At 39.7% G+C, this 71,620-nt stretch overlaps 6 protein-coding genes across 11 annotated transcripts; 4 read left to right on the top strand and 2 right to left on the bottom strand.

Moving 5' to 3' along the window:
* The first annotated feature begins 5,122 nt into the window (after window positions 1-5,122).
* LOC103718700 (dentin sialophosphoprotein-like) lies at window positions 5,123-10,374 on the top strand. Its single transcript, XM_008807629.2, has 2 exons — window positions 5,123-5,467; window positions 8,377-10,374. The coding sequence occupies exons 1-2, from the start codon at window positions 5,258-5,260 to the stop codon at window positions 10,219-10,221; spliced, it is 2,055 nt and encodes a 684-aa protein (XP_008805851.2). The 5' UTR covers window positions 5,123-5,257; the 3' UTR covers window positions 10,222-10,374.
* A 1,826-nt stretch (window positions 10,375-12,200) lies between these two features.
* On the bottom strand, window positions 12,201-13,187 carry LOC103718696. The gene has a single exon (XM_008807625.4). The coding sequence runs from the start codon at window positions 13,028-13,030 to the stop codon at window positions 12,362-12,364; it is 669 nt and encodes a 222-aa protein (XP_008805847.1). The 5' UTR covers window positions 13,031-13,187; the 3' UTR covers window positions 12,201-12,361.
* A 24,537-nt stretch (window positions 13,188-37,724) lies between these two features.
* On the bottom strand, window positions 37,725-47,835 carry LOC113463499 (putative F-box/FBD/LRR-repeat protein At4g03220). 6 transcript variants are annotated; one of them, XM_026809115.2, is made up of 6 exons: window positions 47,411-47,547; window positions 46,972-47,020; window positions 43,667-43,671; window positions 42,677-43,510; window positions 38,355-38,534; window positions 37,725-38,154 (listed from the first exon to the last, which is right to left on the bottom strand). In XM_026809115.2, the coding sequence occupies exons 1-6, from the start codon at window positions 47,432-47,434 to the stop codon at window positions 37,864-37,866; spliced, it is 1,383 nt and encodes a 460-aa protein (XP_026664916.2). In that variant the 5' UTR covers window positions 47,435-47,547; the 3' UTR covers window positions 37,725-37,863. The 6 variants fall into 6 exon arrangements, with proteins under 6 accessions (XP_026664916.2, XP_026664913.2, XP_026664911.2 ...); XM_026809112.2 differs by lacking the exon at window positions 47,411-47,547 and adding an exon at window positions 47,584-47,835 and having other exon boundaries at window positions 42,677-43,671; XM_026809110.2 differs by having other exon boundaries at window positions 42,677-43,671.
* Window positions 47,836-50,755: 2,920 nt separating this feature from the next.
* LOC120104752 (3-phosphoshikimate 1-carboxyvinyltransferase 2-like) lies at window positions 50,756-51,616 on the top strand. Its single transcript, XM_039116481.1, has 3 exons — window positions 50,756-51,009; window positions 51,110-51,227; window positions 51,335-51,616. The coding sequence occupies exons 1-3, from the start codon at window positions 50,771-50,773 to the stop codon at window positions 51,554-51,556; spliced, it is 579 nt and encodes a 192-aa protein (XP_038972409.1). The 5' UTR covers window positions 50,756-50,770; the 3' UTR covers window positions 51,557-51,616.
* Window positions 51,617-66,397: 14,781 nt separating this feature from the next.
* LOC103698043 lies at window positions 66,398-67,587 on the top strand. Its single transcript, XM_039116479.1, has 2 exons — window positions 66,398-66,635; window positions 66,775-67,587. Exons 1-2 carry the CDS (start codon window positions 66,398-66,400, stop codon window positions 67,521-67,523), a joined length of 987 nt encoding a protein of 328 aa, XP_038972407.1. The 3' UTR covers window positions 67,524-67,587.
* Window positions 67,588-68,842: 1,255 nt separating this feature from the next.
* On the top strand, window positions 68,843-70,175 carry LOC120104749. The gene is made up of 3 exons (XM_039116478.1): window positions 68,843-68,997; window positions 69,106-69,268; window positions 69,771-70,175. The coding sequence occupies exons 1-3, from the start codon at window positions 68,843-68,845 to the stop codon at window positions 70,173-70,175; spliced, it is 723 nt and encodes a 240-aa protein (XP_038972406.1).
* The last annotated feature ends 1,445 nt before the right edge of the window (window positions 70,176-71,620 follow it).

Here is a 71,620-nt window from a genome sequence, read left to right as displayed (position 1 = left end):
TTCTTACTGGGCTGTAAAGCTCATCCCCTTTTCTTCTTTTTTTTATCAGAGTTGCAGGATGCTTAGATTTGGATGGGATGGGCGCAGAGTGCAAGTATCAGAGTCATTAGCTAGTTAGTTTATTTATCCTTCTTTGATGTCGATGAACATTTGAAGATCTTGTAGTTGAACTAATTTGTTTATTTGGACATGTCGGACTGCTCTATTTGAATTACTAGATAAATTATAGATTTATTGGAATTTTTGTTAGTCATAGGCCTTGCATGATCTTTAGGGCACTGCTCTAGAGCTCATGCGGCCGGTCGCGTACCGGACCCGGGTGCTGGGTTCGGGGCGTGACATCGACAAAACACAAGGTTGTTGAGCTTAAAAACTGGATTGAAGCATCCATTGTAATTTGGAAGAGGAAGATGCAAAATAAGAATAGCAAGTCATTCTGGGGTTCTATTGTTAGTTTAGAGAATAGGGGGCAGTTTGAAGAGAGAGCAGCAACTCGGATCCAAGCCGGACCTGTCCCAGATTCGAATTTTTTCGGTTAGAACTGGGTTATATATGAATTGGACCCGACCCGAATGATCTGTTGGGTCAAAAAATGTAACCATGGACCCAACCCAATCTTCTATTAGGTTGGGTTTGGATCTAACATTAGAATCCAAACAAGGAATTGGATTGGGTTAGAGTCACTCATAATGCGATTCAACCCGACCTGACCCATTTGCACCCGTAGTCTTAAGCACGGTTTGTTGAAAATGTGAGTTCTTTAAAGCTAGGTGGACTTGCAAATTCTCTATTTTCAGATAATGAATGGCTAGGATTAATTTTTTTTTATGAATTTTGCACTAAAAGGCAAAATAAAAAATTAGTTTTTTTTTTCTTGTGATGAATACATATTTAGAGATCCTTCAACGATCTTTACCTTGGATCTAAGAATGAGACATACAATAATTTAAACTATATAAAAAATATTAAAAATACGTGTATTAGGTATTTAATAGATATATGTTGATTTGCCTTGTACTTCACAAGAATATCATGAGGAGGTGTTGTTATAAAAATCTAACTTTCTGAAAAATTGACAATTAAATGGATTTTTATGCCAAAATTCACAAACTCTTTGAATAACTTGGAAGTAAAAGAAGAACGCGCCGAAGCCCTTTGCGGTTAATATCCAAGAGCCATTGTATTCTTTATGGATCTATTTCCAAGATCAACGTGGAAATTTTCTCCCATGCCCCCCTCAAAGCGTCTGGCAAATGAATGAATCGTTACTTTAAAAATCCTGGAAGCGTTGGGAATAAAAAACCACCCCCTTTTCAAAACAAAATTACTGTTAAACAAACTTTTGATTTACGAGAAAATTTTTTTTACTAAAATATTTTTTCTAAGAAGCTGATGCTAAGATATATGATATCTGAAAAAGTGATTTTTGCATGTCTGATTGACCATAAAAAAATTACACATTTAAAGATTATATTTGGTTGAATATTTACTTTTTTAAAAAAATTATGTAAAATACCTGTTATATTTTTATAAGGGTAAAAATATTACGATATTCTATCTAAAAGTTTAAAGATAATTTTGCACAAAAAAAAATCTCAATCTCAACCCGTAGGAATTGGACTTTTTCATATTACATATGATTTTTTTTATAAAATATAGAATTTTATTTCTATGAAAAAGCTACTTACTTTTTTTTTTGAAAATTCTAAACAAATATATGATCTTTCTTTATATTTTTATTGACAAAGAGAGATGAGTCGTTAGGTAGGGGGAGAGAGAGAGAGAGATTGGATTCATAAAGACTCAGGACGAGGCCTCGTCTTTCAACAATATACGTAACGGAGATTATGGGAGCCACGCTTGCAACCCAGCCTTTTCGGGTCAACATATTGATCGTCAACTCATGAAGGTTTGGAGATTTGGTGGACAGTGTGGAACTCGAGCCAGATCATGTGCGTCATCTAGTTATCAATAAATGATGTCAATGCCAGACCCAAGATCATACTATAATAAGTCATGTCAATAGAAAAAATCTCTTAACTATATATTTGGTATGCAACTTCCTCCTTTAATCATCAACTGAAGGCCCCATCAGTCACTAATATTGAAGATTAGAGAAGGAAGAAAAAGGTGAAAAGGTAATAACAAAACACTACTTGTGTAAAGACCTTACTAATTTTAATAAGAAAGTTCATGGATTGTTCCTTGCTTTTGGTGGAAATAATATACGAAGGGATTTTTCTTTGAATGTTATATTTGTAAAGAATGGGTATTTGATCAGCCTAACATGACTGGACTAAAGTTCATGGATTGTTCCTTGCTTTTGGTGGAAATAATATACGAAGGGATTTTTCTTTGAATGTTATATTTGTAAAGAATGGGTATTTGATCAGCCTAACATGACTGGACTGGATATTATTGTGATATCAGAGTTTTATGAAATACTAAATGAATCTATTTCATGAACTCTCCATAATGCCACTTTCCTTTTTTTACAAAAAAAATAAAACTCTATTTTTTTTAAAAAAAAGGTTCAGTTCATACATGAACTTATGCATGATTCAGCCCTTCAATGTTAGTTGGACATAGTCAATTTATTTCATGTAAGGATTCAAGTCAAAACTTTTTATGCATTTAAACCAGATAGATATGGGTATCTATCCCTTTAAGTCCAATACATCTACCCTAAGTATGATTTCTTTAATTATAGTCAAAAATTAAGACATTAGGCATGAAAATTTTTCATCTTAAAATAACTCACATATTACATGTCATTAGGAATATTTTGGAAAACTAGCAGACCAACGACGATGCATTGAAACAATCTCTCACCCTAAAACTTCCTCGAAACAATGTGGAATTTTTTTTTCCAATCATATACTTTATAGAATAGTGCTTACCATTTTCCATCAAATTAATATAGCAGAAACAGAGATTCGTATGCACGTATAGCCAATGTGGAGCCAAATAACATACACATATTCTATTGCCATCTAACGTGCTAAGTCTTAAAGTTGAGGACCCAAAACAGAGCTAGGGAGACCAATGAAGGAGCGGCCACAAGCCGCCCCCCATCTCTTTCCTCTTTCTTGGTCTGGTTTTTTTTTATCTTTAGATAATTGGCTTGGTGTTCGGATTTCTAAGCATCTGACTTTTGGGATTTGGGACACACTTGCGCCTTAATAAACGCAAAGCTTTCCTTTTAAAACAACTACGCGCATGTTATTTGGGCGGCATCAATTTGCCCTTCCACACTCTGCTTTGAAGTTTGAGCCCTAACTTGATGCATATGCAAGAGGTTGTGAATTCTTCTGAAGCATTTGTTTGAGTTGATGATAGCATTCAGACGAATAGCAGCTCACATTAGTTTTGATCATGATTTATAAATAGGGCCAGCCCAACCCTTAGGCGATTGAGACGGTATTCTAAGGCCCCAGCCCAAAGAAGACCTACCATAGAAAAGATTTCAAAGACAAAATGAAAAAAAAGGCCCCCTGTAAGTTCGCCTTAGACCGGCTCACTGCAGGAAAATCCTCAAAGATAAAACGGGTTTAGGCCCCCAAATACATTAGGCCGGTGCTGTGAATTATAAACTTATTCAAATGACTCGAAACTGACTAGTCGAGTTAAAACTTGGCCGTATCAATTCAACTCAGCTCAATAAGTTTTCGAGCCGATCCTATAAGAGACTCGACTTGTATAAAACTCAAATTCAGGATCAATCTTGGCTAGCTCGCCGAGTTACTCAAAACTCGGTCTAAATCGTCTGATTCAATCATGCCTTGAACATTAACTGTGGTCCATTTCAATATCTTCTGTCAGATTTTTTATCTAAAGCAAGTCATTGAAGGTTGTCATTAGTATTATCTAGAGTGAAAATATAATGATACAAATAGAATGTGAAGAATTGGGGCTTTTGGTTTTCACTCTTCTAATCCAATCTTTCATAATTTGCACCATACATTAAGGGAGTTCTAGTGATCGACCCTTTCTCGCACTTAAACATCAACATCTAAATAGTAGTTAATAACATGTCAAATAGACATGCCCCATTTTTAGGCCGTATCACCCCTTGCTACTTGGGTAAAGGGGTAGAGGTTCGATTCTACTTTGTGTCGCTCTCAAAATGTAGAGTAGGTATAGAGTAGAAGATAGGGATTAGCACCTCCTAATCTTAGAAAAAGTCAAATGGTCGTTAGTGCCTTTATTTTTTATTTAAAATCAGTAATCAAGGGCAAATATACGTGCATGCATACATATATGTATGCATTATCAAGTTCTGATGTTCCAAAATCATTGGATACAAAAAGTGTGATTTATTCAGTTCTTCATGGTTCATTTATCGCGTAACCATGGTTCAATTAGCCTTATTTTTATATCATCATCTTCTATCAAAGACTATATTCCTAAATTATAACTTCTACAAACCTTTCCTACCACTTCTAAGGTTTCTTGGTTCTCTATTCTAGTTGTTCTGATCCACAGATGTAGAGTGACAGTATATGAGCTTACCATCTTATATTTTTATAGCCTACTAATATAATACTTAACATGCTCAACTACAATTTTTAGGTCCATAATAGACTATAGAAAGAGTCAAGAAGACAAGTTAATTGTAGCAGAAATATAAGTAGTAAAATAGATTTGTAGTAAAATTTAAAAAGAATAGATTGAAAAATGAGGTACGTGCCCTAGAAAGTGGGCGAAGTTACGAGCATAAAGTGATGGAGAATCAATAAATCGGTGTTATTAGCTCATGTCCAATTTTTTTATAAAAAAAAAGTATTAGAAGACAGAAAGATCTAATATGACATAAACTGAGATTGTGGAAAGATATATGGAAAAATGCTTGACATAACATCAGCAATAGTCCTAAATAAAAAGACTTGGCAAACATGGATTGCGAAAAGCCAACACCATATATTTGGGAGATCCTCTAAAAAATAAATAAATTGGTTCGGTAGTTAAACTTTCAAGATCTACCCACATTGGAAAAACGTTGCATGTAATTACCTTAATCACCTCACTAGCAGTCAGTAGACAACAATTAAGAGAGAGCCCCCATTGACCAATATTTATAATTGTATGTAAGCAATAGGTGGCCAAATCATATCCCCCAATAACAGCCTATCTTTCCACCTCTTGGACCTTCCTCCATCCTAGGTGAAAGAACTCCTGTTCTAGTTTCAAAGCAAACAAAAATCACCCTCCTTTATATTTAGAGAAAAGATTGGAAAGGGAGGGAAGGGAAGGGGTTATGAGATTGGAATCCAAGTCCAGGTTCAAGACCAACAAGATGGCTGGCAACTACAGGAAGAGGCCATATGGAATGCTGCTGCTGCTGCTGGCGCTTTGTGCAGCTTTGCTCAGCGTTGTTCTGCTCCACAAGATGAGGGAGAGGCGTGTCTTCAGCCTCCTCCTCCAAGACCGAGATCAACAGCTGCTTGCTCTTGAGCTCATCCTGCAGGTACTGACATCCCCACCAAAAGGAAAAAAAATATATCATCATGACTGTGATTTGATCTTATAACAATCACCAATTTTTCTCGGTCTGTCATAATCTCATTTGAAAATGTACTACTGTAAACGACACTTCATGTTTCAGATCATGACTTCAAACTTGCGTTTAGTTTTGTTTAAAAATATGAATACTAATCAAAATTTGGAATAGCTGAGATGTACAACTTGATCAGACTGGGGAATAAGATTGCATCAGGTGCTGTCACTTTAGTCTCATTGTTCTTAAAGCTGATCGGAGTGTCGCAGAAGACACTGAAAATGACGATTGGCAATTCCAAATTTCAGTCTTACAATTTCATATGAAAGAGAATATGATCTTGTTCCTGCTACAATGGATCTTAAGAGATAATAAATTATGATCATTGTTTGCATTCTGATTCCACTCTAAGTAATTTGAAAGCATTGGGGAGTAGAGTTGACTGGCATCTTTTCTAGATCTGATCCTGAGTTTATAAAACAGATCGGGTCAACTTGAATTATTTGCATCAGAAATCCAGAGTCTGGTGCGAAAGGAAGTCAAACCAGGCCACTGGTACCAACCACCAATGACTTTAAAATCAGTACTACTTGCACTCTCAATTAGATTGTTAACATATATTAACATTTAACATTCAAAATATGCATGCAATTCTTCATCATAGTCCGATATCTTGGCATTGGATTTCTACCAGCACATTTATGCCAAAAATAAACTTGTTCTCCTTAGGTTCTCTCAGGTTTTAGTGTTATACTAGGAACTTGGTGGTGACAGGCTTAATCAAGACTGTGCTCTGTCAAAATCTAAGAATATCTCATAATTGCATTATGAATTAGAGAATCCGATGCCATTTTTGATTTTTCAGGTTTTAGTGACAAAAACTATTTGTTATTACATTAAAGAAAAATACAGAAAATAACAAGACTGGAATCAATATTAAGGATTGATAGAATTAGATTGATTACAAAAGAAAAACTGCTTAGAAAAATATTTCAGAAAATTGCACCAATAAGAAAGAGAAAATTTAAGAATGGAATTTAGAAACTTATGCATTGCCAAAATTATAGTTACCAGTAATTACAATAAAAATGCTAAAAACATAGTTCCTGTCACAAAGAGAAAATTTAAAAATTGAATTCACAAACTTATGCATTGGCAAAATTATGGTTATTGGTAATGACAATAAAAATGTTAAAAAATATAATTCCAGTCATAAATTCTTTATAACGTTATATTAGGAACCTGGTTTCAGGTAAGCTGGTAAAATCTTTGGTACTTCTATTCAAGGACAAATCCCACCTCCACAAAGGGGGTTGGGGTTATCTTGTAGAGGACTTTATTAAACCAAAGTGTATTTTATAATTGCATTATGACATAAGGAATCCGACACGTCATTTAAGTCAAAACACAGTGAAAGGTCATTTTCTACCCATAACTTAATTTATTGCTTGCTTCAGATTACATATGTTCACTCTGAAATATTTGTCTTTTTTTTTTTTGAAGTCTCTAACACTGGAAAACTTACAACCTGAATAATCAATTATTTAGCCTAAGTATATATAAACTATGATCTTCTTACATCAAAAGAATGGAAACATAATTAGTGACCAGTCAAAAGAATGGACACATATTAGTAACCACTCAGTCTTTCAACACTGAAAAGCTAACTTTTTGCACATCTATTCTACTATAAAGCAACTTCCCAAATGGCATTCTCGAAGCTCCGCTTGGGAGATTACCTGTTTCCTGTCCCATGCAATGCACCTGTCAAACCTTAGAGAGTCATAAAGTCCCTTGTCTATTCTTTCTAATCTTCATTAGTCTTCTTGTAAAAGATGCATTCATGAATGTTGACATACAATAGTCTCAAATCACTGGTTCGATTAAGAAAAGACCAGAAAAAGAAAGTGGCAAATTGAGAGTATGAAAAGGCCTACATTAAGAGGCTTCATCTGCATTCAATGTCTCTATAAAATGTAAGCAGATACATTGATGGATCCACACTCATTTAAACAATAGCAATGCACATCAAAGTTCATAAATCTTGCTGACACAAAATCACAAATCTTGATGTTTGCATGAGTGCATAACATGCAAAACTACTATGTAAACTATATGGTCCATCAACAATAATTGTCAGCAGCCAATCAGCGCAAGTGGTTGCACGAGAAAATGTGCATCTCAAATGACACTTGGGAACATTATGATCTCTTTATAACATGGTTTTGGTGTCTATGTTCCCAAATAGAATGCATGAAGGAACACACCAAATCACATCCATCCAGAATCCCCAGGCATTCACTAACTTATGGAATGCAGATGCACACATACATTTGCAATAAGAACAATCGCTTCATCATAATTATATAGTTAATTAGAACAAGCATGGTTATACTAGATATAGACTTCATAGCTACAGGCACAAGGACCAGTTCATTCATAAATAAAGGAAAGTTCATGGCTACAGATTGTCATTAAACAACTGCAAATCATAATATGAAATGGATAATGACCATGATTCGGATATTGCTAGCTAGTTGTTCAACCTGCTGGGAAAGCTCATGCAACTAGTTTGGTTACCAAACAAAAGATGTAAGTGAACATGAGTAATAAACTATGTCTTCTTATCTTTCCATCTAAACCAGAGACATCTCTCTCTTTCTCTCTTTCTCTCTCTCTCTCTCTCTCTCTCTCTCTCACACACACACACACACACACACACCCACACACATGCACACACAAATACAGAAGAACAAGAGAGATAAAAAATTTCTGCTATTATGAGCCAGTCGTATTTATATTGGTTGATATTTTCACTTATTATACTTATGGAAGTTCTAGATTAATCGTAATCATTGACTCATCTTGTTGATGGACAGAAAGAAAGAGAGAACACCATAGTAACAAAAAAGAAATTGGAAGTCTTCAAAGCCAAGACAATCTCTTTAGGAAGTGAAAAAGCTGAGCTTAGTAACAAGCTTATAGAAACAGAAAGCACGATCTCTTACCTGAAAAGAAAACAGAAAGAGTTGCACGCTGCTCTTGAGGAGAAACAGAACCAGATAAAAGGACTTACAGAAAAGGCAGCAGAAGCCACTGCATCAAATATTCAGATAACAACACTGGCAGAACTTTTGAAAGGGAGAGAAGCCAAAATTGAAGAAATGATGCATCACCTTTTAAGCCTACAGCCATCTAAGAATATTGCTGCAGAAACAAGCATTGACAGCAGGAATGGCAATGTTCTAAACTACAAGAAAGAGAATGTGACTTCTGAATATGTGCAATTGGAAGAACGTTCAACTACTGGAGGTGAGAGTACCATAATAGAGGCAAAACAAGTTTACACTGGAAATGAAACAGCTAGTAACCAACACAAAGATATTCCTGAAGAAGAAACATGGGTAACACTCCCAACCAAGGTAGAAGAAGAAGGCTTGAAGAATGCAACTAGAAGTAGTGTTGATCAAACTGCAGGACTTTCAGGAGATAACCAGCTGGAGAGGCTTGAAGTTTCTCAGAGGAGCGAAGACTCTGTACAGAGCAAAGAAACAGATCAAGAAAGCAATGTGGAGGTTAAAGAGCAGGCATTGGAATCTACAAATGGGAAACAAATTGACAGTGCAGACGCAGGAAATGGCAAAGTTGGTGAGAACTCAGATGAGATAGAAGGTAAAAAACATGTCCCTGAAAATGGGAGTGCAGAAAAACTTCAAAATCCACAAAATGGATATGAACAGCAAATAACTTCTGCAGGCCTGATGGTGGCAGGAAAAAATGAGGATGCTAAAATGAGACCTGGACGTGGTCGAAGGACCAAAACCAAGAGCCGAAGGCGGCAGAGAGTCTCTAAAGAAAAAGAACTGGAGAAGAATAACAGTTTGCACTTTGAGATCTCTCAAAATGATGAAAATCAAGTGAGAAAGAAAGAAAGCACAGATACTAATAAAGAGGAAGTTTACAGAAAGGACACAGATTTTAGTGACAGTCAGCTCAGCATGCTTGAAACTTCTCAAATCACAGGAAATTCAATTGTGAGGGATGGAAGGGAGGATGGAGATGCATCGAAGCGTAAAGAACAGATGCTTCTTCCGCAACATGAGAGCATGGAAACGGTTGCACATTCTCATGACAATGAGGTTTCAGGCACAAGCTTGGAAAGCAAAGAATTCTTGCGGGATGATGATGGTATAGGAGTGAGATATGATACTGGTGACAAAAGTGAATTAGATGATAAAAATAAGGATTCAGTTTCCAACTCCAGTAATGTAGAAATGCCTGATGATTCACAAGAAAAAACACAAAATCCAGAAGGTGGTGAAGGCTTGCAAGATCATGAAGAAGACAGTCTTGATGAAACTGCACAGAAGGGAGAAGAACAGGAAATGACATCCACAGATGGTAAACAGGAAAAGTCTGATGACCCTCACGAAAATGGAGATGAGAATAAGAGTGATGATGATGAAGGAAGAATTATCGCTCACTCAATCAACAACAATAAAAGTGATGCTGAAGGACAGGACGGAATCGTTACTGTTAATACCATATCAGACCCAGGACAAACTGAGGCTAACAGCAACACTGATGACCATCAAAGCAAGACTACTGAAAAGAAAAATGAAACAGCCAATAGCTCTGATACTAGCGATGCCAAAGATGACGAAGATAAAGGGATCAAGGAGAATGCAGAAAATAACAGCAGCGACAATATTGCTGAATTCTGAAATTAAGATCTACCGGCTTGGCAAAGTAATGCATAGCCATAGCCTGATAGAAAATTAAGTTTCATTTTTCATAGACTTTGCTTATCTCAAGTTATAAAATGTTTTTTTGTATTTGCAACCATTTAAATGGTATTTTAACAAGAATTAATAGAATCCTTTTGTAGCTCTAAAATATAATGCTAGAAAAAAAATAAAGCAAAATAAAATGTTTTAATATAAAGAAAAGTACCAAAAAAGTTACCCATCCATTTAGCAATCACCAATTAAATGGAACTAGAAAGTAGAAAGTACGATACCTTGGATATTTACATGCCTAGAGAATGGTATGACTATGTAACACATGTTAAATTGATTAAGTATAACACTAAAAAATGTAAAATACCTGTTTTAAAATTGGAAGTGCAACAAATATGCATTTGTTCAATTCCATGTGGACTGTCCATGTCCCTCATACATGCCCAAATCATATTCCTAGTCAGACATTAGGACTTGACTCCGGTCTTGGTATTGTATCCACCCTATAGCTTATCTATCCTAGATAGCCATGTTGATACTATTGCTCTCTCAGGTAAAGTAACGAAAATCTCAAAAAGGATTGAGTGAGGTCTAATCCATACCCTGATTGAGGTTGAGAAGGATCATACCCGCTAGAATATGAAGACGTAGAGGGCACATATACATAGGTCATAACCTGACATTGGATGATATGATTCGATATTAGATGATGACTTGAGTATCACTGCTACTGGTACTGCTACTGGTACGTCCAGGATTCCAACTCAATGCACCACCTCATCAGCCAGATTAGTACAATGTCCACAACCTCCGAGTCCCCTTCTTTTGTATATTATGGTGTCCTCCCTAGCCTTATGCTAGTGCACCATATCCTGCATCACATATTCAAATCGAGAGTCCCTAATGAATGGAGTAAGCAAAGGGAAGTACATGTCACCCCCTCCCTGTCTATTGCCTCCACTTGACCATTGAACCCATCATTGTTGGAAGAGTCATCATCATTACTTGTATGATTACATGACTCAGGCAATCTGTTGTTAGAGAGCTTGATAGTTTTACAATCACTATGAACTGGCTCCTCATCTACTCTCCAATGGATTTACCTTCTTTTCTTTCCTAGTTGGCTCGAATAGGTAGAGTACCCTAAATGGCTCTTCCTCTCTAGCTAGCCTTGCAGCTCTCACTGGCCTTCGTGTCGTGATCTCTCCTCAACATCTCTATCAAATTTCAGACCAAAGGTCTCCAACTCTAAACCAGACTATGACCCTAACTAGCCTTCTCCATTGGTTGGCTGGACGTGGCATATGTCGATCTGCCCAGTTCGCTACATTGATCCCAACTTGCTTGGCTATGAGACTAGCTTAGCCTAGGGGCTGATCCTCAGGTATTAAGCTCTAGTTAGGCTTGTTGGCCTTCGAGCCAACCTAACATAGAAACCTCCTTATCACATACAAAGTCATTATAGAGTGGGTCCTGAATACTACATATCTACATTTTGCTGAAGACATTTAAATCTCAAACATAGATTGTAGTGCATATAGACCAATATATTTAGTTTCTGCTGAGTTAAAAAGTTAAATTATTACAATGCATCTAGGGGTACAAATAGATCGGACCGACTCATGAATAACACCGATCCAACTCGATTCCTTATTCGGGTCCTAATGTTAGACCCAAATTCAATCCAATAAAAGATGAGATTGGATCAAAATAGATCCACAGCTACAATTTTTGACCCAATAAATCATTCAGATTGAGCCGGATCTATGCATAACTAATTTTCAACCCAAAAAATTCGAATCCAGATCTAGTCCCTTTAATATATGTAATTCCCTAAGCCTGCAAACATGCACATCTAAACTTCTCTGATTTTTTATCATGATGTATATAACTAATTCCTCTTGCCTAGTCACATGCACACAAGATATAAAAGCTTAAAGAATTTTACTAAGCAAACAAGCAGAGAGCAAAACTAATTTCAGTTTTAGGACTTGGACCAAATCGATCCTCATCAAACTAATTCATTCTTTCTCAGCATCAATACATCAAACAAGTAAACTGCAGTTGATTCAATCCAAAACATCACAGAGACAGGAAGAGAAAGGACGAGAAAGAAACATAGGAATCATATCAGCTGCTTCTTCCTTGGAGAAGTCCTTCTCGGCTTCGCGCCATCAGCCTCCTTCTTCCTTCTCTCCACACTCCCTTTCCCAGCGACGGTAGGCTCCTCACCGAGTTCCAATCCCTCCGCGTCCGGCCTCCGGCTCCGTGTCCTCGATGCAACACTTTCCACCGCCTCACTCTGCTTCCCCATCTGCTGCTGTTCCGCGATCCTATCAAACTCATCTCCGAGCCTCCTCACCCTCTTCCTCTTCTGAGCGGACCCAATCGACGGCGACGAAACGATGCTAACATCCTTTGCCTTCTTCTGCACCTCCTCCTCAGACTCGGATTCGGAGGAGTCGGAACGGAGCGAGGCCAGAGACTGGGGCTTATGGCCGGAGAACCTTGGCTTGGTCGCCGGGTTTCGGTCGATGGAAGGGGAATTTCTGTGCATTCTCTCTTGCTGGGCGCGGAGCTTCTTGATGGAGCCCTCGATCCGGCCCTGGAGGCGGTGGCGCTTGAAGCTGAGGCCGCCCATGGACCAGTGGGCCTCGTTAGCCCACGAGAGCAGCGGATCCATGACGCGCACCGGTGGGTCGACGCGGTCCTCGTTCAGCTTCACCTCGGCGTAGAACCGCGGCCGCGGGAGGCTGCTCCCGTAGAACCTCCCCGGCCCCAAAGCCACCACCATCTCTGCGAAGATTGGAGACAGAGAATGGGAGAAAAAGTGGTGAAATAGGGTGGGGCGATGGGGAGCCTTTTATTGATGAGAAGGCAGGGAATGGCGGGAAGGTTTGGCGCCAGAAGTTTGCGGTAAAGCGGTAACAGATTACTTGCCTAAAAACAAAATAAAAAAAAGCGGCAAGAGATTCGGCGCGAGAATACTCGAAAATCAAATGACGCACGCGGACGGAGGCGGGGGTCGCGACTCTTAACAACCCTGCAGCTTACGGGCCAACGTTTTGACTTTGGGTTAGATGGTATGATTGAAAAAAGTTTTCTAAAAATCAAACGAATCACATCAGGTCGAGTCGGATCCAGATTTAATAAACTCAGGTCCAATCTTAAATCTGATGTAGTCCTACGGGTTTTTTTAACACAAAGTCGATTTGAGTTTAAGCGGATCGGATCGGTTGGGGTCATGAGCCAACCCAAATCATAATCACTTGCAGCGTTTTATATATCTATGAATTATCTATAGCTTTTTATGGATTAGATAATTTTTTAATTTAAAATTACTCAAAAGTTTAGAGAAATTCTACAAAAATTGAACAGTTTTCCAAAAATTACATCTAAACTATATTTATATAATTCTCAATTTTTATTTCTTATTTTATTCATATCTTTATATTAATTTTTCCAAAAAAGTGTGTTTAAATTGCATAACTATCGAAAAATATAATGCATGCTTCAAAAAAAACTTATTTGAAATATCTACATGCTACTAAAATTTCTATTAAAAATAATATTTAGGTTGTATAAAAATTTGTAAATTAAATTTTAATTCTACCTAATGTAGTCTTCGATAGAAGTGTCATATATGTTTTATCAGCCATATTAAGGACTAATAGCCTAATTAATCTAGGAATTACTTAAAAGCTTAGCTTTTATGCAAAAAGCAATTAATATGTCCAAAATCAATCAAACTGCTATCAAAAAGCCAGTAGACAGCGTGCTAGTTCTTGAGCATGATACTAGTTGTTAGAATCTAACATTTTATTTTTTTATAATTTTTTATCTAAAAATATAATTTTAATAAAAATAAATAATGTAAAAAATAAAAAATTATATCATATGTAGTTGTAAAAAAGATCTAAACTTGCCAAAATATAAAATTTTGGCCTGATTTTACCATATTTTTCAATTTCTACCGATTTATAGGATGTCAAGGAAAAATAAAAGGATGGAAGAGGAGATACGGGAATCCATGGTTTCAACGGACTTATCAAAGATATGATCGGATGTTAGGAAGATGGGGGAATTGAATGCAGTAGGACTTGATATACATATTGAAACCCAGCTCAGCCTAAAAGCTTAAGCCATTAGAATTTATATATGATCATCAACAATGGGACAGCAATAGTTTTGCTTGATACGCAAGAACAGACTGCATCTTCCACAAAGAGCATCATAGTGGCACAAGTAAACCAGTTAGTGTCACATAAAATTATGGTTATTGTTACTTAGAATTTAAACAAGCAATAATTCAATTTATACTGATTAGTTGACGTTGGCTCCAAAAAAAAAGAGTTAATTATAAATTTATAATCGAAAGCTGATTGCGGTGAATAGAGCTGTGGTGATGGGTAAAATTATAAATTTATTATCCAGTAAAGGACTACATGACCATGTTTGGCTGCAGTAAGACTGATCCGATGCCAGATGCCAGAGTCAGAAAGGTAAGTATTTGTTTGCAACAATCTGACACCTGAATTTTTTGCCCATTCTTCCAATCGGTGATTAATTAATTTCCCTGAAGTGGAAGCACATCTGTTGTACAAGAAACTCAGCAAAAAAATAAGCTCTATTGAATGAAAATCTCCATAATTTAAAAAAGAAAGAAAGAATTATGAGTGAGCTATCAAACTACTTAAAGATTCATTTATTTTACTAATTGGATACAGTGCTAAAGTTCATACAGCATGCAACAGCAAAATTGACTAATTAATCAACATGACAGATGAGCATTGCCAAGTGATATGAAGGTGCTCAGTTGTATATGCTTACAAAGTGAAAAACGCAGATGATTTAAATAATTCTTATGGCCAGCTTAAAAATTTCATCTGGTTCATACAAGATCAGAAATTGTAGCATGCAAAGGCATGGCTGCATCATTGATCAGTTGATCAATGTTACTAATGAGCAACGAAGATCACTGAGATTCATATGGTAATGTGCAAAAAGTGATTGGAAAGGACACTTCAAAAAAAAAGCTTTAATAATATGTAGGAGGGGAGCATCCAAAAGAAATACAGGTAAAGACATATATATACCAGGTAAAAACTAGTTGTTCCTTGTTGTTGCTTATGGCCTTTTTTATACCAGGTATATGCTGGCAAAGGAAGCAAAACCAGACGGATTGCCTCCCAGCTAGTTATGGATCGCTTGATATGGAAGAGAGAGAGGCAGGCAAGCATCATATTTTATTTATTGCCTCTCAGACTCCACGTAGAGGAGGATTTGTAAACTAACCATACAAATCAAAAGAAAACTCAACATGGGTGAAAGCACACAGAATTTGTGAACTCCCAGGTCCTGTTTCCCCTCAGTTTCCAAGATGGCAGACCTCTCAAACCTGGAGCTTTATGCCGGCACCCCGGGCTTGCTCGAGGCTGCCACCGGCCGTCAACAACATTATATATTATTTTGGGAATACTATGCCATGCCTGCAGGAAGTGCAATTTACCAAGATAAGAATCATCTGCCAGTCACTTTAGAGATCCTAGTTTCAGGATTTATCAATAATTCCATTTTATCATATAAATAACTCGATTGAGCTACTTGAAAAGCAGCAGAAAAATTTAGGCCTTTGGAACTCGAAATCAAGATTCGCCGAACCGGTATCGGGGCTGGTATTAGCTGGCAACTAGTTCAATCCAGTATCAGAACATAAATACCGAGCTAAGGCATACCAAAAACAAAACATCGAGACAAGAGAGGAGAGAGAAACTCTAACCCTAAAAGGAGAATTAGGAAATAGAGAAAGAAGACGAAGAAAGGAGAGGAAGAGGGGAACGAGGGAGGAGAGAGAGGGAGAGAGGCGTACCGTGACAAAGACATCAACATCAATTGAGGGCGACGACATGAACATCGACGTCGATCAAGTGCACGAGTGCTAGATCGAGGAAGAGGGTCTCCGCATCGACGTCGATCAAGGAAGAGACGATCCAAACTGTTGAATGAGAGAGAGAACGTCGCCACTGACCCCGATCGATGTAGATCACCAAGAAAGAGAGATTGCTGGGAGAGAGAGAGATTACAATGAGAGAGACGGGGGAGAGAGAGATTATGATGAGAGAGAGGGAAGAATCGAGGGAGAGCAAGAGCCAAACAGAAGCTTCGAAAAAGACTGCTCAATGGTTTATAATTAAGAAAAGAGAGAAAGAAAAGGAACCAAATTGAATCAAATAGCAGAACCATACTGCTTATCAACCAATCCAATTCTATACTAGCTCGAATCACCCAATTCAGCACAATCCAGCTGTCATTGCTTGAAATATCAGCAAGGAATTATACACATTTCAATTAAAAGAATTCAAGATAACTAATGATAATTCCATAAGTTTTGGGTACAGTCAAGGGCTATGGTTTTTTTTCTACCTAAGAGCCTTGGAAGTTAAGTCTGCCATAAACCTATAGAGAAGAAGAATTTAGAACACTGAAATCAAGTAGATAACAATCAGTGACTGGCAAAATGTAATAAAAAATTGATTTCTGTGTGAAGAAAAGTTGACTTATTCAGACAAGAAATGATAGTAAGAAAAGGTTCCACGAAATGCCAACGAATGAAGTTAACAATCTCCCAGGAGTGATAAAATAATAAACAGAGTTGTTGTGGGAGTTTACCACAATGTGATTAAACCCAAAAAAACAATGAGTTTGTCGTATATCAAAGTATTCACCGAGATTACAGGAAAAGCTCTCAAGTTATACAGCCTACCACAAAACTCGATAGAACAGAACAAAGTTGTAACCGTTCAAGAGGTTTCATGTCTTTGCAAATGCTTTATTTCCAGGCTTTCACAGAAGAAAGAAAACAGTACTGCAGACATAACTAGTCTACTTCGCTGATTCTCCAACTTCCTGTAACAAGAAAGATTAGGAAACCATTAATTTGATATGAGACATTCTATAAGATAACCATGAGGGGAAAAAATTTCATACATATTGATTAAAAGTATGGAAGCCAGATTTGTTGTGATGTCAATTGATAGCACACATTTGAAGTGAAATAATGCTCATCACACCTAAAAAATTAAGATCATAGTCATCTTTTTCTTGATTGAAATTAAGATCCTAGTTTTCATTTTCAAGGCATATACAGCAAAGGGTACAGAAGTGAAACTCAAGCATGAGAAGCAACAATAAAGCTTGTGCCATGCATATTTGTACCACCTAAAAGGGAGCCACTGGAACCATGGATCAGTCAATTTTTCTACCAAAATCGCAATCAGTTTTTAACTGTTTATGCAAAATGCATTCCGATGATATATTAGAAAACTAATTGCTTGTGCGTTGGACATGCCACTCGTGTCAATCCAGAAGAATAATTGCCGAAAATGTGAATTAAGTTTCCTCATTATCTTCTTGTGTAATAAGGTGTAAATTAAAAATGAAGCTGATATCCTGAAACGGTTGAATAAAAATATTATCACAAGATGATCATATTACATCCCTATTGGACTTTTGTTTAACTCTTTTTTTATAACTACACAATCCAGGAATTGCTAAGCCCCAAAGGCACCCTATAAAAGTTGCAGAAAATCTACCAGTAAACCAAGGTTAGAATTAGCAATGAATGGCAATTAAAATAAGAAAAGAAGGGGGGGGGACTATAAAAATCTTCTCAAATACATTTTCATCCTGTCATACACTGCAATGAGATAATGCACAAGGGAAATTAACTTTCAACTACCCAGATTAAACTGAGACACCTCACATACTCCCTGCCACTACCTGCAGAGATCACTTGGTAGAGACATTTGATTGAGATGGAAAAGAATCAAAGGGAAATTTAGCAAGCCGCTGACAGAAAATACTAGAAGAATATCATGGGGCTTATCCAAGTTGGATCTGGGCTCAACCAAGGAAGTGAGAGCAAATTCATGGACTCTTTTAACCTATGATATTTACGACTCTCTGTTAGCCAAAGTAGCATGCCCATCTGACCAACCTCATGCAGACAACCAATTAGACAAAGTCGCTAGTCATCAGAGTTAAGAAGAAAAGACATTGACCAGCTTTTGTATTGGTTGTTGGGAAAAAAAATTATAAAAGTTGTGTCTAGTTATCGAACTACCGCCCCCATGTTTAACTGATCTATCTCTTCCCAAAATCTATCCCATCAGACTCGATAAAATTGCTGAGGTTTCAAATCTCTTCTTTCTACACATGCATTTACAGGTGCCATCTAGTAGTATTTCAGAAAAAAAAATGAAATCAATTAAGAACATCAGATGCATTAGTAGATTAAAAGGCATCGAACAGCTGAAAAAAATTCAGATGGGGATCACTTATTAGTGACATCCCTAGAAGATGATATGTGAGACTTTACATTTTGGAATTGCTTGAATTGTTATGCTCTGAAAAACGCCAAAACAATTTATCTTACTCAAAAAAAAAAAATCACCAATGGAGAGAGATGGGCCCATTCATTTAGTTGGAGTTATGATCTCAAAATTCTTCAAGATACGGTATCATACCTGCTTTGAAAGTGGATATGAATATGATGTATATGGAATTCTTCCCAGATATACCACCAGCCCAACATGTTAGGATGCCAGGCATTCTAAACCCCCAACACCGGCATTGAACAGTTGACAAAAATTCAAATGGTGATCACTTATTAGTGACATCCCCAGAAGATGATATCTGAGACTTTACATTTTGGGATTGCTTGAATTGTTATCCTCTGAAAAATGCCAAAACAATTTATCTTACTCAAAAAAAAAAAAATCACCAATGGAGAGCGATGAACCCATTCATTTAGTTGGAGTTATGATCTCAAAATTCTTCAAGATACAGTATATTATACCTGCTTTGAAAGTGGATATGAATATGATGTATACGGAATTCTTCCCAAATATACCACCAGCCCAACATGTTAGCATTCTAAACCCCCAACCCCGTCCCCTCCCCCTATTGTTTACCTTAGTGAAACTTATCAGAGAAGCATCTGCATATATTCAGAAATATCACTATGCACATAATTGTTATGCTGCAATCTTTCCAAGACGCTCTTGAACTTGATGTATGAGAATCCTCTTCAAGTAGATATAAAACTAAATTATTAAAGGAAAGCACAATAACCTCTATCCAGCATACAAAGCATACATAATTCCCAAGCATGACGTGTGAAAATGGAGGGTACAGTTTTCACAGTTTTAAAACTAACAATTACCTCTTCCTTCTTTCCCTTCTTTCCACCAAAAAGCTTGTATCCTCCATAACCTAGCAAGAACCAGCCAGCTAAACTAGCAAGCACGAACTGCAAGTCATAAATATGCCACATGAATCATTTCTCATCATCTCAACAAAAAAAAAGGAAAATAAAAATTCTACAAGATCTCAACTAGAATAGCAGTGAAAACCAAGAAGGGATACAAAAACAAGACAGTTGTAGGATTGCAATATGAAGTAGTGCTTAAAATACATAAGATTTGATAATTGTAAGTGTAAGCTCCCTCCAAGTACATAACATTACAAAACAAAGTTAGCCGAACCGACCCAAACTGGGTGGTTCAGGCCATACAAAACTGGTCAAGAACCGGAATAGTTTGGGCAGTCCGGACGATTCGTCTGCCCAATAAAATCTTAGTTGCATTCCCCTCCTCCCCCAATTCCCTCACCCGAACTCCCCTCTTAGTTGATCTCGAAAAGAGGACAAAGGAAGCCTTCGGTGATAATGAGCCCTCGCATAGATACCTCCTTACCCGATGATATGACACTCCCGGTTGCTAACATATGCAGCCAAAGTAGGCCGAACCGGACCGAATCGCCCGATTCGGCCCATACCGAGCCGACTCAGTGGGGAACCCGGTCGGTTCGCACATTAAAAACGGTTCCGGCCCCAAACCGACCAGAAAAGGCCCAAACCAGACCAAATCGACCAAAACCGGCCTGGAACCAGCCAAAACCGGCCTGAAACCAGCCAAAACCGTTCAGAACCGACCGATTCCGTTCAAACTCGGTGCGAACCATCTGGTTCGCACCGAGTCGATTTAGTTCAGAACCAGGCGCCCTCCCCCTTTGCTTCTTTTGTTAAAATGAGGTGTTGGAAAGGCCGAAACACCTTCTTTACTTCGTTTAGGCTTAAGATGCCTAAATGGCTCCCCCTTCCCCCCAATTTGAGAAAGTGCGATTGAAGAAAGATGTGCTTCCTCTCCCCTATCTCATTTCCTCTATTTTTATTTTTTGGGCTTGAAAAAATAGCTCAAAATTTACAAAATAGAAAAAGATCATGCCAAAATTTTTTATTTGGGCTTGATTTTATTATATGTTATAGATTTATGGATGATCTACATAATGACATAAAAATTTTTAATTTTTGGATTATATATAATTTTTAAAAATTAAAAATATATTTTGGATTAAAAAATAAAAATATAAAAAAAATAAAATTCAAACAAAATATAAAATTATTTAAGAGAATGCAAGCTACTCTCCAACAAAATTTGGTGTTTATTTATTCAAGTTTTAATGCGATCCAGAAGTCATGGCCCTCCGTCTAGAAGATATAAGTTAACTTAAGTGACATGTGTAAGTTAACTTGTATCTTCAATTATTAACATATTATAACACGGTTCTTTTTTACGGACTAAAATATTTAGAGAGGGCACTGACAGCTTTGGAGTCTCAGCACCTATCGTAAATAAGAAAAATATGAATTCAAGTATATTACACATCGGGAGGACATTTATTTGGCGTTAAATAGTTACTAATATGATACTATCTTATATGTAATTTTCTTCAATCTTTTTGCAATTGAATGGTGGATACATTTGGGTTTGTCCATGAAAAATCTTAAACGGCTAGCTATCTAGATTCTCTTCCAGACGATTTTCTGAGTGGCTGTAAGCGCAATTGGTCCACCTTTGCCCTCATCCACAGCAAGCAGAGAAACCATTTGACACAAAAGCGCCTCAACGGTTTTGCATATATTTACTACAATCGAGGTTAAGGTTGAAGTGCATTCAGGAGGAAGTGGAGCTAAAGTACACATATCCGATCCATAGTACTTTCGTTGATAATAAGGATGATCCTATGATCGATGTCTTGTGGGCCAGCAGTAGGAGACCGGTACCATATCGACCCATCTGCCGACCAGTACGGGTTCCGATACCGATTCGGCGGACCTTGTATGCAGCTTTTTTTATGTAATTATGTTACAAATATATTCCTCAAAAAAAGGGAATAAATAAAGTCGGGTTGCATTGAGTATACTCAAAGTTCTAAAAGGTACCTTTTATGGAGATAAATGTTTGCCAAATGATGAATGGTACCACTGCAGATTCACTTAAAAAACTAAAATTAGGAATATCTGATGCACATGACTAATTGAGGAGAAACATCTGATGGAGGGTTGCGATCCCTATCAGCTAGCAATATGAAGGAATCAATTTAAAAAAAAAAAACATTCGCTTTAGTTAATTTACATTCCTTGTTTCTCTTTTTCTGAGATAAAGAGAGCAAAGGGAGAAGATATAATTTATAAGGAGTGTATTTAATTCCCTCTTTTTCCCCGCACTCAATAGATAGTCAACATACACATGGGCTTAAGCCACATAGCCAGCCATCTGATTAGAACTCAACCAAGAATGATGTGGAATTATGAGAACGCTCAGAATCACACTCAAGGGTAGAAATGCACCTATGCGCTATAGTTGGGATCAAGGTTATTCGGTAAGACAGAGAAGGAGAGTCTGAAGCCCAAAATTTAAGGAACAAAACAGTCGAATATTGAACCTTTTCCAGATGCAAGAGTCAACCTGATATCAAGACATATTCAGACCAAAAAAAAAACATATATACTATAAAGAAAAGTGCTCAAACACCAAATTTACCAAGTGCCAGCCATACACACTGCATATTCAACACTCTCCCACTGACATCTACATCCAAATATGCTGCTTGGTTACTAGTTTTACATCCATAAAATTTTGTAAAACATTATTTTGATTGGTTTTATCAATTCATAAGTTTCATAAAATGACAAACTAGGTTTGAGATAAACCAAGTATCTCATGGATACCTAAATACCTAAGTACCAAGTATTTTTTTAAAGAGTTATTTCTTAAAATATCAAATAATACTGTCTATGGAGCCAAATATCCCACCCATCGATTACATCCTCCCATATCAAGGAAAGAAGACACCCTCATCATATCCTCTTCCTCCTCTCGTCCATCTGCCCCTTCTACATTTTCACCTCTTCCTTTGTGCACCTCTGCCCTCCCACATCTAGTCTCATCTTCTCCTCCATTGGCCCCCTTGTCTTCCTGCACTACCTTCATCTGTCCCCTCATTTTCCTTTTCCCAATCTATTATGAAACCCCCACAAACTTTATGCCACCAAACAACAAACTAAGGAAAACAAATTTTAGTAAAAACACTATAAAAACCTATTTCCATAAAAAATCAAGTTTTACAAAAAAAAAAAAAATAGTTTTATAAAATTGAAAACCAAGGCACCCTGAAAGTTCCTGTTTGTACAGATTGTAGAACTTCAACCCAATTCCTTTAAACTTGTCCTCTAAATTCTTGCATATCCTTAATTTCACAGCAAGCAAATGAAACAAGATGCATTTGTGGATCAACAGATGTGTGTGAAGAAAGCCAGTTTGTCTTCTTAATCTTTTTGTGAATATAGACAACCAACAATCATGATCTATGTTTCCCAATCTAGCGGACAAAGGCTTTGGTTAGACTCCATATCAACTAATGTAGGCCCAGCTGAAGCTGGTTAATTGCAACAATGATAGTGAATCAGTGATTTTTCTAATTCAGATCTACTTAGATCCTATCGGATAATGACAATAACAGCAAACAAAAAGGGAAATATGTCAAGAGAGAATAGGGAGGGAAAGACTTCCCGGATGGCTAAGAGAACAAAAACCTTCTTTATTTTCAATCTTTAATTTCAAATTGAAAATATAATGCCTAAGATCCCTTTTAGTTAAACCATGATCAACACCTAACAAAAGAAAGGGTGCTGCAGAGGGGCATATGGACACCCATGTGTGCCACACAGATACCCAACTCTGTCTCCCCTCTCTTTGATTAGCCCCTTGTGGATCCCAGGAAATTTAAAAGCTCAATCATATGGAAAATAACTAATATTCTACCACATAAGACATTGTAGAGGGGAATATGGACACCCAAGGGGGCCATATAGATACCAAACTCAGCCTCCTCTTTCTTTGCTTAACCTATTGTGGGTTCCGAGAAATTTAAAAGCTCAATTATATGGCAAATGACTAATATATACCTCACAAGTGCTAGGCCTGGCCTACCACAGTCCAAACTCTTGACACAACTTCTAAGCTCATCAATCAATACCAAAACCTATCAGACTGATAATGAATCACATTAATCATTCACTTATACCACACATGGTTCATCCTCGAGTTTTGGCATGAAAGGCTGCTAGTGGTTACGTCCGAATGCAAAACCAAAGATCCACCTCTATTACTTTGCATAATAATATTTCATGCCATACCTAACCATGGATGCTTTGCATCTAGTGAGGCTACCGTGCATATGATCGCATCAAAACTTGAATGAATGAACACCAAATTTTTATAGAGAGTATCTTGCATGCCCCTAAATATATTTCTAATTTTACAATTTTTTTATTTTTTATTTATTTTTTAAAAATTTATCCTTTTCTAATCCGAAAATATATTTTTAATTTTTAAAAATTATATGTAACCCAAAAATTAAAAATTTTTATGCCAACATGTACATCATCCATAGATCTACAACATATAAACAAAATCAAGCCCAAATCGAAACTTTTGGCATGATCTCTCCTTATTTTGCAATTTTTGAGCTATTTTTTAAAACCCTCCAAAAAAAGAACGAAAGGAGATGGAAAAAAGGAAGCACACTTTATTCTTGGATCTTTCTGATAGCCCAAATTGGTGTTATTTGTGGACTTTTTGGAAAGCGGAAGCGGCAGAGCAGCTTTCAAATTGCGTTGGAAAGGCCTTCTCGGGCCTTTCCAACGCTACTTGATGCCTTTAAAAGGCATCAGGTGGCAGTGGCAATAATATAATACCCAAATCGGTTTGAAACCAGGTTGACTCGGTGCGAACCGGCCGGTTCGCACCGAGTCGGCATCGAACCGACCGATTCTGGCTGGTAAAGGACCGGTTTCAGCCAGTCTAATAGCAGTTCCGGCCGGAACTGAATAGGATTGCCAAACCGACCCGGTTTCACACCAGGTCGGCTCGATACTGCCTTAATCGGACGGTTCGGCCCGGGGGCAAACTCTGCCCCCCGGTTCGGCCCAAGGGGGCTAATATGGACAACCCCCTTTCTTCCTCTCCTTTGGCCTTGTTCACTGTCCTTTATTGGGTTAATGTGGCAAACAAACATGAAGTTATACCGCATAAGCACTCTACCAACCTCTCCAGACTCATGACAAACCTCTAGATCTTCACCACTTAAAAGTAAACCTATCAAAGATTAACAAGTAAACCTATCAAAGACTAAAAATAAAGACAAAATGGCAAAAATGAATAGCTGAAACAAATCTTGTTCAATGAAATTAGATAGCATTAACAGACATTCCTGCCTTGCATTTCAAATGAAGTCGGACCTTTAGTGGACTCCCTAGTCTACAAAACTTCTGCTCTACATGCAGGAAAAATAGAATTCTGTCTAGTAGAAATGAGAATGAAGACCTTGCGGAAAATTTGAGTTAACCACCAACTTCATGATTTCTAATTCTATCCAAGTCTTAAAATTAGCCAGGATGGTGCATCTTTGATTCCAAATCAGATATGAACTTATCTCCTCGAATCAGAACTTTGATTTCAGATCTACGAGAGGAAAGAAAAGGTTAATTAATGTGAGCGCAAGCTTCAAATCGACCTAAAAATAATCTGACCCTTGAGCAGAATGGATGAAATCTTGGTACTTTACAAAATCTCCAAATCAAGGTTCCAAATACCAGTATCGGTAGCACAGCAGCACTTAACCAGTACAGGCATCTTTGTTATTGGTATGATATGCTAGTCAGGTACCTAGTTTCAATGTAGGAGACAAACCATGTGCCAATCCTATCTCTGCATCTATTATGGACCAATACTCGAAACTACTCTCAAAATAATTAAGTAGTAGTTATTTTGGGTCGCTGCATATAAATAAAGGCAACTAATATAAGCTTAACCATATTATTTGCAAAACAAGTTTAGTTGAGCTAGACTTTTGTATTGCTATAATGACCCAAACTCCTATATTAATTTCATTTTTAAATTTTAACCCACTTATTGTGCACTGCAGCAACCAAACTTCATAAACCTACATTATGGAAATTGCAATGCTCAAAATAAACTTCAAAACAGGTATTTTCATGCCTGAACATAACTTTCACAAGGTTATGCCTACAAAAGGCACGCTAACCTCCTCCACCTGAAAATCAAACCTCAATTCTTGCCAACATTAAAAAAAGAAAAGAAAAAAAATATAATATCTAATAGTTAATCTTATTTTCCTGATCTGGAAACAAGAGTAGGAGCAAGATAGAGCTTCTAACTTGAAGATAAAGAAGCATCAAGGAAATGCAGGAGTGAGATTTCAATGAGACTTCGAAGTGGGAGCACCAACCTAATTGGGATATTATGGCTTTCATGGTGGTAATCACTTTCTTGTTTGAACTTTGAATATCTACTCAATCTTCAACCTGATGTCCGCTAGCTGATCATAACCCAAGCAAAATGCAATGCCCAGAGATGAAACCCATTTTATGGCACCTACCATATAGCCCCTAGCTTGTCAAAGATCCAAGCTTATAAATATATGACATCAATGTTAGAGACTTGGCGAGCGTGGCTCGGTCTCATGCACATCACGTCTCTCAACCTCTCTCTCGAATAGGCGGCTCGAGATCCCCTTCTTAGCGCTAAGGTAAGGCTAAGGCGTAGTCCCATCTGCCTAGTCACGAATTGATGTCTCACAGCTAACCAAGATGCAAAGTGAGTATGCCCAGGCTAAATTTTTGAAAGTTCTGAACAGAACCAGCTCAACAATCTGACTAAAAAATATTAAAATTTGGCATGCAAGCAAGCTCGTCTCCCAGCCTAATATCTAGCCAACAAGAAGAAACAGGTAAAACAAACAAACAGATTATAGCTACAATCCTACATCACACCACATTGTTTGATTTGAATGTCATGTCCAGATTAGACATAGAGTGAACTATGAGGTTTGCTTTGAGTCGCATATACCAATTGGAATGACAACAGGAAAAAAAAAGTTTCTAACCTTAAATCCTTGAACTCAAAATCTTAATATATCTCATCCAAAAGGAAAGGAAGTTTAAGCTCTGAAGTTGGAGCAGAGCTATCTATAGAGCCAAATTATTCTGCTCCAGGCAAACTTTCTACTTAAAACAGCAGATTTTCCACTTTGGAACTAATACTTCCTAAAGTATGATCAAACTGCAAAACAATTTTTTTGATGGTATACTCCAAAACTTTTACCCCATCCTTGTGGAATTCCACTTAGGTCAACAATACGCTCAATAGAATGCATCAAGAAATTCATTTCCAACAGTTACATAGATGCATGGAAGTACTAGATCAGCTCATTTATACCTCATACAGATTCCACATTTTTTAATTTCCAAGTTTCAAAAAAAAATATGTAAAAAAAAATATGTAAAAAAAAAAATTGTATTTAGCATGATTGTATTTGTGTAGCTATTGTTTGATCCAATAGTAAAAGGCTTGGGCTGACAAGGGTCATGTTGCAGGTTCAAGCCCTGAGGCAGCCACTTTGAGCCAAAAAAAAAGGTAGGTATATTCCTAGTCACCCAAATTACCAGGACCACAACTGGATGACGGCTCCATTTAGTATAATTTTATGTATGTATATGTTTGTTTTCCTATATTCGTAAACATATATATACACATATTTACAAATTACACACACATTCATATGCATGCACACAAACATAAAAATTTACATCTTCATGCCACTTGACCAAAATGCAAGATATTGAACATATTGACCAGAGATTTGGCATGTTATCTTCAAAAATTTACTATGTTATGCACAAAAATCCACTTAAGAAGAAAAGGTTCAAAATATTTACGTGTCATCAATAAGAAATTCAAACTTCTTAAAGGAACCGGCTGCAATTTCATAATTTTGTGGTTCATATAATAAATTTAAAACCAAAATTTAGTGAAATAGGTATGGAGCCATCAATGCAAAGCTTACATGCTCTTCCTTCCATTTAGATGGACTCAACGGGTCTTCCCAAATGTTAACCCTTGGGGGTCCATGATGATCTGCAAAAATTTAAAACATACAAAAATATCACAATAAAAACCTAATAGGCATATAACCCTGCCGAATATGAAAATTATCTGGTTTAGATTTTATTTGGATTTTATTTAGATTTTTTTGAAATATCTAATTTTAAATCGACAGGGTAAGTAGAATTTACCTTGTAAACAATGGTGAGATAATATTACCCAAGAAAAGAAGAGGAAAAAGAATTAGTTTTGTTATCTATTAGTTTACTGGATTGATAAAGTCTTGTCCAACAATCGAGAAGAGGAGGGATCAAACAAGAAGACATAAATAAAGGGGGTGATTAAGAGATAAGGGATCGACGAGGAGGAGAGAGACGGACCACCGCCGCCGGCGAGGCCCCGACGGGGAACGTGCTTGACTGCCGGAGAGGGGAGGGACGAACGGGAGATGGAGGAAGCCACCGCGAGCGCCGCCCGAGCCGCCATAGGTGTCTCCAGAGAGCTGCCGTTTTTCAACTGAGAGGTGAGGAACGGGAAGCGGATGTAAATAGTTTGGACCCCGTTCAGATCCGAAACGGTTCCGGTTTAGACTGTCATCCGATCCAAACCGAATTTCTAATTGTTTTCACTTTCCAGTGGCCAGATGCCGATTTATTAGAGAATTTTGCAGGAAAATAATCAGGGTTAGTGATATTTATTCAGAATGATGGATAATTATATATACTAAAATAAAAACTCTGCATGATTACTCTTTGTGCCACACATAAATATAGCCATCGACCACAAATATATGTTTAATTGTTAGTTATTTTTGAGAATATCAAAAAAATATGCAGCCTTAATTTAACAGTTTTATTTTTCTTCGCAAACTTCTAGCAAAATAGCAAATCGGACCTTGTTCCGATGACACATTATTATTTATTTTTTTTTAACTTAAGATAAAGAAAAACCTAATTGAAGTCAAAGTATGATAGACCACGAAGGTCGGACAGAGCACCAAAGAAGAATCCCAAGTACTGGGATGAGTAGAAAACTCTGTCAACAGCACATGCGGCGAGACCAAGTCCACTAGCTGTTGGAAATTTATTTGCATTTTGTTTGCATGTTTACTGCTTTGTTGCACCAGAACCTTTAGTTTCAGCATTGTTGTTGTTAATTTGTTAGGCTTTTGCTTATTTATAGTTCACGAACATGAATGAAGCAGGCATGCTGTCACGACCCCCGCCCCGTTCCTGGCGGGCCGCCGCGACGGTCCTAGGGTGCGGGTAGGCATAAGGCCACCAGCCACCGCGTAGAACCCTACTACCTATCAATCATCAATAAATCTTGAAAAATTTGGCATGATGCATGCACAAAATGATCACTTTTCCTATAGTGACCTGTCAGGATTATCTCAATACATACAACACACTACCTGTCAGAGCAGCAATCACATAATCCGTCACATAATGAACCTGGACAATATATATCAATACATTATCTCAGGCATATAACTCATATGTATAAAAATCTGGTTCCCATTCCATCCATGGTCAAACCCATATCCACAACAGGATCTATGACTGTAACTATACACTATATACAATAGAAGGTTTATAATACACCAAAAGGGTATAAACCTCTATCTACATTATACTATACTATACTATGGAGCGGCACAGCTAGCAGGCAACCACTAATCCTGCTCCTCTCTATACAATACCTTTCCTGCAATCAAAAACATCCAACTGGGGAGTGAGTATAAAAATACTCAGTGAGTGGAGTAGAGAGTACTATGCACATGAGACAAGATATAATCATGGCTCGAGGTAAAATCTCAAGATCAATAATAAGATGAACATGAACTCAACATAAAGAATATGGAGTAAATCATCAATATCACCACAATCAATATCAACTCATCTGAAGCATATATGGAATAATCAAGTAAACATATATGCTACTCATGAATATGCTCAACAGATCATAATGCTGGAACATACAAATCAGGTGTCAATATGCTGAAATCATCACTAGACAGCTGTCGGAAGGTGGGTTTTACGCCCCAGGCGAACCAGCAACAACTCCCTACTGTCACATGCATATGCAGGATAAGACACCATATCGATAATGTAAATGCTAGACAGCTGTCGGAAGGTGGGTTTTACGCCCCAGGCGAACCAGCAACAACTCCCTACTGTCACATGCATATGCAGGATAAGACACCATACCGATAACATAAATGCTAGACAGCTATCGGGAGGTGGGTTTTACGCCCCAGGCGAACCAGCAACAACTCCCTACTGTCACATGCATATGCAGGATAAGACACCATACCGATAACATAAATGCTAGACAGCTATCGGGAGGTGGGTTTTACGCCCCAGGCGAACCAGCAACAACTCCCTACTGTCACATGCACATGCAGGATAAGATACCATACTGATCATGTAAATGCCGGCCAGTATCCAGAACAGAAATCCATCTCACATCTACATACTAAACGGCACCTCGCGGGAATTCTACATCCGCGGAAAGCCATACTGCACCTCGCGGGGTCTTACTATGCCCGGCGGCAAGCAGAATATAAGTCGTAGGACCGGCCGATCCTACGCCTAGGGCCGTGTCCCCCCTAGGAAGGGACTGGGCTCCGCCCACCCAGAAGGCTACTATGTGCACAAAGGCCGATGTTCAACCCCATCGACTATAGATGTCCTGCAGATACTGCCAAGCCATGCATAAATGCCATAATGCACCCTCCCAATACTCTACTAAAAAGGAGTATAATCAAGATTACCACTCACTCGATCATGACCCAATCATAAACTAACATCAGGGTTAGGAGTGAGGGTCAAGGAAGTGCAATACAACTCAATACACCACTAAAAAGGCTCTACAAATCTTTGAAATGGAGGAAATGAAATCAATTTACAAAAGAAGTTATTTCACAATTTGGAACCAATTTAATTACTCATAAAAGAGTATAATCAAGCTACGACTCACAAGTCTTTAAAATAGAGGAAATGAAATCAATTTACAAAAGAAATCATTTCACAATTCGGAATCAATTTGATTACTCATCAACCCCTCGTAATTCCTCTCAATGTTCCCTCAAATGCATGTACAGAATAATCAAGCATGGAGAATCAAGATTATAGAGGAATCTACTACAATATCAATCAATATGCTCAAGTGGAATCAATTCACACTTGGCGACATTCATGAAAATGAATTAAGGATGCTCATAGTGCAAAGTACATGACTCCCACTCACCTGTCAATCCGGCACAGCCCTGATACGCCTCCAAAAATCTACAGCAGGCAGTGGGAAACTTCTTCCTCTTGTTTCCTAGCTTCTTGCCCAACTGTGACATGCATTTACAATACATTTAGTCTTGTATCGAGGGCTATAATATACGTGCCAATTATAATATAGGGAACTTTAATTGATTCAACTCCCCGTTCCCTAAATCTTTTCTTTTCTTTCTTTTTTTTCTTTTTTATTAATTAACTCACCATTTATGTGTATTAGGGACTCCCTTGCATGAGTACAAGGTCCCCTTAGCTTAATCTGGGCTTAATATCCTATTATGGCATGAAATCCCCTATTTTCCCACTCGGATGAACAGTAACCCGGACCGACAGCCGGTTACTTCATCCTGGGTTTGATCCACTTTCCAAACTCCAAATTTGATGAAATTTTTACCTAACATTCTACACTCATATAGAATTTCAAAGAGGTAATATGCATTGCTATCGAAGGTCGTTTGACCCCCTAAATAATTTTCCGAAGTTGGGACTTCGACACAGTTTTTCCGTAGTGCCGGAAAAATTTGTCAAAATCTGATTCTTCCTCTTTTAACCGCCTCTACAACCCTTATCCGACCCCTCTAGACTATATCCACCCTTTGTATAGCCTAATGTCATCAAAAGACTAGATAGGGACGGATATTTACCTTTTTCTTTTTGGAAATCGAGGTCCTTGCGTAGAGGGGAAGGAGATCTATGTTTTTCCCTTCAGCTGGCAGCGCAACCAGGATCTCCTTCCTTTTCTTTTTCTTCTTCTTCTTCCTCTTCCTTTCTTCCTTTCATTTCCTCTCCTTCTTTTTCTTCCTCTCTGTTGCCGTCTGTGAACCCCCTCCCTCTTTCTTTCTCTGCTTCATTCCGTAGCTCAAACCCTCCAATTAAATCACATCAAAACACTATTCACCCTTTTTTAATATTATTAAATTCCCAATTTGCCCCTGCCACTTCAACGGATCTACAGTTATGCCATTAACTTTTGATTCCTTCCCATTTTACCCCTTATATCAATTTTAAAGGACTATTCTATCCCTTTTTATATAAAAAAAATTTTGGGGTTATTACACATGCAAAAATTTAATCAGAACCTTGTGGCTTTAGCTTTTATCGAAGAGAGTATTATTTTCTTATCTATTTATCACTTTCCACTCTGATTGGGACCTATCATTGGTATCAGAGCCAGGTTCAATGGCGTCTAACAAGGAAAGGATCGAGCTCTTGGAAGCTAGACTAGGTGGAAAGTGATAAATTTCTGTATCTTCACACCATCAACAAGCTTTCGGAAGCTGTGCTTTCAACAAAGGAGCCACCAAGTCGCCACAACTACGAGCGAGTAGGGTCCTCCCGGACGTACCGTGAAGACAACAATGGCGGAAGGCTGGTCTTCTCATCCAAGACAGCCAAGCTGGAGTTTCTGAGGTATGCGGGAGATGATCCAACATCGCGTGGCCCAGTTTTTTGACTACCAGGGCACTACCGACAACCAGAAAGTCTCTTTGGCATCCTTCCACCTTGAGGGGGAAGCCAACCACGGGTGGTAGTGGGTGTGTCAGGCATACATAGAGGAAGGTCGGTCGATGACGTGGGTGGTATTTGAAGAAGAATTATGGGCTCGTTTTGGACCCACTGACTGTGAGGATTTCGATGAAGCTTTATCAAGAGTCAAGCCGGGTCCTTACGGGACTACCAGAGGGAGTTCAAGAAGCTTGGCAATCGGGTGTGGGGATGGACACAAAAAGCGTTGGCGGGGATGTTCATGGGAGGCTTGAAGCCAGAAATATCAGATGGAATTCGCATGTTCAAACCTAAGACACTGAAAGAAGCCATCAGCTTGGCGTGAATGATGGATGAGCAGCTCTCATGACAAAGGAGGTTCATGCAGCCAACACCACCGGCTTGTGCACCACTAGCCCTTCTGCCTGCGACTCGGGCAGTGCCAAGTGCACCAATTAGGAGGCTGTCCTGGGATGAGATGCAGAAACGAAGGGCACAAAGATTGTGTTTCAATTGTAATGAGAAGTTTACGGCGGGACACAAGTACCAAGGGCCACAGTTGTTGCTACTGGAAGGTCAATCCAGTAACAGCTCAGTCATATATGAAGAAGCTACAAAAGTGCTGCCATTGGATGATAATCACGAAGAGCAACTAGAATCTGAAATGTCCTTGTAGGCTTTGACGGGATGGTCTACACTGCGAACCATGCGAGTGGCTGCCAAAGTTGGTTCCCATGAGGTCGTGGTGCTGATTGGTAGCGGGTCGACCCATAACTTTATCAGTGATCGTGTGGCCAGCCTGTTTCGGTTACTCGTAATACCAACCGAGTCATTCACAGTACGGGTGGCTAATGGGGAACGTCTAAAATGTCAAAAAAGGTTCGAGAAGGTACAAATGAACCTGCAAGACATTCTATTTTCACTCACACTCTATTCTCGTCCTTTAACGGGCCTTGATCTTGTGTTAGACGTCCAATGGTTGAAAATGTTAGGATCGGTGGTTTGCAATTAGAAACAGTTGACCATGGATTTCCAATGGGACAATCAAGCAAGGCGGCTGCAAGGATCCGACAACCCACCCATCCAAGTCGCTTCCTTAAAGACAGTCTCAAAGGAGATAAGCCAAGGGCACATGTTGTTTGCAGTTTGCCTACAGACCGTGGCAGAGATGTCGCAGGAAAGCATGCAACAAACTCTAGAGGATTATGCTGACATTTTTAGTGAGCCTACACAATTGCCACTAGTAAGAGAGATTGATCATTACATTTCTCTCAAAGAAGGCACCGAGCCTATTAATGTGCGGCCATATAGATACGCCTATTTTCAAAAGGCGGAGATCGAGAAACAAATTCAGGATATGCTCAAGATGGGCCTCATACGACCTAGCACCAGCCCCTTTTCATTTCCAGTACTGTTGGTGAAAAAGAAGGACGGCAGCTGGCGGTTTTGTACCGATTATCGAGCACTCAATGCCGTCACTATCAAAGATCGCTTTCTCATTCCCACCGTGGATGACATGTTGGATGAGTTGCACAGTGCCTCCTATTTCAACAAACTAGATTTGAGGGCTGGGTACCACCAGGTAAGAGTGCACTCATCCGATATTCCTAAAACTGCCTTTAGAACACATAATGGCCATTTTGAGTATTTGGTTATGCCTTTTGGCTTGTGTAATACCCCATCAACTTTCCAAGCCCTCATGAACTCTATATTTTGCCTTACCTCTAGAAGTTTATTTTAGTTTTCTTTGATGATATCTTGATATATAGTCCCATGTGGGATATGCATCTAGAACATGTTAAAAAGGCTTTGGAAATTCTGAGACAACAACAGTTCTTCATCAAAACAAGTAAATGTATCTTTGGCAAACAAGAACTAGAGTATTTAGGGCATATTGTCACGCATCGGGGGGTAAAGGTAGATAACAAAAAAATTGCAGCCATGGTAGCATGGCCCCAACCTACTAACATTTCGGAGTTGCGTGGATTTTTAGGCTTGACAGGCTACTACAGAAAGTTTGTTCAGAATTATGGCATCTTAGCTCGCCCTCTTACTAATCTTCTCAAAAAGGGGCAGTTTGGATGGCATGATGAAGCGGAAGCTGCCTTTAACACCCTCAAACAAGCCATGACGTCCACGCCTATCCTAGCCATGCCCAATTTCAATGACACCTTCGCTATTAAAACGGATGCCTCCGAGGATGGAATTGGAGCGATTCTCACTCAACAAGGCAAGCTAATTGCCTTTATGAGCCAAGCCTTGGGAGTCTCAAAAAAATCATGGTCCACCTATGCTAAGAAAATGCTAGCCATAGTGGAGGCAGTACGTACTTGGCGGCCATATCTACTGGGAAGGAAGTTTTTCATCCAAACTGATAAGTGTAGTCTCAAGTATCTTTTGGAGCAACGAGTGGCCACCCTAGAACAACAAAAGTGGGTAGCCAAACTTCTGGGCTACGATTACGAGATCACTTACTGACAAGGATGCGAGAATTCCACCGCCAATGCCCTCTCTCGCTGACCAAGCAATCCTATTCTTAACCATTTGTTTGTACCGTAGGTCACTATTTGGGAGGATATAAAAAAGGCTTCGGTGGGGGACGCCTATATGGACCTGGTGGGCCACTTAGCTAAGAAGAATCCAGAAGGGCCCTATACAATGCGAGATGAGCTAGTTTTTTACAAAAATAGAGTGGTGGTCCCTCAAGAGCCCACAATCCGCAAGAAGCTATTGAGTAAATTCCATGATAGCAAGCTTGCGGGCCATTCAGGCATGTTGCGGACATTCAAGAGGCTGGCCCAGCAGTTTCACTGGCCTTCTGTGTACCAGTCAGTCCAGGAGTATGTCATGCACTACGAGACTTGCCAGAAAACAAAGACAGAAACATTGGCACCCGCAGGTCTTCTTCAACCATTACCCATTCCCTGTCAGGTTAGGGATGACATTACCCTCGATTTTATTGAAGGTCTACCAACTTCTTACGGCAAGGACATGATTTTGGTGGTGGTAGACAGATTAAACAAGTATGCTCATTTTCTTGCTCTAACTCACCCCTTTACTACCAAGACTGTGGCCGAGAAATTCGTTGAAGACATCGTCAAGCTTCATGGCATGCCAAAATCAATCATCAATGACTGAGATCACATCTTCATCAGTAAATTTTGGCAGGAATTTTTTGCAATGTCAAACACCAAGTTGAAAATGAGTTCCGCCTATCATCCCCAAACTGACGGACAATCCGAAGTGGTTAATAGTTGTGTTGAACAGTATTTACGTTGCTTTGTCCATCAATGGCCACGTAGGTGGAATGCTTTCTTGCCATGGGCGGAGTTTTGGTATAACACAACCTATCAAGGGTCCACTGGGATGACCCCCTTGCAAGCTTTTTACGGTCGTTTGCCCCCACCCATTCCACTCTATTCAGATGGCTTGTCCCAGGTGAATGAAGTCGATCAAAGTTTTCTCACGAGAGATGAATTACTACAATAGTTGAAGACCAATTTGGAGCTAGCAATCAATCGTATGAAGCAAGGGCGGATAAAAAGAGGAGGGATGTCACATTCCAAGAAGGTGATATGGTATTCCTCAAGCTACAACCATATCGCTAACATACCGCTTTTAAACGAGCACATCAAAAGCTGGCCAGCCGCTTCTATGGACCATACCCAATACTGCAGAAAATAGGCAACGTTGCCTATAAACTCAAACTTCCGAAAGGAGCACGCATTCATCATGTCTTTCATATATCGCTCTTAAAGAAGTATGTTGGGGAGCCGAAAGAGACGAGTTTGGAACTACCACCCATCGCCGATGACAGGAAGTCGTGTTGGAACCAAAGGAAGTCATTGATACGCGTTGGGTGAAACAAGGAGATAAATTTGTCGAAGAAAGTCTGGTCAAATGGCGCCGCCTACCTATCAAAGATGCAACATGGGAGAATACTGATATGTTGCTGAACCAGTTTCCTATAGTGGACCTTGAGGACAAGGGTCCACTCGGTGGGGGAAGTATTGATAGACCACAAAGGTCGAGCAAGGCACCAAAGAAGAATCCCAAGTATCTGGGATGAATAGAAGACTCTGTCAACAGCACATGCAGCACATGCGGCAAGACCAAGTCCATTAGCTGTTGGAGCACTAGCTGTTGGAGATTTATTTGCATTCTGTTTAGCATTTTGTTTTAGCATTTTTGTTTAGCATTTTGTTTGCACGTTTACTGTTTTGTTGCACCAGAACCTTTAGTTTCAGCATTGCTGTTGAAGGAAGCATGCAAAGATTCAATCAGAACCTTGTGGTTTTAGCTTTCACCGTAGAGAGCATTATTTTCTTATCTATTTATCACTTTCCACTCTGATTGGGAAGTCAAAGTATAAATTTAGGTCGCTGCTATCTAACACCCAGTAACTTCGTCAACTGAGCCGTTTGGCACCCTCTTGTTCAATGATTTTTCAATTTGAGGGAAAATTATGCTTGTACATGCTATGTCATATTAATTGAATGCCTCATGATCTCACTTAGAAAAGGAAAGGAACATGAAGGTTTTGCAGATCGTGAGTCCAATCTTCGTATTCGGATTGGTGCGAATCAATCTATGCATTTGGATTGGTGTCAATGTCTTCAGCAATCCATTCCCAATCCAGTTTCGAGCTTGCAACTGCAATCAGGATGCAGTCTAGCCTATATGATGGACCTATGGGTCGGAAATTTGGATTATGGGATTCATACCCAGTACTATTCCTAGTTCGCTTGGATTTGATACAAAAACCCCATGCGGTAAGCATTCTCCAAGGTTTCCATCGAGTTCATCTTTAAAACAATTCTGTTCTTGAGAAAGGCAACCCCAAAGATCTGGAGAAATTGGATTCTATTTCAAGTCAAATTGGTTCTGGGTCAATCTAAAGCCAACCCATATAAGCAACCAACCAACACCCAAACCCAATATAATTAATAGTTCTCTATTTTATTCCATGTAGTTTCCCTCATTTTAAAAACAATGGTTACAGAGATAATGGACAGGACATGGGATTTTGGAATGTGAAATTCCATTTGGATCAATTTATACTTACCATATATCCTAAATTTCTTAGTTTGCTATTATTACGATGATATATTTTAACTTAAATTTAATTGTATTGTTTGCGTTCTTTGGATGCCATGTTTTGCTTTATGTTTAATTATACATATAACTGATAAGTGAAAATTAAATTGGTGGGCGAGCATACAGTCAGATAAATAAATCGGTTGGTTGTGGATTTATATTTTTCATCTAATTATAAATTGATCGGCATGTATTGAGAGTCTTCTGGACCTGAACACCCCCAGTAGGGTTACATTAACTTCACAGACTCACCAAAGATCACCTGTTTTGTTAGTGCAGTGGAAGCATGGAAAATGAACAGCCAACATGCCAACAAAATATGATTTATTTCAACTAAACTTAAGGCACAATCCCAATTGGCAAATTATTACTGAATCTGTTAAAGTGAACAGAATAGCACTGCAAGATCATAAACATCATCAAGCCCATGGAAAAGCCATTCAACTTTAGGGACATGACACAACAGCATCCGGCGAGGCTTTTGTAAACTTCATCAGTTTCTCAGCCATCTGAGTCTTCATAACCTGATCCACAAAAACCTGGCCTGAAAACAGAATAATCATTCTCTTCAAGGTAATTGCATGTTCGAGCAAGAATTGCATAAATTCGATCTCGTGCTCCTTTCCTCTAAATCCATATATCTTTGCTTCCGACAGATGATCCAACGGTCTCCTCTGATAACTCCAAGACTCCCTCTGGTCAAAATGGGATAAATCGGGGAAGCTATTATTGAGTTCCTGAAGAGTGAGAAGGCTAGTCAGAATAGTCCGAGATACGATTAGTGAGCCATACGAGCTACACCCGCACAAAAAATACAGCAGGTAACCAAATGCATGAATGGTAAAGAAGAAGCAAAAGTTGAAGATTATGGAAGTGGATACTTGGTTACTATAACAAGCATTACTTAGTTTCAATAATGTAACTAATGCAAACAAACCTCTTGAATGTGCTCATCAATGGTGTGGATATGAAGAATCTCCAGATTTGAGCAGCTCCTGATTAAGCATGAGACTCCCCGAAGCACATGGTCATCAAGACTCACCAACAATGTCAAGTGCTTTAAATTAAACAATTTAGTTGATAACCCTTCTAACAGCTCCTTGTTTGAATGTAGACCCTGTAGTATACAAGAGAAAATATATCTAAAAATATCATGCAGAAACAAAGCTGAGTTGAAGACCCATAAATCAGCAAGGTTCCACAAAAAACGACAGTGAGCATCACTTGACAGGCCAAATAACAAGTATAGATGAAGACAATACTTGAAAATAATGTTGAAATTTCTCAGAAAGAAATTTTCAAAGACTAAGGTAATTTTATTTAAGAACTTGCACCGTGCAATTAATCCAGAGATCAAAGAATATACTAACAACAGTTCAGAGGGGTAGAACACTAGAAACCATTAAAGAAAGTTCAAGCAGCTCAAGAATCATCATGATAACTGGCAATCCTTTTGGCCAACTTGTCAATCATGTCCTTTACCTAAAAATTCATCGCAAGAGCTTCTTGAACTTTAACTCCTCTCTCACTGTTATCTAGTCGAATGGAATTCTCTGCAGTTTAAAGTTTAGAGAAACTTCAGCAATATGTTTGGTTGCAAGGATAACTGCCTGGAAAACTTATATTTCTGAAAAATAGCACCCAAGCACATTCAATGCATGTTTTAGACAGAAAAACATAAACTTAGATATTATAGTAGATATACATTACAAAATATGAAAAATAATTAGATTTTTTAAATTTGTTCATACACTTTTTTATTTTTCCACATCTCTCTACTGTCACAAATATCATAATTAAATATCAGATTTTTTGCATTTTGGAGTCTCTATTTTATCGATATTACAAATCGACCCATATAATGGCGACCCAAATTCCAAAAAACCTCTTCCTTTAGTATTCTATTGCTTCAATTTACCATGGCCTCGGTTAATCAAGGGCATTCCTTGGTCAAAACCTACCTCTTCTTCCTCCCTCCTCCAGTGCCGCCGCCACCTCTCTCTTTCACCGCCTTCTCCTTTCTCTCTTTTTTTGATGGCAGAAGGGATTGCCTTCTTCTGTCTCTCTTGCGAATTCTATTTCTTAGAATGGGAGGCCATACACCGGCTCCCTGGGTTAACAATAGTAACAATGGCAACCTGCTAAGTTAGGAGCATAAAACCCTAGAAACTCGAGGCTTTAAAATCTCTTCTTGCTTGCAGCAGGTTTGGCAGGTCCTCTCAATTCTCCATTCCTCTGCCTTTGATCCATAGTCTCCACCTTATAGATTTCATGATTTGAAAATGTCAATGGATTTTAGGGGCTTTCTTAAGTTCTTGAAAAGATTTGATCAAGCAAAGGGGTCAATGAGCCCATTTAACCTTTAAGAAAACGAGCACTGATCGATCTCTGCTATTCCACCAAAGAGCAACCTCGACTTGCCAAAGCTTTGCTCCTAGGAGGTCCTTTTCAGCTCCTCAATTTTTGCCTCTAGTTCTTTGATCCTCCTTCCATCACCCCTCCTCCTCGCCACCAATCTCAGACTCCAGGCTCTCTACCTCAAGCCTCCAAGCTTCTTACTCTGCCTCCAAGTGCTTGGATCCCTCCTTAAATCAACCGAGCTCTTCATCCTTGGAGGAAAACTCATCACGAGAAAGGGAATGGTGGCAATAGTCTCTTTGGGGATCTTTTGCTCAAGGAGCTGATTGTGTAAGCGACACTACTCCAGGAAGATCACGATCCCTATCATGGCAGAGCAGGATGGCACTGAAGCAAAGGAGGTTGTCAGGGATGAGGAAGGTGGCACAGACCATCTCGAGGGCATAAGCATAGGGAAGGTAGTGAAGCAATCTCCATCCACAAGCTTGCAGGCGGCGAAGCACATGATGGGAGGGAGTGCTTGCCACTTCTAGCGAGAACAAAGTAGTGCAGCTCCTTGATGACAAGGTTCGCCGTACCGGTACCGAACCCCGTACCGGTGCCGCACTAGTATAGACGTACCGAGTTTCGGTACGGTACGGTATACTCGGTACCGACCGTGCCGACATTGGTGTACCGATACCGGTACCTATCGGTATGGGTACGGTACGCTCGGTACCGACCGGTACCGACCGGTACCGACCGGTACCGACCGGTACAGCGAACCTTGCTTGATGATATACTCCGAGTAGCAGATGGATAGGGCCGTGTCGAGCTTGGACTCAATCTAGGGGATAAGGATCATCAAATGGCCATAAAAGTTGGAGGCAATGGCAGCTAGGGAGGCAGAGGCCATGGTAGATGAGGAGCGGTGGAGGGAGAGGTAAGGGAATTTGGGGGTGAGGAAAGACAGTAGGAGCTATGCTCACACATGATCAATGAATAGGGGTTTTTTTTGGGCTATTTTGTTCATCAAAATTAATGGTCCTCCCGAAAATATCTGCTTCATCAGGTACTATCAATGGAAGCTCAACCCAAGTTTTTTTTTGCAATATATGTCAAGCTTAACCCTTAAATATTTTCCATCCATCTACAGCTGATATTTTTATCGTTTGCAATTTGTATACTCTCATAATTTTTTTTATGGTGTCCTCTCTATTTGCAACATAATGTTGCATTTATTGTTTTAATTTATTTATTCTCACAAAATGATCTTAAGAGAATAACAAAAAGAAGGAATGGTTTTAATATAATCTCATCAAAAGGAAATATTTGATTACATTTTCCTTTGTTCGTTTTCTGTCATAATTCTTTTTTTGTATGACTCTTTCCTAATATGTTTGTAACTAAGTTTTCTAATTCTTTCTTTATTGGTTTTTTGAGGATTAGTCCTTGAAATATATTATGTTTGCATACTAATCCTTGTCAGTTCTGTATTTGTATTTTAATCCCTGCAATCTTGAAACTTATTGCTTGTACAGTTGCATGTCCCTCGAAATAAATTAGTTACATGATAGGACATTCTACTTATATTCTTCTAGTGATGTTAATTCTATAACTTCTAGACTAATTCTATAACATCTGTAAAGAGTGTCCAGAATTGATACGAGAATAAAAAGACTAGGCAAAGCATGATTCTTATTATGTCATCTGGGTGCAGACGAGAGAGGACAGGCTAGTTGAGCAAACAAATGTGAACTGCAATGTGATAAAGAGTGAGAATGAGAAAGGAAGAGAGAATGTGTGTGTATGTACGCTAGAGAGAGAGACTCATATGAATAAAACTCTTGGTGAATATAAAATTCATGGGAGAAAAGAAAGAGGAAAGGTTCAGATAAAATGTGGATAACCCTATCTTAAATAGTATCACAATGACAGTACATATAACAAATGGCACAAGTTGGATCTATATATTTCATACAAATCATATCCCCCTACTGACTTAATCAGTTTTAAGACTATTTCCATTCAAATACATTGAAGTTGACCCTGATGTCAACCCACTACTCAGCCGGGAAGATGTGAAATATGAATCATGTGTGCTACAGATGCAGGTAGATTTATCACAGCTCTTTCAACAAGTGCAGACATAAGTTTCCATGATATGTTCCACTACTCAATGATGTTATGGGAATTCATTTCCATGATCATACTACTATTAAAGCAGCCCTAAAAGAACCAAGTAGAAAAAATGCAAAATCATCTAAATAGGAATTAGAATTTATCCACTGCCAGAACAGGTCCCTTGGGCTACCAGACTACCAAAACTACACCTACCAAAACTTCGACTTAAAGCAACCACTCCGTAGGTGGGTAGTCCATCTACAAAGAAGTTAACTCACCAAAATGTCACACAATTGACTAGCAGAAACTAGAACGGCAATAAAACCACCAAACTAGATGATATTTGTAAGTTCTAGCCTGCTTGTTGACGTTCACTTTCAGGATTATTCTTTGTTAAGATGGATTGCACAACAAATTTTTTCATCCTATATTTTCACCACTTGATTGCATTTAGTGTTTTGAATTAAGCATAAGGAATGCTAAGTTCTTACCCAAAAAACCCTGATGACTCCATTTAAACAATTAAATTGTCTCTATAAGAACCAAAATGATAACATTCACAAATCACCTAGCGATCAATTAATTATACAAAGCTTGCACAAAGAAGGTAAAAATTCTGTGACTGTGTGCAAAAGGGCAAATGAAAAAAAAGAAAAGAATAACTGAATAAATAACATCAAATTGTGTCATGACTCATGGTTAACAGGTGGTAACATTATCCAAGGAATGCAACAAGGGGACCAATCATTGCTATTATAAAGAAAGAAAGAAGAGCATGCTGTTAGAAAAGAAACATACCCAAAGGCAAGGCATTTCCACATGTAAAGTTTCAGCACATGCAAGATGATGGAGAAACTTTCTTGCATTTTTCATATACGATTCTTTCTTCTCTGGATGATAGTGAAATACAAGAGATGTATGTGCAGATTTTAAGCATGTGAAGTTTCCTATAGAAAAATTATCAGTAATGTAATCCAACCATTCAAAAGTTTGAAGACTTGGAGCCGCAATCTCAACCCAACCTGTATCAATTCCATAAGTAAAGGAACTCTGCACACTCAAGAAACGTAGTTTCCCAGCAGAGACATGCAGTTGATCCAAGTCAAAACAGTTTTCGACATCAAGATGTTCAAGAAGTGAGCAGTTGATGTTAAGACAGTTCAACCCCATGCAACTTTTAAGACTGCAGCTCCTAAGGAGAGGATAGTGTTCCGAAGTCACATCCAGGATTCCATTATCATTAGTAAGCTGAACCCCTAAGAGAGACAAATGCTCAAGTGAGCTAAAACACCCAGAGGCAGGCAGTTTGAGATCTCCATGCAATTTCAGCACCCTTACTGATTGGCAAAAAGACACCTCAAAGGGCCTACCATGAGGCAGGTCAAGATATAATTCTTGAACATTATGTTCAACTGCAAAACGGACCCAAGTTTCAAGAAAATTTGAATTTCTTGCTTGTTTAATTGAGAGATGATATCTCTGTATTTGTTGCGCCTTATAGCAACTCTGCACTTTGTTGACAAAGTGAACAAATTCATCTTCTCCATTGGCAATTGAAAATTCATCATCATCAAAGTCAAGGGTAGGGACAGAAGTCCACAGGTGTCTCCATCTCCTCGCAAGAATGCTTGTCTGCACGACGTCAATTGTGGAAACAAACGAGAATATGTGATAAATGATGGCATCATGTAAACAGCTGATTCGATCAGCTTCTTCTTGAGACTTTTTTTTCTTGCCAAGTTCTAGCTCCTGAACATTGGACTCGGATGCTACCATAGTCTGCATTACCTTATCTGCATCAAAAATAGAGAGTAAGAATTGGAAAAGCATGAAATTTGGCAAAGAGAATAGATCTACTGATCTTTACCAGGAAATTTTTTAGTAAGAATTTGATCAGATACTTGATAATTCTATGCAAGCAATTTGCTTTCGTGGAACTACAGAACATAGAAAAGGACGAAAAAACAAGTGAACCACTTTTTGACATAAAAACTGAATGTCACAAGGCTGAAGCACTTCATTTCATCTAATAGAATTTATAACCAAATTATCCAGAGATATGAGATGAATAGATAATCGTTAAAATGGAAATGAATGTGTTTACAAGGAGAAACAACCTTTTGACATAATTATGGTGTCTATTAATTTTCTAATATCTGAATTATAGGTTAGCTCCTTCCATTTAATAGAGCAAAACAAAAGGTCGTACCATTGCCTATTCCTTTTATGTTGAAATTGGCTTATCAAGATGTAGGGAAAATCATCTCGACCATGATGAGAAAAACAAATATAACACCTTTATAAGAAATAAAAATAAAGAAACATTCACTATGGGAGGAAACAAGAGAGAAATTTGCTGAATAGAATTTTCTTTTTTTTTCCGACTAAGCACTGAGTAGCATATTTAACATTGCATAAGAACAACAGAATTATGCAGAGATATGAGATGAATTGGCAATCATTAAACTGAAATTAATGTGTTCGAAAAGAGAAAAAAACTTTTCCGCATAACTATCATGTCTATTAATCTTCTAATATGTGAATCATAGAAGCTGGTAACCATAATGCCCACTCCGACAGGAGTTTCTTGGAAATTGAATAGAGAAACCGATTTGAAGTAGGTTTCATGAAGAACAGAGTTCAAGTCCCCCCGGCATGATTTTTCCCTCATATCCCAGACTCGTATTGAACATCCCAGACTCGTATTGAACATCCCCCCGCCTTAGTTTTTCCCACATATCCAAACTGATATTAAACATGAGTGACATCATGTGGTTTCCTAGAAACAGATGAGATTCCGGTGTGAGATTCCGGTGAGAAACCCACAAAAACACCCTAATGTGTCAGTATTGCTCCCACTCCTCTCTGTTTCTACTTCTAGGCGGACTAGGCGCCAACCCTAAAATGAATTAATTAACAGTAAAGAAAATCCAACAAGGGGACTCTCAACAGATAAGGAAAATATAAAAAAAGAAAGCTTACATAAACAAAGAAGTTACCTACTTTATATACAGTATATACAATTTCACCAATACTACTTGGCATAGCATCACATCTAGTGCCATTGAAATGTGAGCCATAGGATATTACAAACTAGCTGTATATTTTTTTCTTATTACACTAACACCTATATTTTTTTTCCAAAGACTTGATTAAGAAAGAAGACGAGACAATATAAACAACAAAAAAAATCTTTTTATAACTAGTTTCTCCATGCTTTGCTCTCTCTCTCTCTCTATGAATGAATGAATAATATACATATATATATATATATATATATATATATATATATATATATTATGTCATTGTTTCCATTTCCCATGGGGGGGCTTTTTTCAGGATTGTTCCCACTTCCCGCCTTCATATTGTTTCTCACATCCATTTCCCCTGGTGGCAACTATGACTTAAACAGAAGGTTGGTTCCTTCCATTCATTGGAGCAAAACAAAAGAGAGCACAGTTACCTATTCCTTTTACTTTGAGATCAGCAAAAAATGATAGAGTAACAAATCTAACACCTTTATAGGAAACAAAATTAAAGAAACATCCACTATGGGAAGAAAAAAGAGAAACACACTGAATAACATTTCTTTTTCTTTTTCTGGTTAATCACTGAATAGCATATTTATCATCGCATAGGAACAACAAATTTATTCAGTAAAAACTGACTATCATATAAAAACCAGAAATATGCTGAAAACAAAAATTATAAAATAATATATATTGACCAAGAATTCTTCATTAAGAATACAAAGTGACAACTATTTAGAAAGAGTGAGCAACTGGAATCCCAAATTTCATCCGTCCATAAAAATAAAACCTTAAATCCTTTTTATATATGGAAAAAAAAAATCTCAAAAGACCAACAATAAAAACAGCTATCAAAAGCGCACAAGCAATCTACAACCCAGGTATCTGTTAAAATATACTAGATTTCTAGGTTAAACATAATAGCAAACCAAGCCCAAAGATTTCACCCTATCCATTACACATAAATCTTATTCACCAAATCCAAAAAACCAATTGGCACAACTCAAAAACAACAGACAAAGTCCTTGATCACTCTAGGAACCAAGTATCTAACCATCAAACAAAAGCAGGCTTTTCTTTTCTTCTTTAAGAATCAAATTGGAAAACTAACTTTTTTCAGAAGACAAAATGTTCCCTTGAAAGTTTTCGAGCTCGAGTGTAGAGAAGCAAAATAGTAATCCATGCCCCAAACTCTTGTCTTCACAATCGCGTAAAAAAACTAGAATTATCTTTTCAACAAAAATCTAAAAGAATACTCTAAAACAGCTATCCAAATCCCATGATCATTCCAAACCTAGTATCTAAATATCAGACGGGCGACTACATTCAGGGGATCAAAATTCCTTAGAAGAAGAGGGGAGAAAAAGGTGAAAGAGATAAGGACCAAGTAGCATTCATTAACATTACCAAGCACATGCATATAGAGAATCATGGATCCAACCCAGAAGTTTTATCCTTATTCATCACATTTAAAACTAATATCATCTTTCAAAACAAAAGCCCATAAGCCCCAGTTAACAACTGCTATAAAAGTCCCTGACCACTCCAAAACCCATATACCTATTATCCAAGTGTCAGATAAAGCGAATTTGTTAATAGGACCAAAAAGAAGGAAAAAAAATGAGAGAGAGATGCACCCAGTATCCCAAAGAGAAACAGAATAGCAACCTGAACCTAAGAGTCTTATTCCTGATTATCACATATAAACTAGTATCATCTTTGAAAACATAAACCCATAAACACAATTCAATAACAGCTACTACTGCGTGGTTGTTTCAAATCCAAGAGCCGAGGCATCAGACAAAATGGCTTCATCTAAAAGATCATATGACTAAAAAAGATAAATGATTAAAAAAAATCAAAACTTGAAACTCCTCAGACTGCCCAGTTCTTTCTCTCAGAAGAACTAATCAGACAAGAAGAGCCGAAATTCAACATCACTTATCACAACTCCATGATGATTTCAGAATCAAATATAATATATATATATATATATATATATATATATATATATATATATATATATATATATATATATCTGTGTGAGAGGAGCATGTAGCATACCAAAATCTAAAATTATTCCCTGCCCGCCATCCAAAAACATGAACCTCTCCTGAAAACAGAAATCCGAGAGCCCAAATTCAATAACGACAATCAAAAACCCATGATAATATCAAACCTATATAACTAAGTCAAAGAGAAGGATGGTTTTGTTTCATGGATAAAATCAGTAACAAATAAAAAAGGTATCTTTTCGATAAGACAGAATCACAGTGCAATCCAAAACCGTAAGCTCATCAACACTCACTATTACAAAACCCTAAAAACATCTCGTTAGTCAAAAAAACAAAGCCCAAAGAGCACGAATTTAAGAATAGCTCTCAAAATCTCATGATAATTTCAAATACCCCGCATCCAATAAGAGAAAAGTAGTTTTGTTTGAAAAATGAAATAAAAAAAGGTGATTTTTTTCGTGAAGCAGAAGCACGGAACGATCCAAAACCATAATATCATCTCCGCCCATCATCACAAAACCTTAAACCTCCCCTCTAAATCGTAGCGATCATTCCACGGGGCAAACATCCGAAAATCAAAACAAAATAGTGGGTTTTGTTCCAAAGATCGTATCAGGGGAAAAGAGAGGGGGGAAAAAGGACTTTTGAGAGAAGTAATCACCTTCACCGGCTATCTGTCAATGTCTTTGGCGGTCTGAGAACGACGCAAAGGATGATGTGTTTGGTGGAGGAGACAAAGCGGCTTGTCGGACCGCCGGGAGTGCTTAAAAGCATTAAATTTGAGGGTGAGAAAGGATTTTTTTTTTTTTATTATTACACGGTGGCCAACAAAATTAGAAAAATAAAATTTCTGACATCGACACGATCCATCCAAACAAAATCTATCGAAATGGAGCCGCAAAAAAAACAATTCAGTTGATGGCACCGTTTATCTATAATAGAAGCTGCGCCTCCCTAGTAGTCTTTAAATATTATGGAGCATTGGCCTCTTCTTAGTATGCAATCATCGCAACTCATCCTATATTAATTTTTTATTTACACAAAAGGAAGAATATAATAAATTATTTGCACTTTCTTATTTTGCATCAAAGGTTTGTCACGGAAAAATCCGAGACTCATCCAAATCAATTTCCTCTTATTAATTATGTCATGCGAGAGGACTCCTCAATGTTCTCCCTATTCTTACTATTGCATGCACCATTTGTTATCACTCCACTCGGCGAGACGACACCCCAAAAGCCACACCTGTTTTCCAATCTAAGAGTTCCACCCTCCGAAAATGATGTTTCCTTAAAAAGGGTAGATCTTCCGACAACTATGTCTGAGCTCCCATTTAGAGTCAGAATCTTCACTACAGAAAAAGTGGATTTTAACGACGCTTTTTTGCCGACACTTTTTTAAAGCGTCGGCAATATTTAGCCTAGCGTCAACATTTGCCGACGCTTTTAACAAGCGTCGGCAACAGACGACGCTTATAAAGGTCCGGGTAGTTGCGGGCCTAAGACGACGCTAAAAAGCGTCGTCGGAAGCCCACGACCTCTCCAAACTCCAAAGGCGTCGGAAGCCAACGAGCTTGTGTCAGAAGCCACCGCGCTCTCTCTCTCATCCCTCCTCCCTCAACCCAGAGATCGAAGAGAACGGAATGCAAGCATCTATTTAACCCTCCAATCCGTCGCCTCAAACCCTCCTCCTCCTTCCGAAACCCTCGACTACTGCGACCACTTCCCCCCTCCCCCTACCCCTGAAAACCCACCTCCTTACCCCCCGCCCGACCAAGCCGACGGCCAGACTCTCGCCGCTGCGGGCGAGAGGACGCCGGTCTCCGAGAACGGCCTGGTTGCCGTGACCCACAGTGGCACCGACAAGGATGTGTCCGGCGGGGAGGAGGAGATCAATAGCCGCCGCCGCCGCCGCCGCCGCCGCCGCCGCAGTCGCTGGGACCCTCCGGTGTCCGGCGACAGCGCTGGCGATGGGTCTTCTGCTGGCCGAAAGCGAAAGACCCGATGGGCCGATGAGGAGCCCAAGCCGGTCGTCCAGCTCCCTGACTTCATGAAGGAGTTCGTCGCCGACCTCGACCCCGAAGTCCAGGCGCTCAACTTAAGGCTTCTTGAAATCAACCGGCTTCTTCAATCCGGCATGCCCCTCGACGACCGGCCAGAGGGCGCCCGCTCCCCCTCTCCGGAGCCAATCTACGACACCATCGGTATCAGGATCAATACTCGGGGGTATCGAGCAAGGGAGCGGCTGACGAAGGAGCGGCAAGAATTCATCTCCCAGCTCATCCGCCGGAACCTAGTGTTCAAGCCCTCGGCCGACTACCGCCCTCCCAAGCTCCAGAAGAAGCTCTATTCTGGATCCCGACTCCGCCCCCCTCTCCCCCGAACCGCGGATCCTCAAGTCCCGCCTCGTCGCCGGCGAGACCCTCTACGGCCTCTTCCTCCTGCGCTCCTCCCCGACCCTCGCCGAGATCGCCGGCCTCGCCGGCTACGACTACATGGTCGTCAACATGGAGCATGGCTCTGGCAGCATCGTCGAGGCCCTCCCTTGCCTCCACGCCCTCGCCGCCGCCCGCACCCCGGCCATCCTCCGCCTTCCGGAGCTCTCTGCCGCCTGCGCCAAGAAGGCCCTCGATCTCGGCCCCCAGGGACTCATGTTCCCCGTGATCGAGTCCCCCGGCGCCGCCGAGCTCGCCGTCTCCCGCCGCGCGGCGTCCGCGGGAAACAGCAGAATATGAAGATGAGAGGATATCAAGGAAAAATGTCAACTTCCAACTCTGCCTGTCCATGCTAGCATGTGAGTTCTTTCCTCGAATAGTAGTTTAATTTTCTATGAGTAATCTAACTCATGTATTATCATGAATCACAAATTGCTTGATTGCTGGCACATAACATACAACAAGGTTCTTGGAGTTTGATTACTTGACTGTTTATTATGTTAGGTTGCTATAATCATGAGCTTTATTTTGCCAAAAGCAACAAAAGTATGCGATTGGCATGATTAACATCTGCCTATATGCATTTGCAAGGGTATTTGGTTTATTGGAGTGTTTGGGATCAAATATTACAGACCACATTGATCAAGAAAAATCTTCCTTTGAGTAATAGGATTCCACAACATGGTTACAGTGATCATTTTCTGTGCTTGCAAAACAAAGTGAAACCTAATTGCCATCTTTGTGCAGATAATCTGCTGCCTATGATTAGTGGCAGATAATCTCCCAAACAAGTTGTAAATTAAGTGAGGTAGAACCTTTCCCCCACCTTCTTATAAGAAACAGGACATGATGCCAGCAAGAGCCTCTGCAGGGGTTAGGTTGAGTTTTCTCCATCAAAGGGAGGGAAGATGGCGGTGTCAAGATCTCCAACCAACACCCAGTCCCAAGCCTTTCGGTTGCTCTTCATCCTCTCTTTGTTGCTTTTTGCGGAGAGAGCCACAGCTCAAGCTAAGACAGATCCATCTGAAGGTATGTTTGCCTTCGAAGGAAACATTCTTCTTACAGAACTTTTCTTCATCTTGTGGATTCTCTGCTTTCTAATATATTCACACTTCTGAAGGGAAAAAATGATTATAGAGACACTCAAAAATAAAAACAGAATTTATTGATTGTTGAAGAAAGCAATTGATCGATATCAGGTGATTTCATTAGATTTCTCTCAGAAACTATGATTAGACTAAAGCGCTCTCTCTCTCTCTCTCTCTCTGTATTTGTGTGTGTATGTTCTCACTCCTGTGTTAAACTAAAAAACTAAACTCTCAGAATCTAGTCTGTATATTTGTATTATCAACATATGTGCTGCCTTTTATACGAAAGATGTAGTCTGCATATAATTTGGAAGATCCATAAAGGGATGAACTTGGACCATTTTCTTCAGGTGAAACTCTCTGGATCCATCAGCAGTCAGTACTTGACTGCTTTGCTCATGGCAGCTCCCTTGGCACTTGGAGATGTGGAGATTGAGATCATTGACAAACTAATTTCTATTCCATATGTTGAAATGACTTTGAAATTGATGGAACGATTTGGTGTCACTGTGGAGCACTCCGATAGTTGGGACAAATTCTTGATCAAGGGTGGTCAAAAGTACCAGTGAGTTTAGAAATCTGAAGATTCACAATAAATCGATGATGATGCCGCTTGATAATTTTTTTCAACTTGAATCACTTTGCTGCATCGTAACCTGTTGCAGATCCCCTGGAACGGCTTACGTAGAAGGTGATGCATCGAGTGCTAGTTATTTCTTGGCAGGTGCTGCAGTCACTGGGGGTACTGTCACTGTTGAAGGTTGTGGTACAACCAGTTTGCAGGTATTAATAGTTATCTCTGTAGATCCTGAAGCATTTAGCCAACTGGTTGTTTCATTCTTTTGACAAGGGTGTTCCTGCTGTGTCTCTGTTTTGCCCTTATGATGTAGGGTGATGTGAAATTCGCAGAAGTTCTTGAGAAAATGGGAGCCAAGGTTACATGGACTGAGAACAGTGTCACTGTTACTGGTCCACCACGAGATCCTTCCAAGAGAAAAAACTTGCGTGCCGTTGATGTAAACATGAATAAAATGCCCGATGTTGCCATGACCCTTGCTGTTGTTGCGCTATTTGCGGATGGTCCAACAGCCATTAGAGATGGTAAGTTTTAGCTTGCACTCTTGCAAGCTTATAACTTGTTCATATAAATTGGTATCTGAAATTAGTTGGCAGTGATTTGGAAAGCAGTCATCTTATAGCTTCCCTTTCTTAATTTTATGTATCCATAGAATGTCTTATCTTTTATTATAATTATTATTTTTATTATGATTAGGCAGCACATATTTTTTGACCTTTATAATTTACATTCGTATTTTTATTTTTTTTTAAAAAAAATAGCAATCCCGACGCTTTAAAGCGTCGGCGAAAACGAAAAATGGATTGGGCTTTATCGACGCTTTAAAGTATCGGGAAAGCTGTTTTTGCCGACGCTTTAAAGCGTCGGCGAAAACGAAAAACCGGATTGGGCTTTATCGACGCTTTAAAGCGTCGGGAAAGCCGTTTTTGCCGACGCTTTCATTAGCGTCGGCAAATCCCTGTTTTTGCCGACGCTTCCTCTTAGCATCGGCAAAAACCGGACCCACGCCCACCTGCCCGACGTCTGACCCACGCTTTGGGTCGCGTGGGCTGGGAATTCGCCGACGCTTATAAGCGTCGGTAGAGACCAAAAAAAGCGCCGGGAGTTATTCCTTCTTTTGTAGTGGCTTGCTCCACCGCGTCCACTTGCCGAAAGCGATTGGCATACTCCACTTATCAAATTTGCATGTTATCATTCTTCACAAGAGACACCAACATATTTATATTTTCAAGCGATTTCAAATATCATCGATTATTGGCTTTGATACCACTTGTTAGGAAAATAGAAGTGTTAGATTCTTACTAGGAGAATACTTTGATATACATAAGTTGGAACCGAATTCAACTTAAAAGCTTAAGATGTTAAATTTTAAGCCCAGTCACCTATATCACTTCATCTACCTTTCCCAAATTATTCCATGTAGAACCCACGTGATCATTAATAAGATTATCAAACAAGCTTTGTAGCTAGGCTCCACTCTATAGAAGCTTGATCAAGCTCCATTCATAGCTAAGCAGATCAATCTTGAACCAGCAAAATAGTCTGAACATGTGTATACATACATAATTTTGTTTATCTTTTCAATCTATTAAAATGTTAATTCAAGCTCGAATCTAGCTTGATTTCGAGCTCAATATAAGATTATCAAGTTGTTCAATTATGCTCAACTTTGGCTCAATTTTGAATTAAAGTGAAGTCAAGCTCTAAATAGTGGTAAAAATATTAAGCCCAATCTTGAAGTTTTTTATCCAAACTCGATCGAGCTCAACTCAATTAGAATTGCATTAGATGCAGAACCTAGGCTTGGCCTAGCCAGACCCAATTGTATTGAGTTACTGCTGCATTATGATTAATGTGACTCAACTCAAGTGATTAGATGTTTCCAAAAGATTTGCATCAATTGAGTTGATTGATCATTGGATTGGATCTTAGTCTAAATATATTGCTTCAAAGAAAACTGTATCAGGTTTAGATCATTTTTTTTATGTCCTTGGATGATTATTATATCACTTAGGATTACTTTGGTCATTTTTTAATTCTTTTCTGACGTGGCATTTTGGATCCCATTTAAAGTTAATCGTTTGACTAACATTTTATCAAGTTATGGGTTAAAATGTTGGATTAAAATAATCCTCAAAAAGATGAATATAGGTTTTTCAAATATTTAGTGTATAATTTACCCCTAATCATAATTTTTTTTTGCAATTTACCTAAAATTTTATTTTAATTAATAAATATCTTATTTACTATTTAATAAAGAAGTTGATTCAGTTTTCATCATAATAACCTATCATATATTATCCCTAGTCTCGAAAATCTCGGTTACTATAATCATGTATGTATTTTTCCGTATCGATAAATTGTCTTGCCCAAGAATTATACGGTCTGTGCCGATATGGGGCACCCTCCACATAATCGAGATTTTTATGACTAAAAATGGTCAGGGGTCGTATCCCTTCTTTCGCGTGAAAGGATTCTCCTTCCTCCCTTGGCTTGGTTGGTCCTATAGAATTATTTCTAAACAGAGACGGCTCTGCTTCCATATTTGGAACGTAGCGGAATCCAAGTCCTTCCCGACATCGAATTACCTTGCGGACATATCACGAGGATTTCCATCTCATGAGGAGGATTGGTAGCAAGTGGCATGCATCTTAACCTCAAGCTATCTCGTTCTTGTTTCACTCTGTTTCTCCTCCTTTTGAATCCACTTACTATCAAGAGATCGAGCTGAATAAAACTACCTTGTTATCCCATGAATCGTGAAATCCACAAAGACTATAGAGAAGAAACAACGGAGAGCTAAGACAACTACAACCATTGAGTCTCTTCCACAACATCTCATCACAGAGATTGTTGCTCGGCTAGTCTCAGAGTTTGCACCACCAATATCCGATCTTGAAAACCTACGGATGATGTAGGTTTTATAATAGTATCCATCTTTCGTTCTATTCCTTTTCTTCAATATGGACATCAATTACATACCAAGTTCTTAAGATGCGCTGCATCGCTTAATGTTGTGTAGGTGAAAGATATTTAGAATGGCATCAAAAGCAAAGTTGGTTGGACAACGTATTTTTTTGCAGAAAGAATGGAGCATGCATTGGTGGAACAAGGAGCGTTACTTCACTATTCTCAATAGGAGCGCCACAGCTAGAAATCTTGAAGCTTGCTTCGCACTTGGACTGGTAAGGAGACTAACAACTCCAGCTGCCCATGCTTTACATAGTGATGTTTCTTCTTGCAAGTTAGACTTAGATAAAGTTACACATGAAAAATATAAAAGATCACAATAACAAGTCTTCGACAAAGTTCAATTTGGGATTTGTTCCAGCCATAAATTGGATCAGTGGAGAACACAATGTAAAAGTCTCACTTTTTTCCTTCTTTTGGGTGAACAGACAATATAGAACTTGCCGGTGTAGTTAGTTACTTTTTTGATTTTTTTTTTTGAGCTTGATCAATTCAAGATATTATTTCTATACCCATAAATAAATAATGATGCTGATACATCGAGTGGTGGTTCTGTAACATAATGTCACTTATCCATTATATTACCTATGACAACTAAGTATGTTCTTGACAATAGCGACCGTAATCTTGTTTCAATAGAAAAGGCCAAAATCATGGATGTATATACTGATATAATGGTCAGTAATAGTAACCCTTTTATGAGTGTATAGATCCAATAATACTCATTTCTAAGCCTATAGAAGTGCAATAATTTCTCAGAATAGAGGATGAAATAAGACCAAACATGTAAGGCCGGCTCCTTGGGCCTATGGGTCGGCCCGAAGAGGCCAGGCCCAAAGCCAATTGGGCTATGTGGCACGAGGCAGGCAGGGAAGAGACTCCTATTGGAGTCTTCTTCCTCCCCCACTCTGACACTGGAGTGTTTGAGAATCTGCCGATTGGGCCCAATGAATCCCAAGACCAGCCCACTATCTAGTCTTTAGTTTCCAATGCATCAAACAATGTGCAATTTGGAGTTTTCTAGAGGAAGTTTTGGTGATTTTACTGAAGGTTGTGCAAGACTGACAAGATGCTATGGAAATTCATATTTTCCTTTACTTTCTTTGTCTTTTCATGAATTAGGTGCATTAATCTTATTTAATGGTTGTTGGAAAGTAGTAAGCTTTAATTACTCATGCTTAACTAGGGGCAATAATCTTATTTAATAGTTGTTGGGAAGTAGTAAGCTTTAATTACCTGTGTTTGGAGGGTTGTTCCAAGTTTTAATAACCTATGCTTGGAAGGTTGTTCCAAGTTTTAAGTACCTATGCTTGGAGGGTTGTTCCAAATTTTCCTATTTAAACCCCTTCATGGTAATGAAATTTGCAGACTTGAGTTGCTTATCAAATTGAGCCTTTGGCTTGTGAAGAAGAGCTTCTTCTTAAAGTTTTATCCTTCGATTGATTCCGATAGGTGGCGAATTCTTGCTCTGTATCCCTTGTGAGTTTCCTTTGGGTTGTGATTTGTGTATCCCTTTGGCATTCTTGCTCAGGTGGTGAGTTTATCTTTCCTTTGGATGGTGATATTTGTATCCCATTTGAGTCCTTTTTCTTTATCCTTTTATTTACTATTCTAGCCCGTTATTTTTCCGTATCATAGTTGCCCAGTATTATTCCTACCTGGTTATTTTTTTGCCCGATATCAGTTGGTATCAGAGCCATTGGTTATTATGACGGGTCGTTGTCATTGACCAAATATTGAATCACCTCCTGCTTGTGAAAGAAATCTATGTGATGTTGAAGTAGATGAGTTGAGGAGACAAGTACAACAACTGCAGCGACGTCTTGAGCGATATGGACCTTTTGATCATGATGGCTCCCATCATGATTCAGAAGGAGATTCTTCTGGGAGAGACAAAGAAGAAAATCCATTCTATGCTTCTAGAAGTGAAGCATCTTCAAATGAGTCTATTCCTCGTCGACATGCTCCACGAAATCAAGGATTTCAGCGAGATCAACTTGATGTGAAAGTTGATATTCCGGAGTTTGAAGGAAGAATGCAACTTGAGGAGTTCATCGATTGGCTTTACTTGGTTGATCAGGTCTTTAATTATAAAGATGTTCTGGATAATCGTAAAGTGAACCTATCTGCCATCAAATTGAAGAAGTACGCTTCTTTGTGGTGGGAGAATTTGAAGAAGCAGCGAGCTCGTGAAGGTAGAAATCATATTGCTACTTGGGAGAAGATGAAGAAATAGCTTAAGAGAAAATTTGTGCCGAAAAACTACCGAGAAGACATTTTCCTTAAGTTCCACAATTTTAAGCAAAAGGAGAGTTCTATGGAGGAGTACACTATAGAGTTTGATCATCTAATGATGAAAAGTGATATTGCTGAGCCAGAGGAGTAGACTATTGCTTGCTATCTTGGTGGACTGCGAATGGAAATCGGAAATGTTGTCCAACTACAACCATATTGGACTTATGCCGATCTTGTCAAGTTAGCACTAAAAGTGGAGAAACAACTTAAGGGGGCTCGTGGAAGTAGCCAACAATTTATGACAAAAAAGGGACCTTCCAACCGAGGGAGGTCTACAACCTCTAAATAAATTTTTGGAGGTAAGGCGACGAATTCTAAGTTCTCAAAGAAAGTAGGGGGAGCTAGTTCAAGTCGTCCACTTGCCGATCCTCGCAAATGTTTCAAGTGCCAAGGAATTGGCCATATTCCCTTTGATTGTCCAAATCGCAAAATTGTGACTTTTGTTGAACAAAAGGAAGAAGAAGAAGTCACTTACCTTGATAATGGAGAATCACTTGTCATTCAGCAGAGTTTGAGCATTGATCGTAAAGATGAAGATGAGTGGCTCCACACCAACATCTTTCACACATGATGTACTTCTCATGACAAAGTTTGTGAAGTAATTATCAATGGAGGAAGTTGTGAAAACGTTGTGGCTGAGGATATGGTGGAGAAATTGAAACAAAAAATGGAGTCACATCCTCAACCTTACAAGCTTCCATGGTTTCGCAAAGGGAATGAGGTAAAAGTCAATAAGCAATGTCTTATTCAATTTTTTATTGGGAAGAATTATAAGGATGAAGTGTTATGTGTTGTTGTGCCGATGGATGCGTGCCATCTACTTTTGGGTAGACCATGGCGGTATGACAAAAAAGCCATTCATGATGGCTTTAGAAACCCTTATTCTTTTGTGAAAGATGGAGTAAAGATAATCTTGGGTCCTCTTCGATTAGAGAAATTTTCCAAACCTGACAAAGGGAAGGGAAGTAAGTTACTTTCAAAATCTGAGTTTGAGAAGGTGTTGGAGTGTGCTACTAAAGCTTGTGCTCTTGTAGTATTCCAAGAAAATGAAGAAACAAATGAGCCAGCCACCCCCAATGGTGCAGCCTTTTCTTGCTGAGTTTTTTGATGTCATTCCAAAGGAGATTCCACCTGGTCTTCCTCCCATAAGATATATTTAGCATTGCATTGATCTGGTACCTGATGTTGTCATTCCTAACAAGGCAGCCTATAGGATGAGTCCTAAGGAGAATGAAGAATTGCAATGGCAGGTAGAAGAACTTTGGCTAAAGGCTTGGTGAAAGAAAGTATGAGCCCATGTGTTGTCCTGGTTCTTCTTCGCGAATGTGCGTTGATAGTAGAGCAGTGAACAAGATTACTGTCAAATATCGCTTTCTTGTTCCTCGACTTGATGATCTTCTTGATCGACTTCATGACACCACTATCTTGTCGAAGATAGATTTGCAAAGCAGTTATCACCAAATTTGAATGAGGCCAGAAGATGAATGGAAAATGGCCTTCAAGACACGGGATGGTCTATATGAATGGATGGTTATGTTGTTTGGGCTTTCTAATGCTCCTAGCACTTTTATGAGGCTTATAAATCATGTTTTTAGACCATTTATCGGACATTTTATTATTGTCCATCTTGATGATATTTTGGTATACAGCAGGCATGAGGAACAACATTTGGAGCATCTTCGACAAGTGTTCAATACTCTAAGGGAGCAGAAGTTATTTACCAATTTGAAGAAGTGCCATTTCTTTACTGAAAGCCTTGTATTCTTGGGCTATGTTATTTCTAGCAGGGGCATAAAGATGGATCCTAGCAAGATTGAAGCAATCACAAGTTGGCCTACACCTAGGTCAATCCATGATATCCGAAGTTTTCATGATCTTGCATCATTCTATCGGCAGTTCATCAAAGGATTCAGCACTATCATTGCTTCTATCACTGAATGCTTGAAAGGAGGAATATTCAAATGGATGAGTGAAGTTGAGAAGAGTTTTGAACACCTAACAAGAAAGATGACTGAGGCTCCAATAAAAAGAAAGGTGACTGAATCTTGCATGCACAGGTTCGAGATCGCATTCTCAAGCAAACTGAGAAATATAAAAAGTAAGCCAACAAGCATCGCAAGCCAGCAACTTTTAAGAAGGTGATTGGGTTTGGATTCATCTACGAAAGGAATGATTTCCTAGTGGGCGTCATGCTAAACTCATGCCTAGAGTCGATGGTCCTTTCAAAGTGATTTAATGCATTAGAGAAAATGTTTACAAGATCGAGCTCCCAGGTGACTATAGTATATCCACAACTTTCAATGTTTCTGATCTTTTGCCCTATTCTGATGAAGAGGGAGAGCAAGGCTTGAAGTCGAGTCTTTTCCAACCAGGGGGAGCACGGGAGTGTTTAAGAATCTACCCATTGAGCCCAATGAATCCCAAGACCAACCCACTATCTAGTCCAATGACTAAATCGTTTTTGAATTTGAAAAGTGATGGGACATCAAAGCTATTTAGTTAGATGATCGAGCCATCAGAGCCACTCATTTGCATTCGCACTAGAGATTGACATCACCGTGTCTAGGAGGTGCTCTTGAGCCACCAGATTGAGTCAGGCCCTGGATTGGGTCTAATCTAGTTTGTGTCATTTTTATTTTCTGCATTTTGCTTTTATTTGATCGAGTCAATTGGGTTATTTGTTTTTGTTTAGTCAAGTCAATTTGGTCAATTGTTTGTTATTGAAATCAATTGGGTTAGTTGTTCAGTCATTGGATCGATTTTGGTATGTAATCAATCGGTTGACTTAGTCAAGTGATTAAGGATCTAAGTTTGGTATGTTGTCAATTGATTAACCTAATGTAAGACCTATATAAAGGCCACCTCTCTCATAAATTAGGATATTGAATGATTGAATAAAAATCTAGCCCCCATTTCTTTCTTCTCTTCTTCCTCTTCTCTTCTTCTTCCTCCTCCTCTTTTCTTCTTCTTCTCCATTCTCTATTCTCCCTGCAATGGTCCTCCATCAGCTTGGTATCAGAGCAGGTCGGCTTTGCCCCTACTGCCAAAGCCACGATCCAGTTTCTTTTCTTTCCTCTCTCTCTCGATTTCACCAGGCCTCTCTCCCTCCCTCGATTTTCACCAAAAGAAAAAGGGTCCCTCTGTCCCTCTCGATTCTCACCAGAGGCAAAAGGGAAAACCCCTTTCGTCAGGTCCTTCCTACCGAACACCAAGCCCGCAGCCACCAATTCCACCCCTCGCTACCGGCTGCACCGCACGCCACCAGGCGCCGCCACCAGTACCCCACCGCCACTGAGGTGGGTCCCGAGAAAAGAAAGCGAAACCCCCTTCCCCAACCCATCCGCGACGCCTTCCGAGGGCCCCAACACCACTCCGCCGTCCCACAGTTCCGCCGCCCATCAATTGGATCCAAAGAGAGGAGCACTGCCGCTCCCGCTCCCGTGGTTTTGGCTCTCCACCGGAGATTGCTGCAGCCCCACGGAAGCCCGCCGTCCCAAGTCCGGCTCGGCTTACGTCCGTGCGTAGCCCATCCGGAGAGACGCCTCTTGTGACGCAATGCTGGGAGCCGCCGCTTGCTGCCGCCATGTCCGACCGCCCCTCCCTGTTGCATGTTCTACGGCTGCAGCCCTTTTCGCAACCACTGCCGCGAGGAACGGCCCGCCCTCCCGAACCGTCGGGAGGTTGAAGATGATCTGCTTAATGGGTAAGAGCCCACCTGTTAACCCACAATCTAGTAGCCCAGATCCACAACAAAAAAAAATGGTGCACGCGAGCTGCATGTGCTGGCAGTAATGAGTATTGGAGCGGGTTGCGCCCGATAACCCAAACCTTTAAAAAGTCAAAAAAAGAGGCGCATGTGACCGCATGTGCCATCCAAAAAAAAAAAGGAACAGCACATGACCGCATGTGCTGTTAAAAAAAAACCACTTACCTATTCATCTTCTCCATGACTGCCCCCGCAGCTGCCATCGTCGCCGCGCCATCGAGGCCCCCACCTCGGTTCTTCGTCGTCGTCGGAGCGTAACCGACCGAGCCACCGCCGACAGACTGTCCGAGCGCCGTCTCCTCCTCCTCTGGCTCCTAGCGCCACCTCACTGAAGCCCTCTGCTGAGTGCCTCCTTTGGTCGTCGTCTCTTCGCCGCCGAGCATCCCACCCGCGACGCCGCCGCCCGCTGTGCTCCACTCTCTCCCTCATTGCTGCCCACCACTCCCCCTTCCGCTGAGCACCCCTCTTGCTCCACCTCACCGCCCTCGGATTCCATCTCCTCTCTCCACACCTCCCTGAAACCTGCACCGCGATCAGCAACCATCGATTCGGTGCTCCCTCCGAAATTGCCACCAGCGCCCCCTCAAACGCTTTGTCCCCCTCCCGCATCTACCGGTGGAAGAACTCCATCGTGTCCAAAACCCCCACCTCTCCCTCTTCTCCATTTTTTCCCAAAACTCCCTTTCATACAACAGCCACTTCCCACCTTCTCATGGGCTTCATTTGTTCTAAGGCTTGTCTCCTTCCTCCCCCCCCTCTTACTGACCTGCGACCCACCAAGGCCCTCGGGCCCATTAGGCCACAGGCCCTTCGGGCCCAAATACCTCAGCCTCTTCTACCCACGGGCCCCCATAGGCCCGCCCACCACTTCAAAAATCGAAACCCAACCAGCCCAACTACCCCAGCCCCTTTCACACTGCAGACCCCTCTCCTTCCCCCAACCCAGTTCACAATTATCTGACTTCACCAAACCGGTTTTCATTCCCAATCCAGTTCACACCATGCCCTTCTCCCCTCCCCAATTCCATTCACACTCACGGGCCTGCTTTATTAGGTCCATTCCGTTTCCCCTTACACCATGGGTCCTGCCGCATCGGCCCGTCATCCACCAAGTTCTTGAAGTTGCAATCAAGCCTGCTGAGTTGACTGGATTCGATCCTAGCTGCGACAACTGAAGAGCCCATCAACTGCACTGCGTCCCTGATCGGTGCCCCAGCCTCCGAGCGATTCTGGTCGTCTGTTTCACGACAGGTGATAGGTTTCACTTTTTTTGGCTTGTTCATTTAATTATGTTCTAGTTCTCTTGCATGATAACCATATTTTGGAAATTTTATTTTGCTGTCAAAAATTCATAACCTAAAACATCTATTACCAAACCCATCCTATTCACCTTTTAAAAATCTTGTTACTAAATTAGCACACCCTAGCAATAGGATGTTTCTCAACATCCCACGATCAGATTACTTTAGGATCAGAACAACCGTAATACTTGATTGCAACCTAATTCTTAACTTGATTAATCTCATACCCTAACTCTAAAATAACCGAAGTTAAAATCAGCAACATTTAAATTTTAAATTACTTTGTGAAAGCTTGCTAATCTCTAAAATCATATTAGGTTGTATTGATAAGTTATCCTGCATATCTAGGGTCTCATTATCAACATTGCATCTTTAGGATTTCATTATTAACATTGCATATCTAGGTTTACATTATTGACGTTGCATATCTAGGGTTTCATTGCATGCCAACCCGTGGTGATAAGGAGTACCAAACCAATCAACCTAAAGTCCCCTTTGCTACCATGGATTCCGAAGTTCTAAAATTCCTCCAAGACTAGTTCACTGCCATACGAGCTGAAAGGGAAGAAATCAAAGAAGAGGTTCGTGAGTTCATGCGAAACTTTAGGACCCCTAAACTGCCAACCCCCGTTGCAGCCTAGCCTGAAATCGGTTTGGCCGCCACCCATAGTCTTTCCCCATACCCCTAGGAACCAAACCCAATGTTGTAGGTGTCAACAATTCGGCCGCATAGCGTCCCATTGTTCCACTAAGACCTACCTGATTACTGAACCAGAAGCTGGAAACTAAGAGGCCGAATATGTCGAAGAAGTCTATGAACCAAATATAGAAGATTATGTAAAATACTTTAAAGATGAACCCACTGGATTAGAATTTATCCAGAATGAATCCCAAAGAAAAACTATTGACCTAAGTACAAACAAACCACTTCACATCACGACGTCGAAAGGGGTAGTGAAAGATGTCAAAAGCCGATTACCCGTGTTTACCCTTGTGGCTCGAGTTAACAGTGTGGAGTCTAGCTTTGAGCACCCCGCCGCCGTAGACCTGATCCCCATATTTCATTAGCATAGAGTGTCTGAGTCTGCACAGTCATTTGCATCGCATCTACAGATCAGCAAATGCATTCACTCTAATAACTTAAATTATAAATTTCTTGCTGATTCGCACAAACATTATCAAGGGTTTAATATGGAAAATTATGTCATAGTAAGAATTAGGCATGAACGACTTTCTTTCGGAACGTTCAACAAACTGTAAGCTTGTAGTGCGCATCCATTCATAGTCCTAAAGAAAATTAAATCGAATGCATATGTTGTAGATCTTCCTGATGACTATGAAAATAGTGCGACATTTAATATTAAAGATTTAATCTCCTACAAAAAGACAACAATTATTCATTCTGACCCCTTTGTTGACACACCCACCTTTATTGAGCACCCTGACCCGGTACCTGTTGTTGAGTGGCCGCCTCCAAATTTTAGGCACGCAGAGAACAAATAGAACATATATTGGATGAGCAGGTTATATCAACCAGGAATGGTGGATACCAACGTTAAGTTGTTCGGTGGAAAGGCTGACCAGAGTCTGACATGACGTAGATTTCTAGAGCCGAGTTGCAGCGCCTTGATCCTGACCTTCTAGAGTAGTACGACAGCCGGTCAGACCTGCACTCGACGGGGTCGAGTTTTTTCCACTTGAAAAGAGTTGAAGGGGACATCAAAGCTATTCACTTAGATGATCGAGCCATCAGAGCCACTCGTTCGCGTTCACACCAGGGATTGACATCATCATGGCTAGCAGGTTTTCTTGAGCCACCAGATCGAGTCGAGCCCTAGATTGGGTCCCATCTAGTTTGTGTCATTTTTATTTTCTGTATTTTGCTTTTGTTTGATCGAGTTAATTTGGTCGTTTGTTTTTGTTTAGTCAAGTCAATTTGGTGAGTTGTTTGTTATTGAAGTCAATTGGATTAGCTGTTGAGTCATTGGATTGATTTTGGTATGTAATCAATCGATTGATTTAGTCAATTGATGGAGAATCCAAGTTTGGTATGTCGTGAATTGATTGACCTGATGTAAGGCCAATATAAAGGCCACCCCTCTCATGAATTAGGGTATTGAATGATTGAATAAAAATCTAGCCCCCTTTTCTTCCTTCTCTTCTTCCTCTTCCTTCTTCTTCCTCCTCTTTTCTTCTTCTTCTCCCTTCTCTATTCTCCCTGTAGTGGTCCTCCATCAGCTTGGTCCTCTATCAAAAAGCTCTGTCTCTAGTTTCCAACGCATCTCGGTATGCTATTGAAGCAACTACGGAACATGTCGGGCGATCCGTCAGAAAGAAAGGTTTGAAGTCAGTTGTCATGAAAGCGAAAGGACCTACTTATTTCAAGAAAAAGAATAAAGTGAGCTTGAGCTGGGCACAAAGTGATTCATCATGCTCAAACATGAACCGATCGCTCGTTGGTGCAAGGCTTGCAGGATGTTATGGAAATTCATGTTTTTCTTTACTTTCTTTGTTTTTTCAAGAATTAGGTGCATTAATTTTATTTAATAGTTGTTGGAAAGTAGCAAACTTTAATTACCCATGCTTAACTTAGGGCATTAATCTTATTTAATAGTTGTTGGGAAGTAGTAAGCTCTAATTACCTATGCTTGGAGGGTTGTTCCGAGTTTTAATTACCTATGCTTGGAGGGTTGTTCCAAGTTTTAATTACCCATGATTGGAGGGTTGTTCCAAGTTTTCCTATTTAAACCCCTTCATGCTAATGAAATTTGCAGACTTGAGTTGATTATCAAATTGAGCCTTTGGCTTGTGAAGAAGAGCTTCTTCTTAAAGTCTTATCCTTCGGTGGATTTCGATAGGTGGCGAATTCTTGCTCTGTATCCCTTGTGAGTTTCCTTAAGGTTGTGATTTCTATATCCCTTTGGCATTCTTGCTCGGGTGGTGAGCTTATCTTTCCTTTGGGTGGTGATATCTGTATCTCATTAGAATCCTTTTTTTTATCCTTTTATTTATTATTACTGTCCGTTATTTTTCCATATCATAGTTGCTCGGTATTATACCTACCTAGTTACTTTGTTGTCCAAGGGTTAAGCATTTCAAAGTTTGTCATAACCATGTTTTGTGTCGTCAATGAAAAGATAGGATGACAACTAAACTCTCTCTCGCTCTCTCTCTCTCTCTCTCTCTCTCCTTTCCTAAACAAAATGTTAGACTAAGGTGGCAATGTCCCAAGCATCTCCACGGAAGCTGTACCTATTGTATTTGCTCAAGCCTTCACCTAAACTCTATAAACAGCATAACATTCCTTTATAGACATAAATAACTGAAAGTTGGACTGTATGTATGCATAAAGAAAAAATATACATGAATCAGAAGATACTTCACCAAAAGATTATGTAGTTTATGCCTCGAAAAAAAAAAGTTAGATAAAAAGTCATCTGAATCTTCTAAATGGAAGTGCTTCAATTGTTTGTAGTTTTCACATATTATAAACTAAAAGATCCTACATCGGCTAGACTCGTTTCAGAGCCTGGACATATAAGGTGGTTGTCTCCAAATCCTGCAAATGCATTTTGGCTGAAAAACAAAACCGGGGAGGAGTCTGAGCAGCGTGTGTGCGCGCGTGCGGGCTCCGGAACCAGACAATATCTGGCAGGGGAGCCCCATGTTCCCCCTCATGTGGCCCCCATATGGGCACTGGGTGCCTCACCTGCCCCGCACAAGCGGGGGTGTGATATTTGGTATTAGAGCCGAGGACGGCTCTAGTCGGAGGGTGGGTGAATGAAAATTATACATCGGCTAGACTCGTTTCAGAACCTGGACATATGAGGCGGTTGTCTCTAAATCCTACAGACGCATTTTGGATGGAAAACAAAATTGGAAAAAGATCTGAGCGGTGCGTGCGACGCCCGTGCGGGCTCCGAAACCGGACAATATCTGGCAAGAGAGCCCCGCGGTCCTCCCCTCATGCGGCCCCCACGTGGGCACTAGGTGCCTCACGTGCTCTGTGCAGGCGAGGGCGTGACAATAACACTAGTGCTGATTTAAGTGGACAATTCATTACCTTCAACAAGAATTTTTCATTGTATCTGTTTTGACATCGGTACCGAAAGGAACTAATTGTCGCTCTTTTATCCATTGACAAGGTTTTTTTGAGGAAAATATTCTTCACAAAGTTAATGGAACTTATGTCTTAAAAAATTCTAAATGGATGTACTTTAAATTATTTAAGTTTTGCACACTATTAGCACTGTCACAAGTGCGCAATTCATTACGGTCAACAGAAATTTTTTATGGCACATGCAACCAACATAGGGATGGAATTAAAGGAACTAACTATTACTCTTTTATTCATTGACAGGGTTCTTTAAGGAAAATATTCTTGACAAAGTTAATGACACTAACTAAAGATGGCAAGGCTTAACCGTTTAATTTGTTTAAGTTGACTCAACCCATTGTAGGTTAGACTAAGTTATCTGTTTAATAAAATAGTCAGAGCGGACTCTGGTCAACAGATTTTTAATCTATTTTGTATCCCGCCTGTCTTTAATATGTTAAAAAAGGTGCCAGGCTAGTGTACATCGACGAGCCTACCATTCCCATCCTTAAAATTGAAACTAAGGTCCCAATAGGTTGCTGACCCCGATCAGGTAAAGCCTTTCTATGTTATTGGGTTTCTGCCAAAGATCCAAAGTAAACAAGCGATTGAATACTGAGAGGATCGAAGTACAACTCTTAGAAGAAATTCCACTACGAGGAACCATTGAGCCTGCACTTACGGGGATAGAGACATAACCAAGCTCAACATCCAAGTCCTCTTCTTTCAGTGGCCAAGTTCCACATTCTACTGATAACAGAGAAAAGGCCATCTGCCTTCCACCAGTTGAATCCATGGCCTTCTTGTTAAACTGGAATTCTGCCTAATATAAGTCTAACAAAGAAGAGCCGAACTCTTGAAAACCCACACTACTTGAACCTTATAAATATATCAAGGATAGCAAGCCTTCTAACCAGCAGCTGAGTTAATCTCTAAAGTTTGTTAAAGATGCAGTCCATCGAGAGCAAATGGATGGCGATGTTTCTGCTGCTGTTTGTGGCAGTCACAATGGAAATGGGAGGAGCCTGGCCCCAAGACAAGGTTACTTGTCCCATGAAAGGAAGCCCATGCTTTGGTAAATTTGTCAGATGCCCAAAGGAGTGCCCACACATCAAACCGAGACACCCGAGGGCCAAAGCTTGTTTCATGGACTGCCGCTCCCCCAAATGTGAGGCTGTGTGCCGAGGTAAGCATGGCTTCTTTAACGAGCTCTCTCAACTCTCCATTGGTCCTCTTGAATTCAGCTAACGAATAGAGGAACTAACTTCACTAAAAAAAAAAAAGTCAATGTTCTGCATGGTGTGAAAACTCCATTTAATTGCAAGATCGCTATCAAATTGCAGTTTGCCACAAACCCAACTGCGAAGGCCCAGGGTCTGGTTGTCATGACCCTCGCTTCATTGGTGCTGACGGTGCTGTATTCTATTTTCATGGGAGAAAGGATGAGCACTTCAGCCTGGTCTCCGACCCTCACCTCCAGATCAATGCCCGCTTCATTGGCCTCCGGCCTGCCGGCAGGACCCGCGACTTCACTTGGATTCAAGCTCTTGGGTTCATGTATGGTTCTCACAACTTCACTGTCGAGGCAGCTCATGTAAAGCAATGGAGCAACGACGTTGATCACCTGAAGTTCTCTTACGATGGAAAGCCTTTGCTGGTCCCAGAAGGACACCTCTCCCATTGGAAGTCACCAGATACAGAGCTGACTCTGGAGAGGACTGGAACCAGAAACAGCATCATGGTCGTGCTTGAGGGGATTGCAGAGGCCATGCTCAAGGTGGTTCCAATCACCAAGGAAGATGATGAGTTACACAACTATCAGATACCATCAGATGATTCCTACGCACATTTGGAGGTGCAGTTCAGATTCTTTGGGCTCTCACCCCAAGTGGAAGGAGTTCTGGGAAGAACATACCGTCCTGACTACGAGAATACGGTAAAGCGAGGCGTGCTGATGCCTGTAGTTGGTGGAGAAGACAAATATAAGACTTCATCACTCCTCTCTGCAGACTGCAAGCTGTGTTCGTTTTCTCTCAAGGAAGATAACGAGATAGAGTTGCGCATCCTGCGCTGAAGATAGAACATCCCAAAAAAGTGAAGTAAATTTGCAATAAGAGAGATTATTTATATATATTGTCTTGAGAATAAAAGATGTGTGAATCACGTCGATAAACATAAGTGCCTGTGTCTTTAGTCTTTACAAAATGGGTGTTTGCCATGTAATCTATAAGAGCATCACTTGGAAGCACAAAATATGAGATTGATGCATATGATTTTATGTTTGTTACAATTTGCATTGAGGATTGACATTTCTACGAAACCAAGGACTCCAAGTACCGGCCTGGGAGTGGTCTGGACCGGCCGCTTGGCACGTGAGTCGGGAGAGAGACTCGGGAGTCTTCTTCCTCTCCGAGTCCGACTAGGAGAGGGAGGTTATGACCAGGAACTCCAGCTGGTCAAAACCCAAGCACGTAGAACTCCAGCTGGCCCAGGAAGTTCACCTATATAAAGCCTACCCCTCTTCCATCCGTTTGTCGCTCTTAATCATCGATCAATCGCCGGCAAGATCCGTCCAAGCCCCCGGTTCCCCGTTGAGTGTTTCCGACGAGCCACCGCCGATTCGTCGTTGGAACGAGGTGAGCCACCTCACCTTCTTTTATCAAGTTTTCTGAGTCCCTCAGCTGTCGCCAATGGCCTGATTAGAGTTTTCTGAGTCCCCGGTTGCCGACCACCGCCGGCCGCTGCTCATGTTCGAGACTGCCGCCCTAGCTGCCGGGTGGGGGAACTGCTGTGGGCCGTCGTCCCTCGGCACTTTCATGGCGGGTTGAGAAGGAGAGGGCGAGAGATTCTCCCCTGTTTTGAGCAGAGGAGAGGGCTCTCTCTCTCTTCTTTCCTCTCTCTCTCATGTTTCTCTTTCTTTATCACCCTTTCTCTCTCTTTATCATTCTTTTTCTCTTCGGATACTTTAGGACTAGGAGAGGTCCAGATATTTTGGTAAACCCAAGTTGACCAAAAGACCTAGAAGGTGTCTCGGGCTAGTGTGACCATGAAGGGCCTAAATCAGTAAAATAATGATTGATCGAAAATTTGGATAAAAATGAAAGATAAAAAAAATATAAAACAACTGTAGGTTAATATCTTGCATATTTTTTGGAATGGGTTATATGTTTGATGATATACATTTATATAAGCATATTTTATTGAACTATGTTGAATAATCGATATAAAGCTTTATAATTTTTGTCTGAATTTTGATGAGAACTGTAGTTAATTCCTTATTCGTTCATCTTAGGCCTTGCGTGATCTCTGGAAGTACTTTTTGAAAAAATACGTATCCTCTCTCTCCAAGTTAAGATTGCCCCTCAACTTACAACTCAGCCTATCTCACTAACCATGAAAGCCACAAAAAGAATACAGAAGAAGCAGTGGAGAGCTAAAACTACTACAAGCATCAAGTCTCTTCCACATGATCTCATCGTAGAGATCGTTGCTCAGCTAGTTTCATTGTCTTCAACACCAGTATCCGATCTCGAAAACCTACAGATGACGTGAGTTTTATAGCAATATCCATGCTTTATCTATTTCTTTGTTTCATGATGAACATTAATTAAATACTAAGTTCTTGAGATGTGCTGCATCGCTTAACGTTGTTGTAGGTGCAAGATGTTTAGAACGGCATCAAAAGCAAAGTTGGTTGGACAACATATTTCTTTGGAGAAAGAATGGAGCATGCATTGGTGGAACAAGGAGCGTTACTTCGCTATTCTCAATAGTTGCGCCGCAGCCGGAAATCTTAAAGCTTGTTTTATACTTGGACTGGTACGTAGACTATCAACTCCATCTACCCATGCTTTACATTGCTATATTTCTTCTTGCAAGTTAAGACTTCTAGATAACGTTTCACACGGAAAATATAAAAGATCACAACAATAACAGGCCTTTGACAAAGTTCAACTTGGGATTTGTTCCAGCCAATTGCATCAGTGGAGAACACAATGTAGAAGTCTCACTCACCTTTTTTTTCCTTCTTTTGAGTGAATAGACAATATAGAAGTTGCCAGTGTAGAAAGGGCCAAAGATATATATTCTGATATGATGATCAATAATAACAACCCTTTTATGAGAGTGTATATCTAATAATACCCACTCCTGAGCCTATAGACGTGCAAGAATTTTTGAGAATAGAGATCCAAATAAGACCAAACACGGTGCATGGATTTACGAACATAGGAGGAGCACCTTTGAGAGCTGCATGGTAAATTGATAGTTATTTTTTCTTAGTAGTCTAACTCTTAAATTTCTTCTAATCAATGTTTTTCAGGAGAATGTCTTCAATCTGGAAAGCCTGAACTTAGGGTTACGCTATCTCGAGAAGGCGATGGTCGGTGGCCACGATGCCGCAACGTACACAATGGGCATCCTACTCTTTGGCGATCACCGGACTCGGCAGATTGGCATGGAATACCTGAACAAAATTGGAGTTGTTTCTGGTGGAACTGAGGATTCTGAGAGGATGAAGTTTCAGAACCCCTACTTCGAGCAGTGCCGGAGGCAGGTCATAGAATCTGTACGGAGGATTACCATGAAGAGATGGTCACCACGGCAGATTGAACGGTGCACAAGTCCAACGTGTGGTCGGGTGGAGGGATGGGAAGAACGTCAAAGCTTTTGCAGTGAGCTTTGCAAATGGACTTCCGAGTATTTTCAATTCTATACACAAGTCTGATGTCAAACTTCCGCATGTCCTTTGCTTTTAGTGTCTTTCATTCTTTCAATCTACGTACGTAGTGTTTTAAATTTATTAAATCCCAGCTGGTGTTCGGTCTTCCCCTAATAGATTCTTTTGTATTCAATTGCTGTTATTATTTTGTCATAATTTCAATAATATTATCTTTTTATTCTTGTTAATTTTTAGTATATCTTAAAATACAATGATCAAAGGACTGAAGGAGTAGATTTAGTTATAGTGAATCCCTTCGGGCCTCAATTTGGATGCTGGGGATCTTGCACGCTTCTTACAAAAAGATTTAGTTATCTACCACGAAAAAAAAAGAGAGAAAATTTTGGCAACTATAAGAATTGATATTAACTTCAAAGGAAGAAATGATGTCTTGCTAATTTAACACGCACAAGCAACAATCATTAAGGGTTTACTCTCCGTTGGATTAAGCATTGGCCCTACAGGGACTATGGAGTAAGCCTTCCTTCTTTACCCTCCAGAAATTTATGGTGAATGACGCATAACTCAACGTGATTTTCTGATCATAGGCCCTTCCAAAGAACTTAGGTTCGAGCTCACTTCAACGTTACCCATTAATCCTAGAAGTCTTATCATGAATAACACAGAACTCAATCCCTCCCCAAAAAAGTTGCCCAGAGCAGCCAATTGAATACATACTAGTTTGACACTTTCTGGCGTTCTCTTAGTTTTGGAGGCGGATCAGCGATTCATATGCTTTGGAATCGAGAAAGTAAAGCGCGTTCAAACTCTTGCAGAACCTCTCTGCACCCTCCAATCCTTCGCCTCCTATAAAAGTTTTAAGAAGACGATCACTTTCTCTTAATCTAACTTCTACGTACGTACTTGTCCTGTTTGACCATTAAAACTGCATTTTGTGACCATTTTAGAGCCAACCTCACCCTCGTGGCTCTTCTACTAGTTTCCTAAGAACAACTCGCACGCCCTCAAGTCAATTCTTGCAACCTTCTCTGAGGCCCTTTCCCAAAGTGATTCAGCTTCTTCAACCATGCTCTTCCTTGAGTAGACTCTAATCATCAAATTCATCAACTTCAGATCATAGGCTACCTAAAACTCTGCTCCCTCTCCTCGTAGCATTGCTACAAGCCGTCAATATCATTCACTTCAGTAAGAGCCTGAAGCATGGTGAGATAGCACAAACTGGTGAACTTCTGAAAGGTGGTTTTCTAAAATAATTATTAAATTGTTAGGATAAATTACAAATCATCTTGAAGTTTATGTATATTATCCCCATACGCAATATTTTATAAAACCAACGCTTACAACCATTTAAATTAGTAGCGTTACTGGAACTATTTACCTAAGTAAAAAACCAAAATTGCCCCCAAACAAATAAGGAAACCAACTTTTCCGTACAAAAGGGAGCAACTTGACAGCCTAAACGGTGTGAACTAAGTTAAATCAGATGCCAA

This window comes from Phoenix dactylifera, unplaced genomic scaffold (genome assembly GCF_009389715.1).
Source record: "Phoenix dactylifera cultivar Barhee BC4 unplaced genomic scaffold, palm_55x_up_171113_PBpolish2nd_filt_p 000092F, whole genome shotgun sequence".
Taxonomy (NCBI): domain Eukaryota; kingdom Viridiplantae; phylum Streptophyta; class Magnoliopsida; order Arecales; family Arecaceae; genus Phoenix; species Phoenix dactylifera.
Note: the sequence above shows the minus strand (reverse complement) of the source record. Positions and strands in the feature narration are given on the sequence as shown.

Bases quoted from the DNA above. Each gene is read 5' to 3' on its own strand.
- LOC113463499 (XM_026809110.2), bottom strand. From the start codon at position 47,434: ATGATGGGCGGAGATGATATTATG. The intron at 43,672-46,971 runs GTATGCTACATG...TTTTTGATGCAG, and splicing joins GGGAATAATTTTAGATTTTG to ATAAGGTAATGCAGACTATG. The intron at 38,155-38,354 runs GTTTGTTTGCAT...CTCACTCTTCAG, and splicing joins TTGATGAGCACATTCAAGAG to GAACTCAATAATAGCTTCCC.
- LOC120104752 (XM_039116481.1), top strand. From the start codon at position 50,771: ATGAACTTGGACCATTTTCTTCAGGTGAAACTCTCTGGATCCATCAGC. The intron at 51,010-51,109 runs GTGAGTTTAGAA...AACCTGTTGCAG, and splicing joins AAGGGTGGTCAAAAGTACCA to ATCCCCTGGAACGGCTTACG. The intron at 51,228-51,334 runs GTATTAATAGTT...CTTATGATGTAG, and splicing joins GTGGTACAACCAGTTTGCAG to GGTGATGTGAAATTCGCAGA.
- LOC120104749 (XM_039116478.1), top strand. From the start codon at position 68,843: ATGAAAGCCACAAAAAGAATACAGAAGAAGCAGTGGAGAGCTAAAACT. The intron at 68,998-69,105 runs GTGAGTTTTATA...ACGTTGTTGTAG, and splicing joins CTCGAAAACCTACAGATGAC to GTGCAAGATGTTTAGAACGG. The intron at 69,269-69,770 runs GTACGTAGACTA...AATGTTTTTCAG, and splicing joins CTTGTTTTATACTTGGACTG to GAGAATGTCTTCAATCTGGA.
- LOC103718700 (XM_008807629.2), top strand. From the start codon at position 5,258: ATGAGATTGGAATCCAAGTCCAGGTTCAAGACCAACAAGATGGCTGGC. The intron at 5,468-8,376 runs GTACTGACATCC...GTTGATGGACAG, and splicing joins CTCTTGAGCTCATCCTGCAG to AAAGAAAGAGAGAACACCAT.
- LOC103698043 (XM_039116479.1), top strand. From the start codon at position 66,398: ATGCAGTCCATCGAGAGCAAATGGATGGCGATGTTTCTGCTGCTGTTT. The intron at 66,636-66,774 runs GTAAGCATGGCT...TTTAATTGCAAG, and splicing joins ATGTGAGGCTGTGTGCCGAG to ATCGCTATCAAATTGCAGTT.
- LOC103718696 (XM_008807625.4), bottom strand. From the start codon at position 13,030: ATGGTGGTGGCTTTGGGGCCGGGGAGGTTCTACGGGAGCAGCCTCCCG.